The 58,457-nt window shown below is 45.4% G+C and overlaps 1 protein-coding gene across 1 annotated transcript; it reads left to right on the top strand.

The window, feature by feature from the left end:
* Positions 1–25,748: 25,748 nt before the first annotated feature.
* GRAMD1B (GRAM domain containing 1B) lies at positions 25,749–58,452 on the top strand (the record flags this gene model as incomplete). The annotated part of the gene is made up of 18 exons (XM_010292009.1): positions 25,749–25,952; positions 33,437–33,457; positions 41,839–41,923; positions 42,828–42,931; positions 43,089–43,184; positions 43,661–43,741; positions 45,840–45,955; positions 46,444–46,600; positions 47,296–47,485; positions 47,856–47,999; positions 48,683–48,801; positions 50,075–50,217; positions 50,869–50,972; positions 51,356–51,559; positions 51,758–51,848; positions 54,350–54,457; positions 57,554–57,671; positions 58,369–58,452. Coding segments are annotated over exons 1-18 (2,079 nt in total), but the record flags the coding sequence as incomplete, so codon positions are not given.
* Between the last annotated feature and the right edge of the window lie 5 nt (positions 58,453–58,457).

Here is a 58,457-nt window from a genome sequence, read left to right as displayed (position 1 = left end):
CGCTCTTCCCCTTGAGTTTCCTCCACCTCAGGCTCCGGGCAGGGTCCTTAGGGGCATCGTGCTGTCCTGGATGTGTGTGTTCTGGTGCGGAGTGCTGTCAAGGTCCTGATCAGTTCCCCTGGCTCTCCTGGAAACACTTGAAGAGTGCTAACCAAGCCCTGCTTGGGCTGCCTCTTCAGCATCCCCCCTTCATCTTTCTCTGAATCCCAAAGAGAAATAAATCAAATATTCTGATTGCTTGCCTGATTTAATAAAAGTATATAGCATTTTGGATCTTTGTAGTAGTTACTCTGTTTCCCCTCTAGGGTGTTTACAGGCAGTTTTATTTGTTTGATTGTGCTGCAATATCCAGATATAGAAGGGTGAGTTAAAGATGTTATTTAAAGTCCTGTTTCACCTAAGTATACGTGTTTGTCGCTACTGGGCTGATGGGTATGGTTCTCGAGGAGCACAGGCTGAAGTATAGAATACAGAGTTCCCCGCTGTTTGTCAAACTTGGTTAGGGTACTTTAATGTGGGTTATACAGCCTTCAATATTTGCAGTGAAATGGCTTTACAGGGTTAGTATTTGTCTAAAGAAAAAAAAAAAGTGTTGAAAAAACCATGTAAAAAACCCCATGGCATAGGAACAGATCTTGTGGTCCTTGCTGTAGAAGTGATGATTCCAGTTTTAGATGGCACTGGTGGGGTTAATGCAGATTTCCTTATGAAGCCATTCTCAGAAAGACACATGATTTCTTTCTGTACCAGGAAGGGCAGTAGCACAGGGACAGAATGCTCTCAGCAGGAGCAGCCCTTTCTGATCGTTAGGAAGAGGACTTGCTCTTGCCTGTTTTCAGACCACCCGTTCATTTTGTGCTGTTAGATTGCACAAAATAACGTAGCACATTTTATCAGGGAACCTCTGGCCACCTCTGAGCTTGTTTTGCACATCAGACAATGTGCTGATCTCTAATACGATGTCAAGCTTTTTTGCAGTACGCCACCTAATTCTGCCCCAAACGATCTCATCGCCATCTGGTCATCACATCACAGTATAGCTACGTACTGTGGCGTCATTAGGTGGTCACAGTACGCTGCAGTACAGCAGAATCCTGATGTATATCTGTCGTAGCTTTATGACATCAAAACATGACTGTATTGTATCATGATGTAAGGCCCTGATGTACCAGTGCAGCATGATACTGTTACGGTACAACATCCCGGTATCAGAAATGATACTGCAGTCCCCTAGTATGTTGTTATTAGCATATGACAGCATACATTTGTCTCATCAGGGCCTAGTATCTTGGTTTAATAGGTCACCTTCATGTCACAGTCTAGTATTTTAGTACCGTTGCATACGTCTTTATGTTGTGACAGGCTGTTGCGAGCTAGAACTTTTGCTTCCAGTCTTAAATCACCATTATCTTGTAGATCCTTAGGGACTACAGTGAATCAGGCCCCGAGCGTTAAATTTCAGAAAGCCAGAACTACAACAGCAGGGCGGGCAGGCTTTCCCTCCCCTCAAACCTCGGGCAGTGCTGCATGCCGCTAGCATTCTTCCTTGTTAGGAGGTTTGGGGAGCTCACAGTCCAGCATAGATGGATACTGATTTGGATCTTTTAGGAAAAATGAGAATCAAATGATTGAAGAGTCTTGTAGGGGCAAAAGCAAACTGGTAGCTGAACTTGATGACCCATAAATGGCATACTGAAGAAAACTTTGCTGATCTGATTTTCCTCCTTTTGTGGCTCCTTCTGCATTGCTTGTGCTGATTTGTTGATTGGAATATTTCTGAGCCACAAAACCTGCTAAATGGAACCTACAGAGAAAATAAGGGCCAAAGGCTCCATCTAAAAATAAATCTGTAATTCGTTTTTCTGCTAGTGCCTGTGGGTGAGAAAAAAACCTCTCAATGTTCCAACACCCTACTTATCTGAAGGAAAGATCTATTATGTAGTTGTGGGGGTGGGATGGGAACTAGGTAGGGTTACAGAACAGCAGAGCTAAAATTAGAAGTTGTTTCATGTCAGGGAGCAGTGAAGATTAACATTAGGCAGTTTCAGTTATGCATGCTGTAAGGCTGCGACTTCAGGAGTTCTTTGTACCTAGACCAGGCTAATGACACCTGCCCTTTCAATTGTTTTGTCAGTGTCTGTGGTCCACAAGGATGTAAGAGGGAAGGAGGGGGTTCATAAGCTGTCACACTAGTCCTGCATAGCTCTGTCCTTACAGTCTTGTCTCGCGACTTCTTTGAAGTCTAAAATAGCAGGTGGGTGAAAAAGGGACAGGAGGAATGCGTTCTGCTCTCAGTTGTAGAGAATTAGTACTTGCTGTAATACAGAAAGTTGACAAATGTGGGTGTTTGGAATTCTTGGCTCCTTAATTTCATAGTGAAATGACGAGGCCATTTAATCACTTTCAATTTCATATCGATACTGCAGAGACTTAAGAGAGCTACTGTGTGCAGTGAAAATGAGCTTTGTTCTATTGCATTGCAAATGAAAGATGAATTTCCAAATCAATCCTTCCTCAAATTTTGGAGAAGGCTAGCAACATAGTTCTGTTGAAGTTACATAATTATGCTGTTGTGAATATTGTGCTGTTTGACCTCCTCATTACAGGTTAAAATGTTATGGTTCAGTGTTCTTTTCTCCTCTTCCTGTCTTCATTGATTCTTCTGCGTCTACATCTTTCTTCTTTGTGTTTTTTATTCAAAAGGAAGAAATAGGTGCTGATAATCCTCTGCTAAAATCCATCACAGATGACCCACAGACCTATAAATATGGTTCTAGTGTTTTGGAAAGAAAAGAGAGGCTTTCTCTGCTTATAAATTCTGCAAATGGATCTTAGGAATCAGAACGTTCCCATTTGCTGTCGATGTGGTAGGAAGAGGAAACCATGTTAATAGGTCACTCGTCTGTCCCTGCATCCAGAATATTCTGAACATTTTGACTGAACCTCTGTACATAAAGTACAGTTTCTATCCTTTCTCTCTCAACAGGAAGAAACATTATGATGTTGTGCAAGGTGACTCGAAGAACAACTTTGAGCAGTATTGGTAGATTTATTTTGTAAATGGTTTTATAGTACAATGAAGTGGTTAGTAGCAGGTTTTGTGCTAACTTATCTGGGCTTTTCAGTAGTGAGAAGTAATAGTAAGCAGTTAGGAGCCTAAGCCAGGTGCGCTAATGTAAAGGAAAAATCTCACATGCAATTCACTTGGCCAGACTGTATTCATAGTCCCTAACTGAGCCAGAAATAGAACCAAGATCAGCCCATTACCAGTTTTTGTCCTGGACTGCACACTGCCACATTGAATGAATACCTTCAGTGGTAATATGGTATAAAGTACAAGTGAAGTGACTATTTTAGTTTAAAAAAAAATTACAGTGGAAGGAGACTATTTGAAGAAGAACTGACTGAGTCACTATGAAGCCCTTGATCTGAGATTCGGTTTGCTGAAGCTCTGTGTGATGACAGAGTGCTAAAAGTGCCCGTTTAGTGTTTTTTGTTTGTTATGTGGTATGCTTTTGGCATCAATTTTTGATTTAAAATTGGATAAACACCCACAATTTTATTCTCTAATATATACGTGCTTATTGAAACCACTTTGAGGACAATTTCTTTGACTTACGCCGTGAAGATGCTGTGCTTTGCAGAGCTTGCTGCCAACACCCAGAATCTCTCCTTCAGATGTCTCCTTGGGCTGCAGATTATTTTGGCTAATTGAATCCTAATAATTTGTTTTGCTCTAAAATTGCCTTTTCTGCTTATCAGATGGTAAAATTACCTTGCGCTCTCTCTAGTCCTTCAGCAGCCTTATAAATGTCAAGTGAAGGGCAAACTGCTTGGAACTGTTCTGGAATTCTGTAGCCGTTGCTTGCTCAGGGCCTTAAGTTGAGGTGAATGAGGCTGCAGTGAGGCTTCTCCAGAGTGTCTTTTCCTTGCGTATGCAGGAGGAAAAAGCATGGAAAGAGGCAAATTCAGTCAAGAAGAGGCTGTAGATAAAATGTAGCAGATACTATTTATTTTTCTTTCTCAAAGCTGAAGTGTGGGGTTCAGACTGTTGTGTGCTATTTAACTGCTTGGGCCCTTCAAATGAGAAGCAAAGTCCTGGCTGTCGGAGCTGGAAGTCACGAGAGGCCAGTTTTATGTCTGGATCCGTCACTGACCGGTTGTATCATGATCCTGCCTCTGCCCCGGTTTCCCTGTCTGCAAAATGAGGCATACCGTTCGTCTCTTCTTTCTCCCCTTGTGCTCCCTCCCACTGAAGCAGTTTGCTATTTACATGTGGCAACTGCTAGAAGGGTTATGTTGAACGGTATTCCACAGTTTGTAAGCACGTGACTCACGCTGCGTGTGTTTAATAGTTCTGTGGAACTAAATGGAAACACATACTTAAAATTTCTGCTTCATCAGGGCTATTCTACTTAGCAAGTGGGCATGGTCAAGGTCTGAAAAAGCCAAATGTTGCCACTGAAGCTCTTGTGGCACATTATGCAAGAATTGCTGTGTCCTGGTCAAGATCTCTTTATGCTTAATCACGTTTGCCAACTGAAATTCCCCTTGGGAACAGGACTCTTTGTCGTGCTCTGTTCTAAACTAGTTAGTGGTATTCTTTTGGCTGATTAAGCAGCTGCTGTGTTTAGGCTTGAACCTTCCCTTGCGTGCCTCTGATTTCAGTCCTGGTTAGAAAGTGCATCTTAATGGCAGACTGCCATTATTATTGTAATTGATACTTATTATGAATGGTAACTGCTAATTTTGGTATTTTGAGCCTGGTGAAAGTAAATTACATAAATTGAGATATAATAGCAATAATAGTATCCAAGTGTAAAATATCTAAGTTCATGAAATGGAGACACCGAAACAAATGCTGCACATAAATCAGTAGCTTTTCTTTTCCTTCTGTAATTTCTGTATGCTCTTGCATGGCTATATGCTGAATACAAGGTGGTGGAAAGGTCTCTGAGCTTCTCCCCTTACTCAAGTTTTCCATTTGGCCAGCTTTAGGTCTATGCTGTTGATTATACTTTACATTTTCCAGTGGTTTATTCTCCGTAACTAGTTTTCCTGGACAGAATGCTCTCTGTGGCTCTCTGTGGTCACAGCCAAGTGACCGGAGGCTTTTTTTCCAAGTAACACAAGATGTAAAATGCTGCCTTTCTCATTTGACAATGTCACAGCCACTCTATGCGTATGGCAAAGAGCAGAGAAGGAGGAATTTAGTTTGGGTTTTTTTTTGGTGGGAAGGGGAGATACATATTTGGGGTATATATTTTGAATCATTTTCAAACCACTTGGAATACCAGGTTTGGAAGAATGTGGCTTGACCACACCTAATTTTAGGCCTTGAAACTGGAAGAAAGAAAATGGAGGAGAAAATGAGTTGAATGAAAAAGACTTTGGGGCAAAGAAGGAGGTGTACATTCAGGAGTATCACAGATTGGGTAACAGAAAAAAATGTCCATATATGCACATAACATAAGGCACCAAATTAGGGGGGGAGGAAGGACAACTTGTTTATTTTTAATATAAGAACAGCTCTCTAACTCGAATTGTTCCTTTAACGAAATACTAAGCAAACAAGCCTGTGTTTAAACAAAAGGAAGAAGAGATGGCAAGATCTGAGGATTCCAGAGAAATCGTTTGCAAGGTCTCATCATCTCATCCCTTACTTGTGTAGTGTTGACACATGAAGTGCTGTGAATTAAAAGGTTTGCACTGGAGACAGAGGCATTTTTTAGAAAGCTGGTGGAAAGTTAGAGCTGTAATTTTGGTGTATTTCTGACCCTGTAGGAATAGAAATAAAGCGGCTATAGAGGTCTGAAAGAAGCGCCCTCTGCTCATGAGGAGATTGGTTTGTGGCTGTGCAGCCCTCAGAACTGGAATTCACTTTTTTCAGAGCTGTCAACTATTAAGAGACGGTGTACTCATGTGGTGGCCTTCAATCTGATGTACATTTTAGGAATGTGGTTTGGAAGGCAAACTGTTGCTTAGCTGTAGGCCATGAAAGAAGGTATCTAGGTGGTTGGAGCTTACCGAATCTGAGCAATAGTCAGTGCTGGTTCAAGGCAGTAAAACTACGTTGTTGCTTCAAATGCCTGTTACGTTATTTTCCCAACCTTCCCAACACAGGAATAGCACAACTGATTTTGGAAACGGATCCGTTTCTAAGATTGTGTTGTTTTACAGTGAGAGGCTCTTAAAAGAAGGTCTTTGCTGTGCTAGGAGATTTTCATGCATGTCTCCAGAGACAGTTTGTGTCCCGAAGAGCTTACATCCTAAATAGTCAAGGTGGACAAAGGGTAGAAAAAGGAAGCGGTATTAGCCTCGTTTTGCAGATGAAGCATGCAGAGATTAAAGGTACTGCTACTTCTAACATGTTTATTAATAGAGATGTACTAGAAAATTTCCCTACTGGAAGCTTGGCTTAGGTGAGAAAAAATTGTTGTAGCTTAAAACAGAGAAAAGCTAAAGAGAGAAAACTATATTGATGTAACAGCTAGCATCAGAAATGCAAACGGGCCAGCCGTATCCCCTGCATTTCTCATAGGTGACTTGTCCGAAGTCATAAGCTGAATCCATATAATTGCCGCAAAGCAACCCATGCCTTGCTCATATGTGGAAACACCATAATTGTCGTAAGGACATTTGTTCTTTCAAGGATCACAGCCCAGATTAAGAACTTCAGATGATTTAGATGTTGTTTTGCAAGATTTCCCATATGAAACTCAAAATCATATGGATATGTTTCACTTGGAGGTTTTGGCAACAAAAATACAAGAAGTCAAAACAATTCTCTAAATTGTAAGGCTCAAACAGCTGTAACACCAACCAAATGTAAACCTTTGAAGAGTTTTGCACCGCTAGCAAACAGCAGTAACCCAGAAGTTGTTGGACTGGGCTGCTGCCTACTATGAAAATTACGGAAAGCACGACTAGAGACAGAAAAAAACTTGATGGAATTGAGGCATTGATCCATGCTCCTGCCAGTATGGGACAGTTCCCCGTTTTGTCTTTATTAGTGGTTACCTAATGCGGTTTATAAACATGACAAGTGAATGGGTTTATACCACTTCTCTCATGCTCTTGACTGCAAGGATTTGACTTCAGCCTCATTTTTTCCCTCAATATAATCACATTGCTCGTTGTTATAAAACCTTTTAATACGGCTTCTCTTTCTCTTTGGTATTTACATTCTTCAAATATTTGTTGACCACTTCACTTTGTTTACCCTTCAAGTTTATTTTTATAAATGAACCTCATGAATATTCTGATGGTTTTGTTACTTTCCTTTGAACTTACTCCTCTGTAAGAATATCTTTCTGGTTATATGGCACCCTTATAATAAAGTTCTTGGTAGAGATTAACTGATCATACAGAGCAAATATTTCATCAGTTTCCATGAGATATGATTGATCAGACTATGCAGCTCTGAATCACGTTAGTCTTTCCTGCTCCTATATCATGTTGCAAGAATGTGTCTAATTTCCTTTGTGCTCTTACCCTGCGCGCTGTCAAGCCGCGCTGCTTTCTTGCTTTCTCTGTTCTCTGAATTGCTGGACATGACTTTCTGTTTCCTCCGTTATACCTGTTTGGCATAGGTACATAATCAAGGACAGCGGCAGGGTAGCGTTCTTCATGCTTTGCGCAAAAGAGAATCAGTCATGGTCTCTGTTTATTTTTCTTGTGAGACAGGTTTTTGTATGTGTGTTTATATATACTTTCAATATAAGTCATATTATTACCTTCTGCATTTTATAACCTCTCTGTAGAAGATGGCCTCTCAAAGAGTTTATGTTTGGAAACACCCGTGTGTTGAAGACAAATACTTCTCCGGTTGCTGGCTGTGCTGCCTGCTGTTGTATCAGAGAAGTGGACGCTTTGTGCTGTGTCTGATAAGGTTTAGAGAAGGGTGCGTAGTCCCTCTAGCTCAGCAAGATGAAGAGTCTGTAGAAATGACTACGTAGTCAAGGAAGAGTGCTTTGTGGGAGTAAGGAAGTTGAATTTAGAGGTAATTGGGATGCTGACTGCTCTGCTCCTTTGTCGTCATGGAAGTACTCCTGTTTTTATAGCGGGGAGTACAGGGATACTTAATAAAGCTCTTCTGAAGTGCCCCTGCAAAAATGTTTGGGATGCGAGGGTTGTGCAACAACGCGGAGAAGCTGTACCAGGGCAGTAGAACAGGTAGATGAGAGCAGGAGAAGAGTAGTCCTAAAATCTCATAGCTGTCATCAGTGAGTGGAGCAAGGAGCAGCCAGGGTTAACTGAGCTCTAGTGATGTGGGCTACAGGGCATTCTTAAAGAGACAGGGGTGCTTTTCTTTCTAGTGGGCAGCAGCCAGTTCAGATGCCAGAGCTGGGTAGCAAGTTGCAAAGAAGGCTTTGTTTCAGCCATGCCAAGCTGTTATCAGAGCGGGGAATCTTTCGGTCAACTACGCTTGAGAGCATAAAATGCATCGGAGCAGTAAGATTCTTGAACGGTTTAATGATCTCTCCCCCAGCAGAATTACTTCTGTCTGCAGTTTAAATGGTGGTTTCAGAATCGGCGAGCAGAGGAGCAGGGAAGACACGCAGCTGCGCCCCGGGAAGTGCGATGTGGTAACAGGTGGCGATGCAATCATTTAGCTCTTCATTTTTCATCTCCCAGGCAGGCAGGAGGACTCTTTCCTGTGGATGCAGGTTCCTTTGTGTTCGTGTGTGCGTTGTGAGGTCAGGCAGTTCCTCAGGAAAAAGGATGCCCTGACGCAGTGCAGGGCTGGGATGGAGATACAGGGGGTTTGACTGAGAAATTGTAAGTCGGGGTGGAAGGGGTGGGGCTGTGGGGGGAGAAGCTGAGCAAGACACTTACGGAGCAATGTTCTGTCTTCATGGGAGTAGGGGCTGGACTCAGTAGCTCTTCGGTGGCGTTAGTGAGTTTCTGGGTGAGCCAGCAGAAGATTACAGGAATCTGAGACCATCCTGGAAGAAAGGGTCAAGCAAGGTTAAGAAAGTCAATCAGTGAGAGTGGGCATGAGTCTAGTGTCTGTGAATGGGTATTGGGGTTGAAAATCAGAGGTGGCTCCAGAGGAGTCTGAAGGTAGAGACTGGGGTGGTGCTTTGGGGGAAGGCTTTAGGACGCTGATTTTGGTTGGGATAAACAGATTGGAACAGTCAGGAATGGAGAAGCTGGCATAACTGTAACTGTATTATATGACGCAGAAGCACACACTGTACCAGCCGGTGTTAAAGACAGAGGTCGGACCCTTTTAGTGCCCTTTTCTTCATAAATCTGCACATGGGTCTGAGCTGTTGCAGCTCAGTGCAGCATGGAATAGGGAGTCGAGGGGTGGTGGTGGTGGAGGGGTTGAAGGAGTGGGGCATGTCTGTACCAGGAGACTGGGAGTAGCCCAGCCCCTGGCACAGAACAGCTGATGTCCATTTTGCTCTCTCCAATGGCAGCTATTGAAGCTTTATCCAGATGTCAGGGAATTCTCTCTTTGTGCTGAGCTTGCGTAGGAACGGCATGTATGAGGGTTGCTTCCCAATTACTGGGAGCAGAGGGAAATGTGGCCTTCTCATATTCCGAGTGGTATCCAAAGAATGTAATTTGCTTGTGTTGGGTTTGAGGTGAAATTTTGCTGTGGCTGCTTGTCTGCTGGTGGCAGGATACATAGATAATGGAGGCAGTACTGTAATGCTTCCACAGGGCTCTGAAATTAATGGGTGATCTGTTTCTGTTGTTACTTCTCTTTGCCTGTATGATAGTCTTCTCCTGGTCAGCCTGTTGTTTTGCTTTTCTGTTCATCCCCTCTTAACTTGGGTGCTGATCTTGCAGCTGGGATGCACTCAGATCCTGGTCATCCAAGGTGGCTCCCTTGATTGCAGTAGGGTTTGAAATCAGTGCAGCCTCTTGTCTTCATGCCTTTCACGGCATGGTTGAAGTCTTGCTATGTAGGTTCCTCAGGGTGAGGGCCCTGTCTGTTTGCAAGCTGCCCAGCCCTCAGCATGATGCTATAAAACAAATAAATATAGGAGTTATTTTTATTAGTGCTCGATCTCAGGGACATCTGCTAGCATTATTGATGTGCTTGTTAATCTTCATTTTCATGTACACTGACTGCTGTATGCATTATCTGTCAGTGCAGTGCAGGTGCTTCTGGGGTAAAATATGCGCAGCTTATCACCAGCGCACTAGAACAGAACGTATAATGGTTTCAGAGGAAAACAGAGATGGATTTAGTATCAAGTAGAAGTTGGCAGGGGATTTAAGGATATTTAAGTGTCTTTGTAACGTATTATTAGAAATTCGAGATGGAATTTGTGGGAGGTCAGCTCAGCCAGCCTTTTCCACTGCATCATCCCGAACCGGTGGTTTCCAGGTGAGGAGCTATTACCTGTCCATGATGCACGTGGTTTGTGCTCTCCATTTATCCTGACCAGGATGCAATGCCTACCCATGTTGGGATGTGATTCTGTCGGTCTCAACCTACAGGGCAGAGTTGGGCCTACAGAGCAAAATTGTCTGCTAGCCTTCCTCCTCATTTTCAGACATCACATTGAATTAAAGAGGGCTAAAACGGCATGAAATGTCCTCATGGATAATACTGTTTATGAAAGTGATAGCTGTAGTTTCGGTAGGGATCTTGGGCAATTCCACATGTGATGGCAGTGGCTGCTGAAGAAACTGTCTAGAAAGATACTGCCCATGCTAGAAATGCTTGTCCTGTGCGATGCAGGCTCCAGCTCTCACTCAAACGCTTCACTTGTTGATGTTGAGCCTAACTCCTTGCAGCCTGTTTCCTAACATCGTTTCACCTTTCCTGCTTTTGGCTTTCCACGTGCTGATTGTTGGAGCGTGATGTTGAGGACAACAGGTAGGGCTCTGTTTCCTAGGTGAGGTGGGATCTGCTACTTGTGAATGTCTTTAATTCTGTGTGGTTTCTTTTGTGCAATTAAGGAGAGCTAATTAGCTCCTTTTAGTGCAGTCTCCTTGCAGAGGTAGCTGACCTCTTGTTAATCCTGGATTAAGTTCTTACTAAGAACTGGCTCTTTGTGTGTCCCAGTTAAGATGTTGACACTTTGTTCTCTCTCTCCTTGTTCTCCTCCCCCTCTTCCTCCCCATGCCTTTGAGCACATGATTGCCTGCCTCCTCCATCCCCCACTACTGTAGGAATCCATGCGCTCTTAGCAGCCACTGTATCCTGCTCCCTCAAAATGCCGTTGTCAGTTCAGAGTACTCTAAAGATTTTTGCTTGATCTCGTACCTGTCTAGGAGCCCACTTTCTGCAAGGGAGGAGGAAGAGTTTTGACAATGCTCCTTATTGCTTAATAGGATGAGACTACTTTGGGGTTTGAAGAGTAGCACCCATTTTGTATGCTGGAGGCTGCAAGGATGTTTCATGGTCTGAGCAAGAGCTAGCAAACTGGACCACACGTCCCAGTTGGAGAACTCACCCTGCACAATGCTGTGCATTCAAAAGCAGAGTCCATACATTCATAGTTAAAGAGGGTGTCTAGGAGAGAAGCAGCTTCTGTGGTCCAACAGTGGCGTGAGCCAAAAAAATTAAACGTGCAAAATATTCATTACCACCCAGATGCATCAGTTACCCGCAAATGCTAATGCCACTTGCAGATCTTGAGGTTCTAGCACTACGCTGAGTTTTCCCTGAGGATATGCTTTCTCGACATTTCTGATACGTCTTCTTGAAGTCAAGGCCAGAAGTACTATGAAAGTGTCCCCTGGATCTGTTCTGAACTCAGCTGAAAAGTAGAGATGTCTCAATGGCTTTAAGTTTTCAAAATAGATCATATTAAAAGTGGACAAAGAATTATCGGAGAGGGGGAAATGAGAAACCTTATGTGTTTTCAAATCTAGGTGCTCATTGTTCCTAGATATTTTGCAGACAGACTTTTAAAGACTGCTCTTTGTTTCCATATCACTGGTGTGGCTTACAGGGAGGGTAAGATTGTTCTAGCTGAATAGACAGTTTATCTCAAACCCACTTGTTGCTCTGTAAACCTGGATGTTCAGGCACTGGACTTGTCTCGTGTGTATCTATTGTCAGCCGCGGGCTTTAATTACTTGCACTGTGCATTATTTCCTCTCACCTGAGAGATGCAATATGTATGAGTATGCTTGTGTTACGGCTGGGTCCGAGACAGTACAGCAGAAACCAGCCCTGCCACTCAGTGCAGCAGGCTGTAAAAGTACGGCTCGTGCTGTCTGCATGAACATGGAAGAGCCTGCCACAGATAGGCGTGATCTAAATTAGAGCATCCTTGGAGGGAGTCATCCCGATGTATGACTTCTCACCTTTCTGTAGGGTTTGATAGTCCTGTGGTATTGGGCTGTGGTGCGTGACCATGTCGTGCCACAAAGAGCTCAGCAGTCAAGCCCTCCTAAAGCTGTCCTTCACAAATGAAATAGTGCTCTGGTGCTTGTCGTGATTCTTTTAACACCAGTACCGGGGGAAGGGCTGAGAGACATATGTGCAAGTAAACCCAGTCGACATTAAATGCGTTCTGCAGCTCTTGAACGAAACGGGAACAGGTAGCTTTATGTTCAGCAGAGCTTCCTTAAAGGCCCCTAAAGATCCTCTTCTCACTGCAGTATTGTCGAAGTATTAACACCATGAGACAAGCTGTCTTCATAGTGTCTTCTGCAAAGACCCAGAAATGTAACAAGAGTATTTGTCCTTGAGAGAGTTCTGGGTTGAATTTTGCAGATCTGATAAAGTTCGTAAAGCATTTGAGGTGTCGTGTGATTTTTCAAATTACCCATAACCCATACCCATAACCCTTTTGCATGCCATCCCAGATAAGCCTAAGAAGCTTTTCTTTAAGCAACGCTTACATTTTTACTACTGCTCTTACAGTGCTTTTGGAAGCAGAACTTCCGTTTGATTCATCTTTTCTCCTGACAGTCTGAAGAGTGGGTAGGTCTTAAACTCGTGTGTTGAATCTATGCTACCACTTCATGGCCTGCTTTGAGCCTTTACGTGTTCTCCATGGTTCCAGATATGAGGTAGCCATTATACTGATTTTCATCAGAGCCTTTGGGTCAGCGTAGCTCTCATGGACTATTGAAAAATAGTATCTTGTTCAAACCTCGATGGTCATTCAGACAAAAGAGACCAAAGTTTGTAGAGGCTGAGAATTACAACTATTTTCATACATCTTTGAAAGCCATAGGAAAGAAAAAACACTGAAAGATTCATAGACTGTAAACCAAAATGGGACCACTCAGACCTCTCTTCTAAATCCTGTCGAATGCAAGGTGTAAGACTTGCTTTAATTGATTCTGGTTTGAGGTACAGAACAGTATTTAGGAAAACACAAAACCTTGCATAATATTGTTTGCCATGGATGGATAATCTAGCCTTGAATTAGTTACAGTTGTTTACTTCCAAAAACGTGTGTCACTTGTCTAGTCAGAATTTGTCTAGCTTCAGCTTTCAGCACTTGGTACTGTTGCACTTTGATCTGTTACCCAGTATTACCAAACTTGTGTTCCAGGTGATCATTTAAAGCTTGTCATTCCTTGACCTCCAGCCTGCGTTGAATGGCTCCAGTGCCACAGCCCTTGTTGTTCGTTGCTCTTATCTGAACCCTGTCCAGTTTATCCACGTTGTTCACGCGTTGAAACTTGATACAGTCCTAGAGGTATTGTCTCAGTGGGAATCACACTGTCCTTGGATATGGAGATATTGTTGCATTTAACACAGGGAATAGCAGAGTTTGTATGTTGCGTGCCATTTTCTTTAAACATGTTTGTAAATTCACCAGATCACGAACTTTTGTAAATGTTCTACACTTCTAGTGTTCACATATGAAAATGAAAAGTCAAGGTGCAAGTTATAATGGCTCTGCTGATCACCTTGGTTTTTCTGACTGGATAATGAGATTTTGCTGTATTCTTGTTCGTGCTTAGGTTTGTATTGGAGAAATACTTCAATGCTTTTGTTGAGGACCACAAGACTACTGCATGTGGATTCCTCCAGTTGCAAAACACACCAGGTTTACTCATAGACGCTGAAACATGGCCCAGTGAATAGAAGATTAAAGTCTTGAGCAGAAGGCACTGCAAAATTTAGTAGAGTTCTTCGCTGGCAGAAGGACAATGTGTGTGAGGACAAGATGGTGTGGGATTTGGCCCTAACTCTTCATTGCCAGTTGTTACTTAGCTTTACCACTTTACCTGCTAGAGATGGTGCATTTCCATGTAGGTAGAAAGCTCTACCTATGAGCACAGTCATAAGTGTCCCTTATGGGGACTTGCAGATTTAAGGTCAGATGTTACTGGGTGAAGTGACAAATATTGTTGTCAGCTCTTGTGATTGCGTTACGGATTCGTTTTGTTTGGTATTCTCTGTAAATCTCCAACACTTGTACACATTGTAACTATATGGGAAGCTTTCTCCTTTTAAAAGACATTTCTACCATGACTGCAGAGAAAACCTTGAGAACTCAACCTGAACAAATGTGGGCTAATGCAATTAGCGGATTAAAAACCAGGTTTGGTTTGATGAAATCGGATTTTTGTGCACCAATTTTATGTTTGGGGTGAAAGTTGATGTGTTTTAGATGCTTGTGATTGGCAGCACTGTAAATGGAGAAGGTGAAGAAAGAAGCTTGCTCACAAGAAGGATGTCACAAAATTGACATCAAGCTGATGGATCTCTTAATGGGGCAATGCATTTATTAAAATAGTGGCATATACACAGTGAACCCATGTGCATCTATGTGTATTCTTTGAGTAATATGAAAAAGATGATGGTACTGTTGTACTCTCTGGGTAAAGACATGTATGGTGATAGCGTTTTCAATTTAAAATCATGTGCAGCATGAGCCTGCTGGAGCATTGATTCTTAAGAGCAGAGCACCTCCTGCTCCCACTGATTCTGGTTACAGCGAAATGACGGATAATCAGCTTTTTGGAAAGATGCTCTTTTGGGACATTAGCACTGAAAGCTGTGACTGATTGTGAAAGAGAAGAGAAAATGGTCAACCCTGTGCATGGAACCGGTAAAATGCAACAAAAGAAAGCAAAGGGCAGAGTGATGACTATTTACATCACTTAAGGCACAGCTCCTTCTGTTATCAGTGGGGAGCAGGTACGTCCCTGAGGGTATCATTCACAGCATCTAAATTTGGCTGTAGTCGCTCCTGACTTAGGTACTCTGAATCATACTCTGGAGTTGCCTGCCTGGCTCAGTTGATACCACAGGGAACTCTGAAAATATACATCTAAGGTGGGTGATATGAATGTAGGCTGGAGACTGCTGAGGAATAGAAGTGATGTAAGGTGTAAATTTTTAAATTACCGTAGCCACACCGGTACAGGAGCTTCTCTGGGTGCTCTTTAAGGCTTGTCTACACTGGAAACTTGTTTCACATTTAAAGACCTAAAAATAACCCAGAGTACTTCTATATGTGGACACTTGTGCTTCAAATCAAGGGTGTTAGTACAGGAAGCGGTTCCAGATCAGTTCTACGCTATTTCCTTGCACGGACAAGGTCTGATTTCACAGAATCACTAAGGTTGGAAAGGACCTTCAAGATCGTCAAGTCCAACCATTAATTTCATATACTGGAAGGAAAAGTGCAAGGTAGTTGATTGTTTTGCTCTGTTCTTTTTTGTCCTTCAGCCTATGTTATTTACATTGTTCTGTGAGAGCCCTTGAGAGGGACTGAAATCCTTCTCCTTTCTGGCACAAAGATGTCCATGAGTGGGTGTGTAGGGATACAGCGGTGTGTATGTCCCCCAAAGAAACACCATGTACTAATGCTGCTGTAGAGTTGTAATCTTTGCTTGATAACGTTTCTTTAAAAATCCCAGGCCTGTTTACACATGGATAGGCATGAGAAATGAAACCAAATTAGCTTCCTAGATGAAGTAAGCTAAATTGAGTTGAGGTCACCTTAATTTTGAATGAGTGTGTCCTTACAGTGTTTAATTCAGTTTAGATAATCCACTTTACCAGTTAATTAGGGTTTAATTTTCCTGGCTGTTCTTGTATTGACATGCTTACAGGTTTCGAAACTTTCTCCCACATGTGTGAATGGTCTAGCGCGCACACAGGGAGGATGAATACGCTTTTTTCAACCTGTAGGATCTTAACTTGCAGGCTTTGCCAAACTTCATGAACAGCATCTAAAAGTGACAGGTATAATAATCAGGGGATCTTGGGAAAAATCGCAGGAGCTCGCCCTCCCCCCTCTTCCTCTGGCAGACGGGAATGATGAAGGCATTAAAGGGGTTGCATTATGTAAAGCAGCAGCCCACAGGCTGCGTGCATGCGCGCGCACGCGTGTGTGCTTGTGTGCGCGTGCAGGAGTGTGTGTGAAAGAGCTGGCAGCGAGGGGGAGAGCAGCACAGACCTCGATCGAGCCGCACAAACGATCGTAATCACAGAGAGTGGGGCAGAGGGGGAGAAGAGAGGCTGAGCAATGGCAGGAGCCCGAGCAGTGTGCAAGGCAGCTGAGAGCGCGGGCTCTGGGTGTTCGTGAGGAGCCCCAGGCACCCCCTGCTCCCTCTTCCCTTCGGGAAGGGCTCTGAGATGGTGCAGGAGGTGAGTACCCTCCCACCTCACCGCTGGCCCACCCTCGCGCGCTCCCCACCACACACAAGTGCATGAATGAATGAATTCCTAGCTGCTCTGCGCTGCACTACGGTCCCTAATGGCTACCAGGTTAGTGTTACTCTCCTGTTCCTTCTGCTGATGCCTCTCTTCCTCTCTGTACTTATGTGTGCTGTCTGCAGTCTCTGAACGCGTGTGCACGTGCACGCATGTATGCATGTATGTGTGTGAGAGACGGAGCCAAAGGGCTGTATGTGCTGTGCTCAGCACAGGTCTGCCGAGCAAATCTACCATCCGAGACATACGCTTTCAAGGCAGATTAAATCTGGAGTCCATGTTGGTTGCTGCTTGCTGCTTTCTGTTTGGGGGACTTGAAAGCAGACAGCGTGACATCATGTTGCAGAGATGCTTCGTTTCTTTTCCCTTCCACAGGCTGATTCCTTTTTTCCCTGTTCTCCCCCATGCACGCGCCCTACCTCTCCTGCAGTGGAATTGCTAAAGCAGCCTTTTCAATTGTTTGAAACAACCGATGAGCAAATCTGATTGTTTTTTTTCAGCTTCCATTCCCCTCACCCCTCCTCCTTTTCCCTTCACGCCTGCTGCCTCCCCCAACCCCCTCCCTCGAATGGGCAGTTATTACTGTCATAACATCTGGGTACATGGAGAGAGGCAGAAGGGGGTTGAAGTTGGATGAACTGGCAGTGCATCACAGGAGGGTAGCTGGAGCTGCTGCAAAAATATAGTGTATTTGTTTGCCCATGTGCTCCATTGCTCTTAAAAGGGCTCGGAGCATGCACGCTGATGTCTTGGTTCTGCTTTGCATTCGTCTCTGTGTTTATATATTTGCAGCGATGGGGAGGGACAGAATTCGTTTTGTGCCGCTTTTTCAGGCTGTCCTCCTGAGTCTATACAGGTGCCTTTTTTTTTTTTTTTTTCTTCCCCCTGGCAGGGGAGAGTAGTAGGAAATGAGGACTCATTGCACTGTGTGTGTTTATAGGCAGTGAGAATCTGATGAACCACCATTCACTAAAACCCTGCTTTTTCTTAGGTTACTGGCGACTAGCATTGTCCTGTCCATCATGGAAATCGCTGATTCAGTAAAGAGGATCTATTTCTGTTTCCTTGCTTCATTAAGTCCCATGCATTTGCAGGAGAACTCCTTTTGAAGCTGTTAGATTTAGGATGGAGCTTGTGATTTTGGCTTAGTAGGATGGAAGGAAATTTCAAGCTGAATCTCAGACATAGATTTTACATCAGTGCAATAACTTTGAATTATTGCACCCACCATTCTGCCAGGGGAAGCCCCCAACTGCCTGTGCCCCTGAAAACCAGAAAGCTGGATAAAGCAAGAGAGGGTATGTCACGTGGGGGGACAAGCCTGAACCAGGTCCTTGGGACAAAGGACTGTGTGTGACTCTTGCACTGAGGGTGTCTGACTTCCCAGTATCAGCTGCAGTCCTTGGCCCTCTCTATTTTTAACTTTCAGCTGGACAGTGCTGCTGCATGGTTAGAGCAAAGGAGAGAGATTGCATGGAGGAGATCAGCGTGAGGGGACATGAATTAGTTGCGTTGTTGTTTTCAGAAAGGTAAAGGGATGAAACATCAAGGGCTGAGCAAAAGAAATAAATTTGATCCCAGCTTTGAAGATCCCAGCATCTTCCATTAACTCATGAAAGCCGATGCTGATGAGCAACAGGAGTGGGAAGATGTAAAGCTCTAGCTGTGTCTCCGACTTCTTGGGTACACAATATCCCTGTCAACCCCTGCTTTGTTGCTGATAAGATGTGGTGCGAGGCTTCATTACATGTTTAATCTGTGGTTTATAAAACCCCTGCCACAATATTGGAATGTGCTCAGGGGGACGCTACCTGTCTGGGGATAAAGTCCTGGGATGCTCATACCCTTGCAGAAGTTATAGCAAGAGGTGGGCAGAAAGGAAGAATACTTGTGGTCTTCTTGAGGTAATCTAGGGACTGTATTGCACCTATGGTCCAAAAATGAGCATGGATCTTTATCGCTAGCTATTTAGTGCTATATTGCATTTTTCTCACTCTTGCTTGAAAAGATGCACACGGATTAATGTAAGACTGCAATGTTGTGTCTCCAAACCATTGAAAGATTTTGATGTTAGCTTGGAAGTAACGAGATTTAAAACAAGGATGCTCAGATTTATTTTCATTTTATTTTTATTCTTTGAGCTGACAAGTTCTCAAACTTTTCTTCACATTAGAGATGGCTTAACAGTGTCCTTCATTATTATATTTATTTTTTAAAAAAGCGTTGCAAACTCTCTTCTGTCCCAAGTTCCAGGCTCTGAGATTTTGACGACAGCATCGGATACTGCAATTCTTGCTTGTTAATTACAAGAGCCACTAGTGGTGCGGTGGGGAGGAGAGGAAACAAGGCCCATATCTGTTCCTCCCTTGGAAGTACAGCTGTAGACTGAGTGACCTGCAGGTGCCCATGCTGGGGCTGTGTCTGAAACAGACACGCCATCAACTTCAGAGGGATGTGAAATTCTTATTTTGCATTGTTTCCCCTTTATTGCTTCCCAGATTTTGTTGTGTTCTCCATCATACTTGGTTCTATGTGGTTTGTCTTCCTTTGGAGCAAATGGAATTACATTAATTTGCAAGTGATGGAGGGGTTTAGTGTATGATTTGTAACACATTTTGGTTCTCTGGAGATTAGTGATCCTTTCTAAATAATGACTGTTGTATTATTGGACAGTATTATTAAGAATAGTCCTGTTCTATTTTGAAAGCATTTTCCAACTTTTTCCTTGGGGTTTTTCAGTAACTCCGAGTAGGAAGGGAGCGGTGGAGGGGTTGTTTCAAACACAGCACAGTGGGAGTTTCTGTAAGACATTAGACCATTAGTCCACCAGAGTTGATAGTCTGTCTCTAGTGGTAACCGGTATCAGATGATTCAGACAAAGACGATGACATTGTTAATAATACATTTGACCAACCTTGCAGTGCTGTGTATGTGCAGAAGGCAAATTCCTTCCTAATGCTTGCAGTGATTTGCTAATCCCCTGAAGCATCATAATTGCGTTAATTTTATCTCATGAATCTGTAAACATGCTATTGAATGTCATAGGAGGAGGACACCATTCTGTGAAATGTCAAAACAGAGTAAATCTTTGACAAGGATGCACTTTTCTGTTCAAAGCTAGTTGTTTAAAAAACATGCAGAAAGCATACTATTCCTACTATTCTTTTTAAAGCAATTGTCATGAAACACTGCTTGGTTTCTGTACAGCCCTACAGGTTTCATTGCTTTTTAATGGGAGATGTAAGTATAGCATTTTGTTATTGCTTGTAGAGCAATGGCAAGCCCAGGGAATTGCTTGAGGATATATGGAGGGTTTCATTCTTGGATTGTCAATTTGAAATGAATGTAGGTTGGTGATGACCAAAAGTTGTTACCATCTGCTTGCTGTTTGGTAGACTGCATAATGAGTTTCTGAACCTCATCTTTTTCCACTGATGTCAGACTGTATCACAGAAAAGTATCTTTGTAGGCGTTTAATTAACCCCCTTACTAGCTATTTCTGAGGAGAATTAACTCTTTTTTTGTACTACAGCGAGGCTTGAGGTGCCTTCTTGACCTTGTAGCTCTTTATGCTCTTTCTAAGACTTTATCAGTAGAGTTCTGTTTTACGCTTGAGGATCTTGGATCTTGTTTCAATCTCCTTCATTCTTGTTTAGGAAGGCATGTAAGCACAGGCTTGACTTTGTTCGCACAGCCCATAAGCTTAAGTGGGTCTACATACAGAATTAAATATGTGCTTAAATTCTTTGCTGGTTTGGGGACATAGCGCTCAGCACTTTCCAGAATTAAGGCCAACATTCGCAGTCCTGTCCGTAACCCCAGGTTTGGGCCTTGAAGGGCTTACTAACAGGTGGGTGCTATGGGCTGCAGGGAGGTGTGAGCAATGTCAGCAGATGTACTCTTGTAAAGCAAGTTCTATTGAGAACTGTGGTGGACTTGGAGGCTGCCGATTAGCTTTCCAGATCAGGACTTTCTTGAGGAAGTCCAAGGGGTTTAGAAATCTACTGCAGGAAATGGTGTCATTGATCTGTTTCTGCCGCCTGAGAAGCTGGTGATCACAACAAAGGTAGGGAGCATTGTGTGCCTGAAGCTGCCACTTGTTTAGATGAGCTGCGCTCATTGTTACCAGTTCTTTGGTACTCTTCATAACACAGTGATTACTTCTGGTTAAATTCTAATTCACATCCAGCAACTGGCAGATTCAAATGGATTTGCTGTGCATCTTCTTAATCTGTGTATATCACTACCTGAGAGGAGAACAAGCCACTATTGTACGGTGTAGCCATGGGTGCTTGCGACACTGCTCTTCTGTGAACTGCTGTGTCTGGAGGATCGCTGCTGGCTATTATAGGGGCACGTGTGTTTTGGGAAAGAACTTTGCAGGGTGCTTGCGTTAAGCCCGGGGATGGCTGTGTTGTAGTGGCAGGCAGAGTGATTATTTCAGAAGATCTGGTAAGATGGACAGACTTTCATCTCAATTCAGGACTACTTAAATGTCATTCCTCGAACAAAGTCAGGTTTCTTGCTGAGTTCTCCGTTAGAGCATTGCAAACGGTCCTCAGGGTTCCTTTAGAGCTGTGAGAATCCCAAATTTAGCTTATGGAGTACAGACTGTAGCCTTTCGCAAAAACTATTGCTTGCTGAAGTCTCCGTTCATTGGCCGCTCCAAAACTTTACAGGGAATACTCTGTTGGAAGAGGAAGTCTGGCCTTTTTGCATCTTGCATTGTGTCTTTGGTTTGTGGAGTGTCCAGAGTAGGGTGTGACCAGGTAGCTTGTCCGTGCATTACTAAATGTTCGTTCTTTTCCCACCACCCAAAGAAGAGCTCAGTTCTTCACTACACTGCTCCAGATATCGAGGCTTGCCCTCCATGTGACTGAACAAAGTTTGGCGTCTTCCTAGCCACATCACACTTGCTCATGTTATTTTTACCGCAGCTCCGATCATAAGACGAGGTGTTTCTCTTAGGCACAGCGTGAATATAAAGCAAGAAGACGTACTCTGTGTTCTGTGCTTTCATATACTCCATGCAGAGGTTTCACCTAGGACCAAGGGGCTGCTGCCTAGGTGGGCTTGTTTGTGTTCTGTCCCTGACTTAAATCTGTTGCATCCACTAAAGGCTACACTGCAGGGGCATGTGAGGCCCTGAATGCACACTGGTCAATTAGGTCTGTAAAGCATTATTTATTACTATTATTTTTTTTTCAAAGTGGGTCAAGCCGTTTTGGCATTTCAGGCGCTGATTCCTGGTTCAATTGCAGGCATTGGTCACTATGGCAACTGCAGAAAGCGTTCGTCATGGCTGTGCCTTGGGTCAGATTCAAACTTCAGGGACTGAGCAGGAGCAGCGAGAGTTTTGAGGGGCTCAGGGCAGGGGGAGGCATGTGGGACGGAGCTGCGGGCTTGTTTTTTGTGCCCATCCTCGCTGTGGTAGAGATGAAAGGCTGAATTACAACAGACTCTTCGTGTTCTTTGTTGTGTGCCTATCAGTGGAGTCCTTCATGTGAGAAACACTCATTGTTGCCCAGTCGTCATAGCATGAGGTGGATTCAGACCTCCTGAGTTTGATCAGCTCTCTGCTACTGACTGTAGGGAGAGTTTAAGACGCCGCCCTTGAAGCTATCTTTTTTTTTTTTCCCCCTATCTCTGCAAAAGTGATAATCCATACATACCTAACACAATATGTATGGATTTAGTTTTTTAAAGCTTGCGAGAGATACTAAGTGACTGGAAAACGAACTTGGAGGCCAGTGTCTGCCTGAGGTTGTGCTTGGCAGAGCTGGCACTAAAACATAGGGCTATGGTACTGTGAACTGAGCCTGGACATACACACATGCCATCTTTAAGCTAGTTAGTGCTGATGCTGCTCCTATGTAGCTGCAGCAGCATGGGTTACTCAGCTGTGACTGAAAAACTAACCTGAGGAGCTTTGTGAGATCTTGGGTGATTAGCTTGAATTGGCCTCCGTAGCTGCGCACTGCTGAGCAGTATCTGTGCTAGGTGTGTTAAACCAGTTTTGGAGCATGCTGGTGCTCGGAGTGTGAAAACTGCGAATGTATCTTCCATGCCTGTGTGTGAGCGTGTGTATATTGGAGCTAATATTAATGTATTTATTGCCGTCCACAAGAGGCAAAATGTGTCTCATTTCTCATGTGATTACAATTTGAGTAAAAGAGAACCGAACATTTGAGTGGGTTTCATCACATGCACATGGTGCAGCTGTACCCCCGTTTTGAGCTGGTTATTTTGTGCTTTACTTTAGAAGCAGTAAAAAGTCAGTGCTCCTTCGTAGCAGAACATTGACTGAATTTGACTTGGTCTTTGTAAGGGTTGCTTGAAGCCGAAACTCAAAGTGAAACTTATGAGTATGAACTCACATGAACTGAAAATGAGAAGGAGGTTGTGCGTGATAAACTCAGGTTTCGTAGAGCTGTAGGAGAAAAATGAGTATGCCTATTCAAACAAATTTAGTGCGGTGATATGGGACTCAGGAACGTTCACTTCAAATTCTTGCTTTGTATTTCTTGGGACCTCTCGCATAAACCAGTTTACGTTGAATCAAGCATGCTGGGGGCAAGATGTAGGAAGTTTGATGTTATGCCAGATAAGCAATAACATAGCATGAGCAGGAGCGATACAGCTTCAGAATTTAGAGTTCTTAACCGTAGGAATGGCAATTCAAAACCATTTCTGTCTCTGGAAGCATTGCCGATGAACTCCAAGTCTTAGTCCCATTTGCACAAGCATCTTCTGCAGATGCATGTAGCTGCTGATTGCAATTGGTACGCTAGGTGCAACTATGCCGGGTTGTTAAAAAAGCGTGTGCATCTTGAGCTTAGCCAGGAGAAGTAGCAGCAGGAGGACAGAAAAGGTGAAATACCCATTTTAACTGGATCAGCTGAAAGTCTGTGAAGAAACCTGATACTTCTGTACATTTCAATAACCTAAAAAACCCCTGATAACATGATGTATCTGAACTGCTGCAGGCAAAGCTGCTGGGAGAATGGTCCAGATCATGTTTTGCTCAGTCTTTTGTTTTGTTTCAAATATGATTTGGAGGGATTAAAGCTTGAATATTGCTACAGTTATGCTGTGCATGTAGTTAGTATTCAGCATTCCTGTGTCTTGCCCAGGGAAGGGGAGGACACAGTATGCTGTTAGCATATTTCACTCGTGAGGTGTGAACTGTGGGAGAAACAAGCTAAGGGGGGGAATTACTCTGCCTGTCTTCACACTGGAGCTAACTTGGGGTTTAGGTGGCAATTGAACAAGCAACTTTTTATTATTCTAGATCTATATGATTCTCAGTCCATTAAGTAAAAATAGGTAACAGAGCAGAGTCAGTAATTTAATCCATCTTTCCTCCTACTTGCAGAGCATCTTTCAAACCCATTTTCTCTAGGATGTTCATTATCTGTATGGATTTCCACATGTTATATTCTTAGAAATATCTTTTAAGGGTTTTCTGGAAAGTGTCATGCTACTGTTCTTGCCAATTGCACGCTCACTGCATGTATGAGTGTGAAATTTGTTTGTTAGCGTTTGCAAAAGCAACTTTGTTGTGTGCTTCCTGCAAATTGTTTAGGGAAGTTGTTGCTTGTGTGTTAACACAAGCAGTGAGCAAATAGAGGGTAATTTATGAGATCAGTTCATCCAGTACTATGCCAAACCAAACTAAATCTGGTAACTACGGAGGAGTGTGTTATATTATCTACCCGTAGGTAATGAACATCTGTAAAATGTTTTTGACATCTTCAGAATTAGGAGGTGGATATGATTTTTATTTGAGAATCAGTGAAACCTCAGGCATGTGTTCAACTTTTCTAGATTTTGGGAAAGGAAACGATCCATTTTAACTACCTCACTGTACATCCTATTGTGAGAAGCAAACTTCAGTTTGCTATATATAAGTGGGCTTAAATTATAGCCCTTAAGACTTTGATTGTACTAGCTTCTTTAATTCAATTCCTTATAGTTGTAATTCCCTTTCCTTTTTCTATAGCCTATTCTTCTGTCGCTCAGATGTGGCTTGCTTTCTAATGCTCAGAAGATAACAGGGTACCGTAACAACTCAGCATGGCAGAGTTAGCATGGAGTTAAGCCTTGGGTCAGCCCCAGTTCCACTGTAACCTGCAGGTTGCAGAGTTGAACAGTACCAACTGGAAAGACCTCAAAGATGTTTGGGCTGGTCATAAATAGATTTAACTGCTGAAGGAAATGAGTTATGTAGGGAATTTGGAAAAATGGAGGTAGCATGTGGTATTTTGAAGAGTCTGGCAGGAAGAAGAGGCATCAAAAGAGAAGGAACAGCAAGGAAATACGAGTTTTCCTGTTCCATATAAGTATGTACGTAATTGGCTTTCTGATTTAGGTGTTAGGGTATTTGCTGAAGATACAGGATGAGAAGTTCCATTCCTCTAAATGTTTCATAATTTCTGTAAAACTCTGAAAGGTCTTTCCTCGTTATGAAAGGGGAACTTTTTTTTTAAATCATGAAAGCTTTTCATTTTTTTTTTTTTTTTTTCCCCCATGCCCAACTCTAACTGGTATGGGAAAGGATGATTTGAAACAGGAAATGACGACTTCATTGTCTGTCATCATGACTCCCCTCCCAGTGCCCCTTCGTTTTTGATGATCTTTAATGAAGTGTTTCCTAAAAGATACGATTCCACTTTTGTGCATCCTGTTGAGAATAGTTACGTTTGCAGAAATAAAATAGACGAACAGACTGGGACTGTATTGAGAACACACCGACATCTCCCTCATTTTTAAGTTCAGGTTTAGGTTTTCTAAGCTCAGATCATTGTTTTAAACTCTCAGAGCCAACAGGAGAGAATGAGTTCATTCTCATAGGCATTAAATCTGTGGTAAGGTGAATTAAAGAGTCGGTGGAGAAAGACACTGGTAGGCCATTGTAGTTCCCTCCGCTACTGGTAAATGGTAACTGTCTACAGCCTGATTTTACTGGGCATGAAAGTCCTAAGTGTGGCACTGAGTGCATTGCTTCAGGAAGCCAGATTTGTCCACTGTGCTAGTGGAGAAATCTGCGGGTAATGCTCCACTTCAAGGCATGGGTACAGTTGCTTTCTGTTTGAGCTGAAGATTATTAACCTTGCTCTTTCTTTTTTTCTGCAGTACTGCCAGTAACTCAAACCGCAGCACGCCTGCCTGCTCCCCGATCCTGCGCAAACGCTCCCGGTCCCCAACACCGCAGGACTCCCAAGGAGACACCATGGTGGAAAAAGGCTCAGACCACTCATCAGACAAATCCCCTTCTACGCCAGAGCAGGGTGTACAGCGTAGCTGTTCCTCTCAGTCAGGCCGCAGTGGGGCCAAGAACTCCAAGGTGAGGAGCGAGCAAATGACTTTGGTCAAGATGTGCATGTATCAACAGTTCTAAACTCTCTAATGAGGTACACTGTCTTTGTCCTGTGCTTTTTTTTTTATGGCTAACTTCCTCCTTCTTCCCCCATCGTACTTCTGAAAATTCTCCTAACTGGGAGCCATTTGCATAGGTCAGACTTCAGCACAACTCTATCATCCTTTCAGCGACCTGAGTCCATGAGTTGCTGATGGCTTGTACTGCAGTTCTGTGGGAGCTTATGTAGGCTAACCTTTTTGCAGTCAAGGCACCGTTTCCTTGGGAGGCTCTGTGTTTTTGAGAAACACCTTGAAAATCAGCTGTTGCAAATACTTTTTATCGTCTGGATCATGAAGGGCCTTTGAACAAATAATGGTCCCTCTGTGCAGACAGCGTGTGAAGGGCCCATGCATTTCTCCAGTTCTGTCTAAGCCCCGTGTCGGTTCAAGTTGCACAAAACCAGTTTGCCAATCCTCTGCACATTGCCTCCTATCGGTGCAGTACTACGAATGTCTTGGCCAGGGTAGATGACATTTTCCCTAGAAAGGTATTGTGTCTTTTGACCATAGTGGAAACAGCCTTGTCTTTGCTGTACTGAGGACGAGCGTTTCAGGTTTGGGGACTCTTGATTTTCTGTGAGCAGAGGGACTTGGTGAAACACACAGGAGGGCCTTGGGAGCCAAACGTAACCTTTGATTACAACCCTAATGTCAGTGGTGTATTATAAGATAGTTAGCTGTCAGGAGCACTTGTGTTTTTCCAGATTTTTGAAGTGAAATATTTCAGCCTGAATAACTTCAGGGTGTCACAGACATAATTGTGATGGCTTGTGTGAAATGAGTTGTTAGATCTTTGACCGATTTATTGCTGCATTGTCACGTACACAAGAAGTCTTCATCCGCATCTCTTTGTGGTCACTGTCAGCAGAGGAAGCAAGATTCACTGGCCCACATTCACAGGGCTGAACTGATCTCTCGCCACTAAGAGGGGAGTATGCGAGTTCAAAAGAGGGGCTGAAGGGTTTTCTCATGATGAATCATTTGAGCCCTGTGAGTTCTGAGGTTGCCCTTGAGGTCAGACTTGCTTCCTATGCACCCAGTAACCTACAAACACTGCCCCAGGGCGGCAGGACCAGACGACACCCTCGTGCCTTATGGTGCCAGCAGTCCGTCCCCAAAAGAAAGCCATGCAGATGGGAGGCAGGGCACGCTATGTTTATAGCCACACCGGGGGACACTCTGTCAGGGAAATGGCGTTCTTGGTAAGGGGGAATTACAGAGAGCCCATAAAGTGCTGTGATTTAAGGCCATGGGAGTGCAATTTTTCCCAATACGGTGACTACTGAAGCTTGACTTTAATTTGTGGTACTTTCTACAAGGAAGGGGGCGGGGGGGTATAATGCTTTCTGTTGGGTTTGTGGGTTTTCCTTCTCTTGATTTGCGAGGTAATTTTTCTTCTTTCTTTAATTTCTCTCTTTTCATTCCTGCATGCTTTCTCTCCGATTAAGTCACACAAGCGCCTCTCCAAAGTAAGCCTTCTTTTTTCTCTCCTGTCACCCACTGTAGAATTGTCTCATCACTCAGAAACCTTCCCCGTGCTACGAGCGGTGACCCCAGTAAGGCATTCTCCTGGTGCGGCTGCGAGAATGTCAGCAAGAGCTGAGCCCAATGCCTGTAGCTGAGAAGCTGGTTTCACTTCTATCACTGGGATCTCATTAATATTTGCTCACATGGTGTGAGAACTGGCCTGTTCATCACACTCCTTCAATTACTTCCAACTGATTTTAGGTTTTAAGGTTTGCTTTCCCTCTCCCTGGAAGTGAGCTGCTGTCTTTGCCAGGGAGAAATCTGCTGGCTTTGGTAGGCTGAACAGTACTGTAATTCCTTCTCTTTCCTCTCTTCTTACTTTATGCCTTTCAGAAACAAGAACTGATCTCCATAACGTCTTGCCTGCTTTTTATGATGGATAGTAGTTTTGTGGCCAGTGATCTTACTGCTCTTGCACGCTTCCCTGTGTGATGTAAATATTAAAGATCAGTGATTTCAAATGAACCCAGCTTAAACCTGTTAGAACAGACCTGTCCCAAATGAATTGTGAGAATTCATGGGCTCACTCTGAAAGGCAGTACATAGAAAATCCCTCTGTGGGTGCTTGGCTTGGAGATAAGCTCATTTGAGATTTAATCTCACATCTCTATGCTACCCTCAGACGAGTATAAAAATCAGAAACGCAGATGGGATGTTTATTAGACAAAGTGCTGGGCTGTTGGCATTTCTACATGTGTATGAGTAAAGTTAAAACCAGAATGGCTTGGATGGCTTCATAATCTGTGAAGTCAATGCCTTGGCCTTTCCCCAGTTGATGCCTTAGACTGAATTCTAGGCAAGTTCTCAGAAAGCAGTGAAGTCTACAGTGCTGGCTTCCTGTTTTTCCTTGGTCATAATGCCATTTATAACCAGCCTGACCTGGCAGGATTGCTGGTGTCTGCTGGAAGCTTCTTCATGTCTTTTTTTAGACATTGTCTTTTGCTTGGTAACTGTAGTTTGCATAACTACAAATGAGGACTATGGGACTAATGTCTCAGGTGAGGTGTGAAAGAAGTTCTATGGAAAATGCAGGTCTGGAGTAGCAGAGAGTCCTGAAAGGATTGCTGGCAAGTAGAGGTATGTGGGTTAGGGCAGGTCGTGGCTAGGCTATGGTAGGCTGGAGGCGCTTTGCCTAAGCTCTGGAGAGATTTGTTAGGAGCAGGACTGGTGGGAAGAACATCGGTAGGGAGTGATGTATGTGTAAAATGTATGCATATTGGTACTGTGACGTGCTTGCAGCCAGCCCCTCGCTTTTCTGAGAGAAAACAACCCCACAACTTTAAGGCAATTAGAGAAACAAGAGGGGAATGGACTTCAGATGAGTTCCAGTGCTAGGAAGCCGGCGCACAGAGGGAAGGGAATCGTGGGCATGACCTCCACCAGCCTGCGTCAGAGCCTCCTGCCGGGCTCTCCCACGGTCTGTGCACAGGGTGAGCCTAAAGCAGTGTGAAGGCTGGATCTCTTTTTTTGTGCTCCACAAGGTGGCTTTCTCTGGTACAAGTGAGGAATCTCAGGTGTCATAAGGCCCCTGATTCTCCTCACACAGATGATGATGGTATCTGGTCAAGACAGGGAGAGGTTAGGAACAAAGAACTTAAGGTCAAAGATTTTAAAATCTCCTTTCTCAGCCTCTTCTCTTCTCCTCTCCCCACCCGTCTTCTGCAAGAAGAATGGTCTGCTTTTCCAACCGGTCTCGCTAATGAAATGAAACGAAACAGCTTGAGCCCATGAGTTTGATGCTGTGTTTATACAATTGCTGACAGATCTGCTTGAAGTCCCTTGCCCTCTTTTGTCTGTCGTGTTAATTGTCGTGCTGCAGTGTTGCCATCAGAGGGAGCGCTTCACCAGGAGATTTAAGCACTGGATTACATCTGTAGGAAATCTTTTCCGGAGCTTGCTTTTCCACGCTGTCCGCCAGTGTGGCAGGGACCAAACCACCTATAGGCCTGTGTCAGCCATAGCCTTCTAGTGGCAAATACTGCGGCTTCTGGAACAGCTTTCTGAACTCAGCAAAACCCCCCTTTTTGCTAGCAGCCAACAATGAAATATGTTTTTTTAACTCTTTTGCTCTTGCCCAAGGATAAAAGTGATTGCATTGCAAATCTCTCTATTGCAGATACTTCAGATTCTTGCCATCGTCTATCGTTAATATTAAATGCTGAGGATAAATAATTGGGTTGGGGAAAAGATGAATTTTGATGTAAGCCCTGGAGATTGTAGAACAGTTTAGGTTGGAAGGGATCTCAGAAGGTCTCTGGTCCAAGCCCCTCCTCAAAGCAGGGCTGATGTGGGTAGATCAGGTTACTCTAAAAGCCAGCCACATTTTGCAAATATCCAAGACTGAAGATCCCACAGCCTCGTCAGGCCCCTGCTCCAGTGCTTAACCACTCTTGTTGTGAACAGGCTTTTTCCTTCTATTCGAATAGAATTTACCTTACTGCAGCTTATGACTGTTGCATCTTGTCCTTTCAATGTGCGATTATGAGAAGAGTTTGGCTGTGTCTTCTCATTTACCCCTCCCATTTGGTGGTATAATACCCCTTTAGGTAGTAGGTCATGAAATTCTGGTTGTTTTGGACTGGGGTGAGGGATTTGGGAAGAAATTTAATCAATTTCTTTGAGTTATTTCGCCCTGGGCCTTTAGAAGCCAGGAGAATAACATAGATTTTGGAAGTACATAGGTCAGGAGAAAGGGCTCTGGAATCAGAACCTCTGAGGCTCTGCCCTCACCCTAGTTCTGTGCCTCTGTTTCCCCAGTTGTCAAATGGACTTAGGGGTACTTCTAGAGCTCTATGGCATATTACGCACTTGGCAAAAGGTTCCGGTTCCCCTGGAAGCAGCAGTGTGTAGGAGTGAGTTGTGATCCTGCTCCCAGTAATGCTAAAAGGTGGAAAACTCTGTTGGCATCAAGTTAGCAGGCCGAACCTCGTACGTGTGATCCACTGCTTCCCATCTGCACTGTAAAGCTGTAATCTTCCATAACAGTATATGCAAATATGAGATCATTAACCCATGACGATTTAGAGGCAACACTATATTAATTAAAGGGTCAGGGAAAATACCCCGTTTTTTGCCTTCCTCAAGTTCTCCTAAGTTCTTTCTGATTACAGCCACCATGTAACTATGAACTCTGGTATCTGCTCCTATAGCATCGTCTCTGCAAATCGGTGACATCTTTTCCACTTCTGTGTGCAACTCCATTCCTTTGTTACTTCTTTATTTTCTCTTTTCAGTTCTAATGCTTATTATGGTTTCTTTTTCCAGTATGACAGACTTAACCTGCTCAAAGTAAGAATATGTTTTTCCTTTTTCTTTCTTTTCCCCTCCATTATACAGTCTCTTGATTTTCACAGTTCCCGTCTCCCCATATTCTGACTCTCAGTGAGTTTAAAAAAAAAAAAAAAAGGTAAATAAAATTGAAGATAAATTTAAGGACTTAGATAGTCTTCCTTCTCTCTGGACTACTGGTAGGTACTGCAGGTAGTCCGTTCTACCTGCAAAACATAGGGGTGAGGAGGAAGGAATCTCCTCACGTTTAGAACACTTGGTGGAAGCAAAAGATGAGGCTTGGATGTCAGTATAATTGTGTGGAAGAGCTTAAGAAAGGAGGAGCTGCAGAGATCCTTTGCAGAGAAGCCACAGTTTGGGGAAATTCAAATGAGGGGAAGAGTTACTGCAATTAATGCAGCCGAGGGGAATGAAGTTCTGTTGCAGTGTGCTGATACCACATGTGAACCCTGCTTTAGAAGACACAGTGACAGTAGTGTTTCTGTTTTTTCTATGTGAGCAATAGTTTTATTATGAATTTTTCCCCCCCAGAAATTTCAGAGTTATGCCTTTTGCTCATTAAGGCAGTCAGATGGCAAAAGAAATCTGCAGGAAAATCACTCCACCTTAGACCCTGTGCTCCTGAGACCAAGGTGATGTGTACATGGATTAAGATTAATTCACCTGATTTTTTTTTTTCCCCTTTTTTTTTTTTTTTTTTTTTTTTTTTTTTTTTTAGTATAGGCTGAATTGCATAAGGCCTTTTTCCATGTCCTACTTGCAGAGAAGGATGACTTCAACCAGATCCTTTAAGAATGGGAGGGTACGGCCAAGTATGGAAAAGTGTAGGAAGTGAGAGGAAATTCCTCTGGTTAGTCGATGAGCAATACTGTGTATTTAGTTCTTCAGTTCATTTCCTTTCCCCAGGATTTGGGGAAAGGCCTTAGGGGTGTTGTTCTTTTTTAATGTCAAACTTTTGTATTTTGGCCTGTGGCATACTTATGTTACTGTGGGGTTTTTCGTTAGAGACCAGTGCAGTGAAACTGGTAGAAATGCCCCAGGCTGCAAGGGATCCTTCAGAAATGTTGGCTCTGTGCCTGAGATCCAGATGCCAGAAAGGTTGTCTGCTGGAGGGGCATATAGGGAGCATAGGAAACTGAAAGCAGGGAGGTGTAGGGAACGAACAGTGTCAACAACCCCACATCTTCATAGAAATCTCTGGTCCGATCTGATCTTACTAACACTTCGCACTTTCCTACGGTAAACATCCTGTACGTCGTTGGTCCTCTTGTGGGCTATCCCAGTGCAGGTAGTTTCTGTGTTTCTGTGAATATGAACTTAGCTCTCTGAGCAAAACTTCCAGAGGCTCTGCTGCAAGTCGGAGAACGGTATGTTTTCCTTCATGTTCCAGACTGGGCATAAAGCTGTGAAAAATACTCCCAGTCCCAGGTCAGAAGCAAGAGGACTTCAAAGAAAGAAATGCAGTGAAATATTGCTTCTGTCCTTGTCCGTTAGACTCAGCTCCTCCAAGCGTAATGTAGCCATGCCATTGCTGTTTGGGAGAGGGGGACCGGCACAGCTGTGTGGCTGCTGACACACAAAGGTCCCCGGCAATATGCACTGTAACTGACCGCTGTTGCTGGTGAAAGGCTACAGTGCCCCCAAGCTTCATTGCCCTGAGGAAAAGCTACCCTGAAATGGGGGATGCCTATACTTTCTGTCAGTTCTGCTCAGTGTTCTGGCATTGGAGAGCCAGGATGGCTGGAGTGGGAGTGTGAAGGTTATTTCTTCCTCTCTCTGTGCAGATAAATCTCACCTCCAGCTGAAAATTGCCAAGTGTGACTTTCCAAGCTGAGCTCGCTTTTTTGTACGCTCCAGTGTGATGTGTCGCCTGTCCTCTCAAACCATCCAAAATGCCATGATAAGGACAAAAAAAATCACACGTGCAGATGATGCAAAACACTGTGCAGTGTAATTAAAAAAACCCAAATAACCCAAAAAACAAAACACCCCAGCATTTTTTTTTTTCCCCTTAGCTTTTCTGTTAAATGTCTTCAGCAGTTTTCCTGGCTCTGTATGTGTCTCCCTTTTAAAATTTAAAATACTATTGAAAGTTTTGCCTGATGGCTTTTGGGAGTGAAAATGTGTCCCTGCCTCCTGGTAGTTCTTCGAGGGCTTATTTGCACAGGGTCCGTTCAATGCAATGTGATTTTTGCAGCCTAGCCAGCAGACATGGAAGAATGAAGCCTGTACAAGAAATGGCTGGCAATGGTGGTGATTAGCTCCTCCGCTGCTAGCGGGTGCTGCTGTTCTGCAAAAATGATTACAGCATGCGTGCGTGAGTGTGTGTGTGCGCGCATGCATGGGGACATGCACACGTTATCCTGAATTGTTTCCTATTATGGACTCATGCTTCTGGATTTGTTCTTTGTTCCTGTAACTGGAAATAACTGTGTTAGATCACACTGTGGAACCCATGGAAATCTTCTGTTTAATCCCACTTTCACTTCACTAATTACACAAACCAGACTGGACCTAGTTTCTCTGTCCATCTTTCTTTTTTGATCCTAAGATCTCTGTGCTAACTAATGCTTCTCTTTTATTTTGTCCTTACAGAAAAGCCAGAGTTGGTATAATGTAAGTACTCCAGTTTCTCTTGTCCCTGGGCGAGTATGGGCTGGGTACCTGGGTCGGGGGGAAGGTGCAAAGGGGCTTTGCAGTGGCACTGGGGCATACTGACCATTTCCAAAAAGAGGAGATGGAAATGGCTCAGAACTGGCAAAGGAGGACTGACATCCTGAGGGAAAGGATGCCAGAGACAGAGAGCAAAAGCTTTGTCTTTTCATTCACTCTTCTGATGATCTCCACATCCTGTGCCTTCCGGTTTCCGAGCAGAGTTGGTCTTGATGTGGTGACAGACAGAGCTGCCACTGTGCAAACCCTTTGCATCTCTCAGGGTGGTGTGGGCCAAGAGAGGAATTATTTTCTGTTGACCTCACAGAAACACAAATCATCTTTTGCTTCTGCCTTGATCTTATTTTTGTTCCGCAAGCACGAGCGGCAGTGTTTTCGGTACAAAGCTGGTGGTGTGCAGATTTCCACAGTCGATGCCACCTTTGCACAGTTGAACCCCTACCCTTCAGACACTCTAAAGTAGATACCAGCAGTACCATGATTTTGTAGGCAAATGCAGTAGCCACTCCATGTTCAGCAACGTTCCTACCTTCCTGCAGCCTAAGACATTAGAACCAGTAATTTTGGCTGATATGGTCATGGTCAGAATTGACAGAAGCATGAGAGGCCGACTTATTTACTTGCTGTATATAATCAGCACCAGGATAGTAGCAAGGACAGGAAAAGATGTGATCTCTGAAGCAGAGAGAGTCATAGAGGCGATGGCATTAAGAATGAAGTATAAACCGTGGTAGGCCAAACTAGTGGAGAAGTGGCAGATAAAGGAACGTGGAGTGAGGTGGTTTGGGCAGATGCACAGGCCCAACCAGGCTGCTACAAAAAACTTGAATCTGTGGCTATGGCTAAATAGGTAACTTTTGCTATTACACAAGAGCTGCTAGAGCTGCTTCTGACTGTGGCTGCTCTGAGATCCATATCCTGCTGCATGATGCTCTGCTGTGGTCTGCTTCTGTGGGTCTCTTGTGTTTTTGTGTCCTCTCTATCTTATCTTTCTGTTCTCTTGTTTTTCCTCCATATATTTTCAGCATGAGAGACAGTACATCCGGAGAGTAAGCACCGGCTGCATTTTTTGTGGTTTCCCCCCCAATTATTTTCCTTTAGAAAACAAAGCAAAACCATGTTCTAGTTAGTAGAGACATTCTGGCCAGATAAAAGCAGCAATGTGGAAATACAGATGGGCTGCAAACTCCAGGAAGGCTGTCAGTCCTACTTGGCAATATTACTGCCATTAAACATTTGCTAATGGTCTCCTTGATATAGTTTCCCTTCTTTGCCAACTCCTTCCAGGCAGGACTTTTCTGGCATTTGGACCATTCTGATTCTTCTATTCCTTTCCCCACTGAGAACAGCTGTAGAAATGAGTCTGTGCAGGCTACCCCTTCACAAAGCCTTTCAATTTCCTTTACGCACTTTCCCCCATTTTCATTTTATGTAAACTTCACTATGCTTAGAGCAAACACCCTCCACACAGTTCTTTGTGTCAGTTCAGCAGCCCTGGGTGCCAGGCAAATGGTACAAACACAAACAAAAAAATATAGTCCTTGCCTCAAAAAGTACACGGTCCTCAAAGATGCCCCTAGCGTCGGTGGTCAGAATGTCAATTTTCTAAGATGACTTCATTTTTTGCTGCTTTTAAGTGGTCTTTTTGTCCTTGTAGCACTGTATCCCTCTTTGCCAGTTAGAACTCTTCCTTCTCCCTCTCCTGGGTTCCTTTTTGTCTACTTTTTCCTTAAGATGCTACCAACCTCTTTTGCCTTGCATGTTGTCCTTTTGATCCTACCAATGCTTTTTGGGATTGACGTCCCTACTAGATTGGAGAAGTGGGAGAAAAGGGGTGAACCAAGGTCATGAGACCTGCCCTTTCTTGGTCTTGGTGTGCTTTCTCTGCTTTGCTTTCCAGAGGACAAACGCAAACTGGTGCGGGTGTGCTGTGAGATTTAAAAAAGAACATCAGTTTGAGAACAAATATACTCAACTTTATGGAGTTTGCTTTGTGTTCATGTTCTTGTGGTGGAAGAGCAGACCATCACTGGGCTGGCTGAGTTCACTAGCAGTGGAAAGAAAAGGTCCCTGAGGTGTTTCTCGTGCCTTTAATGAGGAACCGCAGACATGGAGACTCTGGTTTACAAGAGCTATTACTCTTATGGAGTAAAACTCAGTTTGTTGGGTAGCTGTGGTCTAGGCCCCACCCATCTACGCTTAGCCGTCAGTTGTGCAGCTTGTGTGTATCTGCTTTTGACTTGTGTGTCTGCGTGTTGAATTATTGTTAATTGATTTATTATTTAAAAAATAATTTTAAAATTTATTTAAAAAAAAAAGAATAGACCTCAAAATCAAATTTTCTTCCTAATTTTGTTTACTGAAATAGGTACGTGACTTACTCGCTAGACCTGACGTGCTTAGAGAGGTGGGAAGTTTGTGTTTCACTTCCCTGATGCCATGAAGGGGGAGGTCGCACTGGCTAGGGCTTGGCAGGAACTCCACAGTTGGTAAGGGAATTTCTCACCCAGCAGCCATCATTAAAATTTGAGAGAAACTGGAGATGTTTTGCTGCCAAGGGTAAAAGCTCTCTCGTTTGTTCTTCTTCTTCTTTCTGGGCTTTAGGTGAAGGGCCCCATTTCTGAGCATGGAGGAACTCTCAGTTTTTGTGTCTTGAGGTCAGCGTACCGTTGAGGCACTGAGCCTAGCAAGTCTGCCATGTTTTTTTCTGCCTACTTCTCTCTCAGTTGGACTGTCAATCCTTCTACTTCCCTGACTGTTCTTAAATTAGGATGTACGTCTCCAGTTTTCTGCAGCATTTCTAGCTGCCGCTCCATAGCAAGACTTGCTTCTGTAAATTGCCTCCTGGAGTCCCTGTGCTGGTAGACACCAGGCATCAGGAAAATCTACAGAGCATACTCTCAGAAAAAAGAACAAGATGGTCTTGAAAAGTTAGGGCAAACAGCTGATGCCAGGGAAGAAGTGAAATTTATCTCTGTCCCGGAGGTTTTCATTTTATTCTTTAGATCCCAAGGTCTGCCCTACTCTCTACTCCTTTCCTTTGGGTTTATCTATGCACATTCCTTTCACTTGTCTTCTCTTTCGGAACCATGCTTGAATGTTTTTCTTCTTACAGCTTCTCCATATAACCAACCTGAACCACCCCCTCCCCACCTATGTGCAGGATAGCCCCAGAGTGGTTAGTGGGGAGAAAAATTTTACAGTGAAAAGACACTAGTTGTCTCTTTCAGGTGTTCTTTAATACTACTGGGAACATTTGCTGTCCTAATAAGTCTGAAAAAAAATCAACAAGAGCACACTTCTACCCACTTGTCTTTGGGAGAGCAAAGTCTGCACTGAGGATTGTACAGAGTGGGACGGGAGCCCTGCACCTGCAGTTCTGCAAAGAAATGCTGTGCACACAAGGCAACTTTCAGCTTGGGTTGTAAGAGGTGACAGTCTCGAAAATAAATCCAGTCAAATGCAAGGAGGTAGCCATGTAAAGGAGAGAGTCCTAGGTTTTCCTTTGAGGGAACGCTGTGGCAAAAGCCTGTGCACTAGGAGTTAGGAGTCGGCTGGGAATCCGTGGTGGACTGTGATGCTCCGAAGGGTCTGTCTTTGTGGAGACCTTTGAGCAGCACTTGCAGCTTCTTAAGAACAACATCAAGCGATCACAAGACTGAACACCATAAGAAATCAGCCTTTGCTGGTCTTGGCATGCTGTTTTTTTTTTTCTTGCAGTACCCTCTTGGACACCTTGTAGGTACCAGAGCGGAGAGGGAAACTCAGATGATGGAGAGAGTAAAATGTTCCCTATAAAGACAAAGAGGGAGAAATTATGCATCATTTTAGGGAAAACGTCAGAAACAGCTTTCCAATGGCTGGCAGTCTGAGTCTGACGCAACAACAGCAATCATGTAAATGGGGGTCTATTGCAAAAAAATCCAGGCCCAATGATGAGGTAGCAAGGTGTTGAACAAACAGCCTTTTTCTCCGTAAATCAGTGCAATCATCTTTTAAGTTCCAGTACCCATTTTGTCAAACTTATTTCTGGAGCAATGTTAACTTACTGTCTTTCAGGTATTTTTCATCCCTTCAGATTTTCCATGATCTTAGGTGTATGGATTACTGGGCTGGCACGGTTAATGTGATGCAGAGGCACTAAATTAGAAGTGAGCTTTTGGTGCAAGCTCATGTGATGATGAACTCAAATCCACTTTCCACCCCAAGTGGCCAGTGATTACTTTGAAGCTTCTTCCTTTGCTGTTCATTCACTTCTAAAAGGAAGAAAAAATAGAGAGGAAAAAAACCCGCGAGACCAGACCAGGTTTGGAAGAAATGCTGTGGGACAGGTGGCCAGTTTCTGTGCTGGCATTAATCAGCATAGCAGTCCTGCTGTCAGTGGGGTCTAAACTCTCCCACACAAGCAGGGAATGTATTCTGTTCTTTTCCAGTAGTTTTCCTGTTCTGTCCAGAAGCAATGTAAGAGAGTTAATGAGTTAAGAGCAAGTCCATTACTCATGCAAATCAGATAAAATTTTCCTTCCCTCTTTTCTCTGTCTCCTGCCATCTCTCATCCTCACCTGTTTTCTGTGCCCCGTGCTGTACAAGACCGTACCTTTCTCAGTTCTTGTGTTGTCAGACTTCCCTGTCCTGTCCCATCCCCCAGCAACAGTTGCTTTAAATTTTCTGTCAGGGGATTTGTTTGTGTATTAACGCGGAGATCCTACTGTGGAGAAGTCACCCTTCACTCCCCGTTTCCCCGCCCGCGCCTCTTCTCTCCACCCTTTGCAGGTGCCGTCCTGTCCCGTCTCTCTCTGTTTGCAGTAGAGTTAATGTTTGCTCTCTTCACCTCCAGGTTAGCTCTTCTGATCACTTGTGCCATTCATCTCTGCAAAGGGCTGTGGGTGGGTGTGTAGACAGAAGCGTCCTGGTGGGTTTATTTTTTGGAAGTAATCCCATAAGCAGTTTCCAGCAAAGAGGGCTATTCAGTAAAGCAATGCGGGTACCTTGTAGATGTCCGTAATCCTCATTCTTTGGCCTTCCCAGGCTACAGAAATTTTGTTTATTGTACTAATATCTTGGGGTGGCAGATGGGTGTACTACTTCCTTCTAACAGGGCTAAACGGTGAGACCTGTGTGCTGTCTAGTACCAGCACTGCTTTTGTGGTGCATCTGAGCGGACAGAGGACTTGCCAGTTCTTCCTGCAAACTGCAGTCACTGGCCCTGGAATAAAACAGTGGCTGTGCAGAGGCTTGGCTGGTTGCTTGGCTGAGTTGTTTTGTTTTGTTTTTTTGAGATACGTGTGCCCAGTTTTTAGGAAGAATGAGGATTTTGGTTCAGTATACTTTTTTCCACAGGCTTAGCATCATGGCAGAGCAGCACTAGTGGTGTGGTGTGGATGTGTACCTGTGCGTTTCTATGCTTGAGCAGAGAGATGGAGGAGAGGCAGGAGTCTAAGGGCAGAGGGATACTAGGAGTTCCAGCGCTCCAAGCAATCTTCCTGGGACCTGCAGGGAGTGCATTTGCTGGAGCCTGAAGGAAGGCCTTGCCCTTCATTTCCAAAGTGGCCTGACTAATGAATGAAACCTAGAAAGACATGCTTTTTGGAGGGGGCTCAGAGATACATGTAGGATTAGCAGAGGTCTTAAGATTTCTAACTGTGTGGATCTCACATGGCTGATTTCTCATAGCTATATTCTTTAGACTGGGCCCTCCTTACTCCCCTCGCGCCTCCCCCAACACACTCTGTCCAGCAACTTTCCATTACAGGAAACATCTGCTGGGAGGCTGGGCTGAGCTTGGGTTACTGCAGGCCATTGGCCGACAGAATTACCCAGCTATAGTAACTTAAAGCATGTGCGAGTCATTTTGGTATCTTCCCCGCCCGCTCCTTCCATGAGAAACATTAACAAAGACTGAAGCTGCCTTTCAGAGCAGAGAGGGACTGGAGAGGAGAGCCTGAGGCAGGCACTGAAGGAATAAGAACGACTGCTTTTCTGGTTTCAAAGCGAGGGGAGCAGCTGAAATCTCTGAGCTGTTTACCATCCTGCTCAATCCTGGAAGCTGCAGCTAGATCTGTGAATTACAGCTGGTCGGTGGGGTCCTGGCAGTCAGAGCTATTTCAGTTGTTAGCTCTGGCAGCCCTGGGCGTCGGGAGGTGCACATGCCTTGCGCAGACGTACCTGGGACTGCGCAGGCTGTTGGCACTTTTGCAGTGCTTCTTTAAGGGATTCCCGCAGCAAGAAGCTGGTGAGACTGGAGCAGAAGAACACAAAGGTTGCCCGCCAGCACGCTTACCCTAATGAGCCACTTTTTCCTCGTCCTTTGGAGGGCAAGTCTCCTCTCAGATCTACCGAGGCCGCTAGGGCAGACGACCTGAGTGTGAGCGGGAAAGTAGGGGAAGGCACGTAAACTCCTGCCAAGCTGCTGTATCTCTTTTGACTTTGAATCTAAACAAGAAGCAGTGACAGCAGGAACAGGAAAAGCAGAGTTTGACTGAGAACACGGGGAGCTGTGTAACTGCTGGGGGAATGCTATGGATTCCTTGTTGGAGTGTGGGGCTCTCTGGGATCTTGTGCTGGATCAAGAACTGCCATGTCTGCTGTGGGACCTGGAGGGGCATGTCGACTTATCGCAAGAAAATGTCAGCCGTGGATCAGATGAAATTCCAGCTGTGAGTGTCTCTAAACTGAACTGTTTGTCACTCTAACAGAAGTTCTGGTGCTAAGCAAGAAGCGTCTGTTGTAGTGCAGGTTTTAGACAGGTCAGAACATCCCTTACTGCGGGAAGGGAGGGGAGCGCCCCTCCACATGGAGACTGTACTGCTAAGTTGGGTTGCTGTAATGCATTGAACCCAAAGCTCAGAGCTGATTATAATCTCTATTCCCCCTCCTTTCTCATCCTGTCTGCTTGTCCCAGGAAATCTTGATCTTGGGCTCTTGCTGGAGCCCATCTCTGGCCAAAATTTTTTGCAGGTGTTCAGGCTAGAAGCTTGGTAAGTAAAATTCATATTTCTGTCATCTGCTGGTTAGCAGATTTTACTCAAAAGTAAGGTACTTCCCTTTGGACCCGCAGGACTGGAGCAAGTATCTGAAGGGCTGAGCTGATGTTAAAAAATACTGGTTCTAGTTCGTTGAATTGGTATGAGGGAGTGGGAGTGCTTTTGGGGGCGTTTCTGTGTTTCCTTCTCTGATTTGACAGCATTTGACAATTTTGTAAGGCTAATGCTGAATAACCTTCGTATTCCTCCTGCAACCTCACCAACACCATTTGCAAACAAGAAGCTACCTTCCATAATCACTTTGATTTTTGCGGCCCTTGCTGGGAGGCTTTGAGGTGTGCCCGCCTTTGGGGAGATTTGTATTGCGCAGCTGGAAGAGACAGGAGAGGGTTGTTGAGAGGAAATGGGGATAGGGAGGGAAGAGGTTGTACCCTGTGGAAAAGGTTGCTTAGCCTTCCCTACATTTATGGGAGAAAGAACATGACCAGATTAGATGGGAGATACGAGCCTCCTGAATTTGCATCTGCCTCTGTTTTGGGCAACTCTTTCAGAAGCCATTGTGGCTATTACGAGCAGCATGGGCATGGTGTGTAGGAGGTGGTCTAATGTGGACCGCGTCACTTTATAGTTTAGTAAATACCAGAGAGGAGCCAGCTCCCGGTCTCCCTGCAGCCATCAGCACCATTTTCTCCAAGGCCTTCCATGAGGCCAAGTGTCTGCAGAATAAGCACAAAACATGGTTGAGTCCCTGCGAGAGCCTCTTCTGAGCCCCACAAGAGTGTTCTCACTGTACCAGCGGGTAGTTGTGTGTTCATTGACTGCCAGGTGGAGCGGAGATGGGGATGACTGCGTTCTTCCCGAGCTCTTGATGACAGTGATCATGCAAGTTCCTCTGGCAGGGCTGCCCCTCTGCTAGAGTGCCTATTTTCTAGGGTTGCTGTGCTGTTCCAGAGAGAGCTGGGGACTGGCGACCGACTGATGCATTGCAAACAGAGCACGTGTCATGCCTTGTACAGTCTACGGATTGCAGGGACCAGGGAAAGAGATTTCTCCTTCAGCCACAGCTTCCGTGCAATTCTGTTTTGCCACCTAGTAGATATGGGTATAGCCCTTATATTCTGTACTTGCTCTTCCAAGTCAGCTTCTCCTCTTCTTCTCACTTAATGCACTAAACCCCAAATCCTCCTGTCTGTGTGTCTGCTGTGATGGGAGCTCCTAGCCTCATGCTTTGTAAGTGCATCTGATCCCCCTTCTCCTTACCAAGGTGTTCCTGTTTTCCCACTCCCATTTCTCTGTACTCATGCCTGCCCCTCTCTTTAACAGGCACTCTGTTATTTGCAGGTGTTGAGTCCAACATACAAACAACGGAATGAAGATTTCAGGAAACTCTTCAAACAGCTTCCTGACACGGAGCGCCTCATCGTAGGTAAGGTCAGCCCCTTGGTGCTGTGTTCTGTTGTGCTGGCCCATGATTTGGGGAGGAAATCCAGCACACATGCATGCAGCTTTTTCCTCTTCAAAGAGGTTGCCACTAAGAAACAAGCCCATTGTGTCTTTCTTGGGCACGGGCGGAACCCCTCCTCACCATTTCTAACGGTCTTAGGGATTTTTCGTTTTTGCTTTAGGGAGAACAATGCTGATTTGTATCGGCTATGGCTCTGTTCCCTCATCATTTGAGGAGCATGTTTTCCTCCACAGTGCTCCCCCAAACCTGACAGTGTGTTAGTGTTCGAGCTCTTTCCTCATTTGGTCAGGGTTGCATGTCTCAACATGCATACCACTGAGCTTCCCTTTTTAATAACATCCCCAATGCTCCCTACTCACACGACTGCCCTTCCCATATCCATTTAGGATTTGGCCTTGCAACTGATTAGTGACTGCCTAGTGCATTGCATCTGTTCTTTTATCTTATGTAACTGGTGATCTCATACCATGTCTCATACTGTTGAAAGGTGCGCATCCTAGCGGAGGAATAGAAATTGTTTAGGATGCTTAAACTGGGAGAGAAATGAACAGTGGCACTAGAAGGCAAAAAGGAAAAGACAGATTACAATCTGGAAATAGTAAATAGGATGCTACGGAATGACCAGCTAATAAGTCAAGGTCATCAGTCAGTAAGAGAGATTGTCTGTGACATGCCCTTAGGAGGAAACATAGCCTAGTGGACAGAGCAGCAGTTGTGGCTCGGTTCCTTCTGGCTCTGCCTTTGACTTTCGGCAGGATTGTGTCGAGTAGTTGCTTCTCTTGATGCTGCTGCTTATCCTCACCTTTAGGCTGTCCTGTCTTCTGGTTTTGGTGCTGCTAAATTGTCATCTGTTGTCCGCCCACAGATTACTCATGTGCGCTACAAAGAGACATTCTCCTGCAGGGCCGCCTCTACCTCTCTGAAAACTGGATCTGCTTTTACAGCAACATTTTCCGTTGGGAGACACTGGTAAGGCTGTCAAACTGCCACACTGAGCGTGTGTGTTATGTCAGCATATTTGCTGACATTGCTTGAAAAGCACTCCTTCCGTTGTCTTTCTCATCAGTGTCGCTCTTTACCCATGTTCTTTTTCTGCCTTCCCCTTTCTGCATGGCTCTGACTGTAGCTGACAGTTCGCTTGAAGGATATCTGCTCGATGACCAAGGAAAAAACAGCACGGCTCATTCCTAATGCCATCCAAGTTTGCACTGACACTGAAAAGGTACATCCTTGAAGCCTCCACCTCTGGGGCCACCCCTTATGGCTGTCGGGGCAAGGGAATAGGTGGTGTGGGATTTTTCCAAATGGACCGCTTGTGCTACCTGGGGCCTGGGAGGAAGCACCAAGGGCAAAGGGCTGGGTGCAGAGCTTCTGCAGACCTTGGGCTGAGTCTGGAACATAGGTGGCTCGTGTGGTGTGTGGGGCCAGGTAGAAGATCCGGGTTATATAGTAGCACATCTCCAACAGAACTGTTTTCTGTGCTCAGACTTGCTCCCTTGTGCGAGAGGCACTCAGCCTCTCTGTGAGGCCTCTGTGAGCTTCAGTCTGTGCCCAAGAACTGAGCAGCTGTGCTGTATGGCTTGCTCAGGCCTCCTGTGAACTGTAGCTGGAAAGTGATTCAAACAGGCTTGTCTCTTCTTCTTCCACTTTTTTGGGCCTTTTCTGAACTGATTTTTCTCTCCATCTTTTCCCATTCAGCACTTTTTTACTTCCTTTGGGGCTCGAGACAGGACGTACATGATGATGTTCAGACTCTGGCAGAATGCTCTCCTTGACAAGGTACAGAGACCAGCATCTCAGTGTTGGGGTGGGTGATGCATATGTGCAGAAGCATAACACCTGTGACTAATGTATATGCGTAAAAAGGGATAGGAATGGTAAACAGATCTGTTTAGGCAGAGCCGGTACATAACTGCAGGTGCAATTCTGTCTTTTTGCATGGAATTCTGTCTCTGTACAGACGTGTCTTGCACACACAGCAGATGCCGCTGAGGTGTGGAAGCATGTGTCTCAGGAAGGAGTTTTTTTGAAGTCCGAAATTCAAGTGAAACAGCCCAGACGAAAGCAGTTCCAAATGCACCGGAAATAGCTCACTGCACAGGCAAAAGCTCTTAGTAAGTCTGTGCTTCAGAAGCGTAGAGTTCAAGATAGGACAGAAAAAGAGTATGTGTTCAGGGCACATACACTGTGGAGTGCTCATGGGTTGAATTTTCAAACAAAGCAGGGATGTGCACCTGCAATGCCAGAGGCCCCACATATCCTATATTTGATCTGAGTATCTGTTCCATAATCCGCTGAGCATTTCTGGCCTCGGTCCGGGAGTCAGACTTATGAACTGATGTTACGGTGTTACCAGTATTTTGCGATCTTCTGGCTTGACTTCATACCATACTGGAAGGCTTAAGTAATCAAGCACCCAGAATATCAGGGCAGTATTTAGTATGCAAAAGGATCGCTTTGCATTGGGCAGTTTGTGTTGCTACCATATGCTGTAATTTGATCAGCCTTTTGAAGTTCCCAACAAAATTCAGTGCCCTTGGTTTCAAGGTCGAAGCAAACGGGAACTGAGACATGGAGTGATAAAGACAGGAAGCCCTTCCAGAGCTCTTTTTCCAAATGTAGGATCCATGCGTGGCAGGAGAGAGGGAGAAAGAACCTAGTCCATTTTTCGGGGTAAGACATGTGAATTAGAATGCATGTGGGAAGAAGGTGAAACAGAGTTAAGACATTTTTCTGGATAAAAGTTTCTCACTGGAAGTTTTTTCCCACTGCTTTTGATTGCTACTTTCGGGAGCTAGATTAAGAATTTTCTGCCTTATCCCATGTGGTAACTATGGGAAGAAGTTCAAGCCAGCAACTTTGAAGAAGTTTGCTAGATTTGTTTTTCTCTCATTACCCAGAAATCTTTGTCATTGGTCATAAATCTATCATGTGTAAAAATCCATCCCCTTTCATCCCTGTACCACATATTTAAATCACATGTTTTCCTGCCCCATTTCTTAAGAACCTCAGAACACAGTCCTATGGTGATCAACTGACCTGCATCCCTGAAAAGCTAGGCTTTTGTGAACAGTCTTGATAATTCGTTTTCTCTTTTTAACTGGAAGGATGTACAAGCTCTTCACAATAGTATCTGGTGAGACAAACTCTTTTTGATTTTAAACTTCAAGAGGAAATGTTTTTCTTTGTCACTGGTTTAGATCGTTTTCCCTGCAGCTGTAATTCTTTAGGCAGCGTTAATCTAAGCAAACTTGGAGGGGGAAAAACCTCGTAAGGCGCTGGGGTTTGATATAGTAGGAGACATTAAGTGGAGGCACAGCAGAAGAGGTGGGGAAAACGCGTGTGGAGGGATATGCAGGTTTACTGCTTATGTTTTTACATGCACAGCAGTGTAGTAGTGGGAAATCTCATTTCGTGTGCTGCTCTCGGTGTAGCCTTCTGTTGGCTTTCTGATAGTCTTACGGAACATGAGATTGTGGCATGGAAAAATAACAAAGTCAGATTTTAGGGCAGAACCTGGGCTGACGGTGAAGGCTTACTTGGCGAAAGGGCCTCTTATTGCTTTACGGGGGCAATCTCTAAGCCAGCTTGGCCTAACAAAATAAGGATACATACGCTAAGGGCCCGCAGCCCTTAGCCAGCATGGAGCTGAGCCAGCCTGCCAGTAACACGCAATCCACCTTGTAGCATCACTGGAATTCAGAAGAAGCGAGCCCATCGGAAGGCTCTCACCTCCCATCAGGGGCTGTGTCAGAATCTCTCACTTCTCCTTTCAGGGCAAGGAATGTAATACTCCTGACAATTGTAGTTCCAAAAATTCATTATATGTTAGTATTCTCAGGTGAAAATGTATGCTGTTCTCTGTTCCCTCTTTTAGCCTCTCTGTCCAAAGGAGCTCTGGCACTTTGTCCACCAGTGTTACGGGAACGAGCTGGGCCTGACCAGTGATGATGAAGACTACGTACCTCCTGATGATGACTTCAACACAATGGGGTGAGTGAGGAGGAGTAAAATCTGCCTGTGATGAAGAAAAGATGGCCTCAGGAGAGCAGGAGTCCTGGTATATTGCATATGTCAAATTGCTGATTGTGCTTGGTGAGAGATTCTGGGTTCTGGCCAAATGTTTGCCCTGAGATGTGTAATGTCTAAAAAGCTGAAAGCGTACCATTTTCCTCATGGAAGTCAGTAGGGGCTGAAATGCCTGCCTCTCTACTTGCTGAGCTAGATGAGCAATTCTGTAAAAGCCAAAGCATCCCAGTCACGAGGCCTGTCAGTGTGCTACGTGGTTAGAAAGTGCTGATGCTTGTCAGTCTGTGTATAAGTACTTGAAAAGTTTGGGCTGCTCTTCCCCACACTGAGCCATTTCTGCTTCTGGTCAGACTGGAAACTTCATAGAAGTATTCTTACTTGCTCTGTGTGTCCAGTTGTAGCTGTACTGAAAGGGGTAAACATAAAAACCTGTGTTCTCTGTGGCGTCTCAGCTACTGTGAAGAAATCCCCGTGGAAGAGAATGAAGTCAATGACAGCTCCTCAAAAAGCAGCATGGAGGCCAAGCCAGAAGCTAGCCCTCAACTGCCAAAGAAATCTGTCACTGCCAGCACATTGACATCTACGGGAAGCAGCGAAGCGCCAGCCTCGGTGAGTGTTCTGTCTGCGTTGCAATGGGAGCAGTAATCCTTTTCTCTGGGATCCAGCTGGTAGTCCTTGAATGTACGAGGTAACTGTTTACGCTGCAGCTCCTCTTCCACTGCAGCTGACCTTAGTGCTCGTGTCAGTGGTATCTATGAGCATGGCATTTGGCCAAGCAAAAGTGAGCAAAGTGTGCCTGTCCTAAAAAGCCAGTAAACTGGGACTCAGAGCAGCAAGTGCATTTTCCTTTCAATACTTGTAGATGAAAAGAAATGGAGTGTTGGAGAGAAAAGGGTTGTTATTTCTTCTTTGCCTTCAGTTATTCCCTAGGAATAGCAGTATGTCAGAGTAATACCCTTGTTTGATGTTGGTTAGGTATAGCCTCAGATTTTCCTAGCTGTATGGGGCTTGTTCGGGAGGAAAACCGGTATTGTTTGTGTGCTTGTCTGAACAAACTAAAAGCCTTGCGTATGTCCCAACCTTGAAATGTATGTGGTTCTTTGAGAGGAGGTGATCTAATATGTCCATGTGTTTACAAACACCGTATGGTAACCTTCCTCCTCTCTGTATTATTTGATTTCCAGACATGTCGAGGCCAAAAGTTCAAAGGTATGAAAATTGGCCCACAGATGTAAAGTTTTTAGAAATAACCTCTAATTTCCAGGTGCTGATATTGCCCTCGTTATGCTCTCTCCTTGCTGCAGTTTGATGGGGTGCTACCAGAAGAGGAGGAGGCCGTGGTGGAGAGTCCTGTGGAAAAAGACCTTGGCATTGCAAATATCATGGGAGAGAAAATAGAGATCATTGGCCCCGTGAACTCCCCTTCCCTAGACTTCAACGACAACGAAGACATTCCCACTGAGCTCAGTGACTCGTCAGAGACCCATGATGAAGGTATGCGGGGAAGGGCTGTTCCATCGGTGCTGTTTTCAGCCTTCTCCCGTCCTTCCCAGTGAGGGACTGGAGTGGCAAATACTGAATTCCTTTCTGGACCCTAAGAGTTCCGAAGATGCAAAGAATTCCCACCTTGGGCCGCAGGAGGTGAATGACTGGGGTATTTGGAAGGGTGTCCCTAAAACAGTGTAGTTAATTACCCCATGGTCTAGCTATTGTCCTGGGATCAGTGGAGGAAAAGGGTTAGAAGTACCTCCTTTGTGTTCCCTCTCCACGAAATAAAATGCTAAGGTCCTGGTACTATGAAAGCGCAGCCTCTGATATTGGGCAGAGGATTATGGCTGGGGCTTGAGGGCCTTTTTCTCCACAGGGGAAGTTCAAGCCTTTTACGAGGATCTGAACGGCCGTCAGTATGTGAATGAAGTGTTCAACTTCAGCGTGGACAAACTGTACGACTTGCTTTTCACGGACTCCCAGTTCCAGAGGGACTTCATGGAACAGCGCCGTTTCTCTGGTAAGCTGCTGGTGGGAAATCCCGGTCACTGACTGAGGCTGCGTTCCCTGCGAGGTACTGAGGCCTGTGCAGAAGGAAGGTCTCGGCACGTGCCTTGGAGGTGTAGCTTTGCCTGATGATAGAGGGATTGGGTAATATTCTGAGCAGATCGTGGGACAGCTGTAGTCTGTACTGACAGTAATCAAAACCAGGTAGAACCAGCCTTGTTTGGCTATCTAGTTTTATTTTCTAAGAGCCAGATCTAAGTTTATGGAAGAAGCAGGCTCTTTTATTTTATAACATCAGCTATGGCCTGATCCTGTATTCAAGGCTTAACAGGGTGAGGAAGGAGCTCTTCTAGCTCGACACCAGACCCTGGTGCGGACTGTGCAGGTTGACGATGCAAAAGAGAGTGTCCCTTGGCATGTTGTAGTCCTCCTTTCCTTGTAACTGTAGGTTTGCTGAAGGAGATATGCCCCCAGCCTCTCCCCCTTTCCCTGCGCTTGAAAGAGCAGAAAATGCTCACATTTAGGACAGGAGACCTGTCCTTCATACTCAGTTGAGCTCTAGTGCTTCTGCAGCCAAGCTCTCCAAGGGGAAAGAAATACTGTCCTGAGCTTGGTTATGTGGTTATGCCTTTCCCTAGGGAACTGACCTGAAGTGCCTCTCTAATTACTTAACGGGATATTGTTTTGTCCTTTCAGATATTATCTTTCATCCCTGGAAGAAGGAAGAAAATGGCAATCAGACCAGAGTGATCTTGTACACCATTACCCTCACCAACCCTCTGGCCCCCAAAACTGCCACTGTCACTGAGACGCAGGTATGTGAAAGGGGAGTGGGGGTGTAACGCTTTGTCAACACAGATCTGTGATTTATTTTCTTGTCTTGGGCCTGCTGCTTTGCACGTTTTTGTTCTCCCTGTGCATCTTCCTTTACACATTTTTCTTGTATTAACTTGCTACCTGGTATCGCTGCAAACGTGAATAGCTATCTTAGACTCGCGTTGGATTGTACTGCAAGGAAAGGACTATAAATTTTCCAGCAAAAGCAGATGAGTTTGTAAACAAACCAGCACATGGTAACAACTGGGTTTGTCGCCCCTACTGGTGTTTTTTGAGCTGTGGTCAGCCCAGTGGATGCTACTTATGAGCAGGGCACAAGAAAGTCAGATGCTGTCTGGGCAGTCCTTTTCACAGCTCTCCATAGAGATGTCCAGGCTTTTTTATTACTGCTGAGGACAATTAGATGACCTGTTGAAAAAGGCAAAAAAGGGGAGCATGTGCGATGCACTGGGAGGAGCCAGGCTAGCTGTATCTAGTAGGGGCTGCAGCTAGAGAGGGAGGAAGAGCCTTCTTCCGTGTCCCGAGATATGTTCAAGTGGCCAAAGGTAAATGCTGAGAGTTAGCTTGAGGAAGTACTAAGAGGGAGCCGAGAAAAGATCGGGTGTCTGAGCGTTACATTTCAGGGAGAGGAGAATCCCGGTGGCAAGGTGTACCTTGTAAGGGGGGGGTGAAGCGTGCTGTTCAGAAGCATAGACTGTGTGCAGGGAAGATAAGAGAAAGAAAAGGGGAGAGCAAAAGTGTTGGGCAAAGGGAACAGTACACTTTCAGGCGAGCAAGGACGTGGCCTGTTTTGTTCCGAGTTTGGGGTCAATCACCGAGACACACTTTGCTGTGTCCTCGCTGCAGGGGTAAGTGGAACTAGTCTGTAAGAAAAGCCATACTTTTGCATGCGGATCTGCAGTTAACTCTGTCTTGTCCCCTTTGTGAGGTTTGTTCTGGGGCAAAGAAGGAAGCGGATCAGAAGCACTTAAAAAAAGTAATTGACATGTTTTTATGGTGTTTGGAATTACAGAATAATCTATGCTAGAAAGGACTTCTGCTCAAAGCAGGGCCACCTCTGATTTTAGATCAGATGCCTTCCCTTAAAGGTGCACTGTTCTCAAAAACATTGCAGAGATGGGGCTTGGGTCATGGGTGTGGTCTCCTGTTTGTGGTAGAGCTGTTTTTATAGAGTGCTAGTGAAGGTGCCAATCTATCAAAGCCATGTTCTAACCAGACTAATAGTTGCCTTGCATGCTGTCTTTTATGCAGACAATGTACAAAGCCAGCCAAGAAAGCGAGTGCTATGTCATAGATGCAGAGGTGCTAACTCACGACGTCCCCTACCATGATTATTTCTACACCATTAACCGCTACACGTTGACTCGTGTTGCCAGAAACAAAAGCCGACTCAGGTACACTTCTTGTGGGATAAAGAGCTTTACTAAAGTCACCTTTGGGTGGGAGTTCTGCTGTTCGGTGCGTTAGAAGGGGCTGGGGAGAACTAAGCCTTCTTTCTTTGTCCTGTTGCCAGAACACACCCATCACGAAGAGTTACCCTAGGGTCAGCTGCCTACTGTGGTGACATTGAGCAAATGCAGAGGAGTTACAGCTGGGTCGGGGAGAGGATTTACAGGCTTTTCTTGCCCCCTTCTTGGAAGCAGTGGTTTGTGGGGCCCGTTGTTCACACACACATGAAAAGCAACAGGACATAACCTCCAGGGACTGTGCTTCTGAGACATGCTTGGGGGGACAAGCAGAGGAATTTGGTACCAGGCAAAGCTATAGGCTTTTGTGTTTGACCTCAATAAGTAATCTGAATGTCTGCATGCCTCATGGCCAAAGGTTTCGGGAGTCCTCTTGGCGGGGAGGCTCTCTTGAGGCCTTCCTGCCACTGCCTTTGGAAGGACTTTCCATGCCACGCTTCTCCTCGAGAAGCATGAAGGGCTGAGACCATTCCAGAAATAACTGTGTGCATGATTATTTCTTCTCATATTTACATTGACAAAAGACTGTGAATTGACACTGCCTCCAGGAAGCAGAATGACCCTCCTTTCTTCACATAGGGTTTCCACGGAGTTACGTTACCGGAAACAGCCTTGGGGGCTTGTAAAATCCTTTATTGAGAAGAATTTTTGGAGCGGCCTAGAAGATTATTTCCGTCATTTGGGTAAGGGTGGCAATGACTGGGGCTGCGGTAATGACGCACAAACAGTGGCACCTTCCATAGTTTGCGCAAGCCTCCCTGTGAGCAGGCAGCATGACCTGCTGCCAGCCTACTGGGAATCGGACCTCGGAGTGGCTTATGAAAGGGGGTGGCCAGAGCCATTACCACAGCCTTGATAGCGCTTGGTGGAATTAATCAGGTCATCAAATCCTGCTCTCTGGCAGGAGCGCAGACAGTCTGGGGTCAGAGTTTGGCAAAAGGTGTAAGGGATGCGTCCTCTGGCACGGGCCTCTTAGGCCCTGCTAGCTGGCTTGGCTCAGCAGCTGTGCCACTAGAGGGCTTAAGTGTGTATCTTTATTAAATGCTTTCCCTTGCTGTCTCTGCAGAGAGCGAACTGACCAAAACCGAGAGCACGTACCTGGCTGAGGTCCACAGACAATCCCCCAAAGAGAAAGTGAGCAAGCAATCGACTGTGCGCCGGAGGAAACGGGCCCATGCCCATCTGCGGGTGCCACACTTGGAGGAGGTGCTGAGTCCCGTCACCACCCCCACGGATGAGGATGTTGCACATCGAATCAAGCATGTGGCAGGTAAGGAGCTGGGGATGGAGAGCTGGGTACTTCTGGATTAAAAAATGGAGCTTGGGTCGTGGAGGGAAGAGGGGCCAGGGCTTTCCAGGGCAGGGACGATGCATGATGATTGAGTGAGATGGAGGGGTGGGTAGAGGGAAAAGGGTTGCCGTCCCCACCGGACAGCATTTCCTAGCCTAAACGCATCTATCTCCTCAGGTTCCACTCAGACACGGCACATCCCTGAGGAGAGCCCCAGTGGCTTCCACCTGCAGAGTGTCTCCAAGCTGCTCCTTGTCATCAGTTTTGTGTGAGTGGTTTTTTGTTGTTTGTTTGTTTGTTTGTTTGCTTTCCTTCACCGTCAGCCTTTAACAACTTTGGTGCCTTTGTGCTTCTGGCGTTCTGTGCTCCCCTGTGCCAGGTTTTCCTCTCTGGGTCCCAAACTTCGCGCAGCACAGAGGAGAGAAAAGCAATGACGGGCAGAAAAGAAGGAATTAAGATTTCCCACAAATGCCTGATCAGCATTTTTGTCTGGCTTGATCCCAGCTTTTGCCAGTACTTAGCTGGCCACTGATCTGGCTCTGTGGGTTCTGGATCTTATTTTATCAGTGTCTCACCTTTCCCATCAGTTTTGGCCTTGTTTTAACCAAACGTGGGCTTCGCAGACCTGCGTGTTTCTGGGAGCCCTAAATGCAGGTCAGCTTTACTGTCTGGGACACAGACAACACAGATAGTGGCAAGCAGGCCAAGGGGTAGCCGTGCAGGGAGAGGGGAGTCAATACTTAAAAGAGAAGAAATCCAACAAGTAGAAAGAGTCCTTTTTATTTCAGAGATTGAGTTCAGAGATTCTCAGTGACATCTAGGGGGTGGGGGTTAATTGAAAATAAGTCATTTAATGTGTGAGTGGTATTATCAATAATCAACAAATAATAATCAACAAATCTATCTAATAACAAACTAGCTGTTATCATGAAAGATGACCATGCAAAGCTTTCTCTCTGGGAGTTAGTGTGCTATCATAAACAGGGCTCAGTGCATCTATCTCGGAGTCTCGCTGTTACTTCTTTCCTCTGGTCTGGCAAAACCTATTCGGGTCCGGTCCTGGGCAGCGATTTTGATGAGAGATACCATCTCAGAAAGAAGCTGGACCGTTTAGGGATGATTTCTGCAAAGTAAGGTAGAAACACATGAAGCAAGAGAGATTGGCATGATTTCACTAGTTCAGCAGCAATAACTATATTTGGTTTGGGTCCCTTTTTTCTGCCACCAACTTTCACACTGGACGTGGCTGGATGCGTGCTCAAAGCGAGTTGGGTATGGGCCCCTCAGTATCCCTGTGGCTCGGTCTTTATGCCTAAATCCAGGTGAATTTACTGCTTCTCTGCCTCTTGGGCTGACAGTAGCTTTCATGTGTTTGTGCTGCAGCGGCTGCTGGGCAAGTGCTGTGAAGCAGTACAGTGTAAAGGAGCAATCCAGATATGGTGGCGGTGCTTTTCATCGCTTAGGGAAACGGAAGCATACTGTTAATCCCGGAGGAACAGCAGAACTTGGGCTCATTCTTTTCTTAAGCTCTTCCCACCTTTAGTGAGGTGGGAAGAAGCCGAGATTCGTAGGCTGAGGTTATTTTTCAAATTGAGCTCCTTTCTGCATTTCCTTTTCCCAGTAGGGATAAAGACTGCAGAGGTTTGCAGCAGCGACATAGCTAGTTGCTGTAATGGTAAAGAAGGCAACGTAAGGGTGAGAAGATAGCCTCGTGCTATCTTGTGCGTCCGGGCAGGTGAGACGCAATTAAAACGTTGGGTAGGAAGGCGCAAAAGGTTTACGACAATGTCTCCTGACAGGCTACTAGCTTAGCTTAGAGTGGTCAGAGCGCCCTCCGTAATGTTTTCAGAACACTCTTCTGGCCAGTTGCCATCCGCCTGACTGAATTGGGTGATAGCGGGCCATTCTTCCAGCAAAATAGCTGCACTATTCGGAGAGGGGCACTAGAGTGTTCTTTGGGAACCTACTCCCCGAGCGTGGCTGACAGGAGGAGCGGAAACGGCAGTGGCGGTGAGGCGAGCAGAGCCGTGCAGTAATCTGGTCAAAGCACTGGTTTGCAGGGCAGCTTGCGGTGGTGCTCCCATTGCCCGGTGCGGCAGGAGCGGGTAAGGCTGGATGGGCACAGGCTGCAACATGCATTTATGTGTCAGACAGCGCCTGCGTGGGAATGCTTTGGGCTTGCCTGCAGGAGCTGCACACAGCTCATCTTTTGCTGAGCGAATTTCACCATTAATTGCAGGCACACAGTTACTTGTCTGTCCTTCCCGCCTCTCCTCCCAACTGTTCCTTTCTTCCCTCCTCCGCCAATATATCTTCTGCACTGTCCACGAGCCTTCTCTGCTCAGCCCAGTTTCTCCTGTTCCATGTCAGTCTGTTTCTAACCTGCATCTACTCCGTCTTTTCTCTTCCCTGCTCCCATTAGGATCTGTTTCAGGTACTGTCTCACTCTTTTTTTACCTCTTTACCTTGCTGTTTCCCTTCTTCCCTCTGTATTCAGCACGTCCCCTCGTCCAACCGGTTCTGTCTGATCCATCTGTCAATGCCTGTCTTTCTGTCTGTCTGTCTGTTCTCCTTGCTCACACATTTCTCCCAGGAGGTGGAGTTTTGGGTTCTGAGCACGTGGCCCTTACTCAGATGAAACTCCCGCTCACATGCAGCGTGGACCTGGGCCCCAGGCACCTTAAAGCCTTGGGCGCTTTCCCAGGTGTGAGTGGCAGGCAGGGGGCTATGATGTGCTCCTAGTAAATGGACTGTTTTCTTTATTTCCAGTCTGGTGCTGCTGGTCATTCTCAACATGATGCTGTTCTACAAACTCTGGATGTTGGAGTATACTACACAGACGCTCACAGCATGGCAGGGCTTGCGGCTACAGGAAAGGTACTGTCACACCTGCTTTGTCTTTGCCTCTTCTTGCATATTTCCTATGGATGTTAGAGGCTTTCCCAGAACGCCAAAGCCACAGGCTCGCTTTTAGATTGCTTCCTTTTTGTGCAAAACAGATGAAGCGGGTAGTTAGCTGAAGCTGTGGGGCCATCAGCATTTCCAGATCTGAAACTGCTGAAGCAGAAGACAGCGAGTTGAGGCAACTTCTGCTTCTTCCCAGCATCCCATGTAATGGAGGATGCTGTACATAAAGAAGTGTTTTGCAATCTTGGGTCAAAGTTGTCACCTCCCCTCCTTGGATGGCTAAACTCCCCTCTGTATGAAAAGCAGCATCTTAGAGAGAACCCTTTGTACTCAGAGGAGAATTTGGGCCTGTGACACACAGAAATCCATTGTTAGGGGTGTGTTTTGGAAGGCGTGGGTCTGGATATCAGCAAGTTGTTAGCGTGTGGGAGGAAGAGAGGGATCTCTAGGAGCACACAGGGCGCTTCTTAACAACTTTAGTGTTCCCTGGCCATCCTAGGTGATAAGCAGTGAAGTGTGAAGTGCAGATAGACTGAGCTGCTTTCATAAGTGGTAGCGTGAAACCTTGTCTAAGGCTTTTTGGACATCCAATTTATTTCACTATGGTGTGTGCTGAGCTGCATTAGGGATCTTGGCCATACGGCAGCATTTCCTTTTGCGGAAAGCATACTGGCAGCCTCCAGCCAGACTGATTTTACTGTTGGGATCAGTCTTTTTTATATAGCCTGCCCTGTCCTCTCTAGGGCTGAGGGCGGACCTGCCAGTCTGCATTTTCCAGACTGTGCTCCAGAGCACCTCTTTTGGCATTTACAATAGTGACCCGATGTCCGGGAGTTGTTTGTTCCTAACGATAGCTAGCAATTTTGTGTTTTGAATTCCTTCTGGCATTTTTTAGACGAATGCTTTCTTTATGTACCGAAATGCTAGGTATCCTGCCCAAATAGCCTCTCCTCTATTTTCAGAGGTTGAGAAAATCCAGAGTCCACTTCGTTAAGGTGTATTTGTCCCTGCGTGTCCCCTTTCTGGCTGTACTTTTGTGCAGTCACAGTTAGTTATGCCCTTGCTGAGTTGCGTTTGACTTTTGAGTGTCCACAGCCATGTGCTACTGTCGTGATGACTTTTCTGCCTGATTTGTCCCACATGCTATCTATGGGCTTTCTCATTTCTCCTTGTTAGGGAAGGGAATTAGTATATTTTCCCCACAACAGCCCTGATGCTTTCCCATGGATTATCACATTAAGTGATTTTGCCTGCCTTGTCTGCCTCTGGCCCTCTTGGTAGAGATGTGGACCGCTACACTAGAGAGTTTAAGTGGAGGACTTAGGTGCTGTTTGCGTGCTTCTTGTAACGTGCACGTTCAGGAATTATAGCGGTAGCTCCATTTGCCCCCTGCCCCATACAGGTAACTTCATCGTGTTGCAGCCAATGATTGCTGGGGAAGCAGACCGGACCCGGCTGTGCTCAGCAGCAGTCAGCTGGAGGATCCAAAGACATTTTTCCCTGTCTCTGGGTCTGTCGAGACTGAGGTTCTCTGTGGGCAGGGGCAGTCAGCAGTGCCCCAGACTATGGGTTCCAATCCTAAGTATGCAGCCTCTGCCCTTGGACACGGAAAGCAGTCTTTAGTAGTAGTAGAGGGTTGTTTATTAGAGACTAGGATTATTGACCACGGGGAGCAGGTCCATTTTTTCCCACTCGTGTTGACTTTTTACTGTCATGCTTAATTATAACATTTCCTTGTTTTATCTCCAGGCCTGAAGCCAGCTGAGCAGGGCAGATGCAAGCACTCGAGGCACCGATGGGAGGATCACTGGGACTGGCTGCCCTGTGATGGGCCTGGGGCAGGAGGTGGAGCTTGGCTGGGCCCAGGTGAGGGTAAATGTCAGTCGAGCAGAGTGAAGCCAGGAGCGGAGTCAAAGGCAGTTAGCGCGGCAGTTGGCAGTGGCACCCTGCTCTGCCCCTTTCTCCTGAGGTAAGAGGGGAATGAGTTAGACTCTTACATCACATTGCCAGGGAGAAAGGAGGAACTTACCCAAGAAGGGAGTTGCAGCTGAGCTCTCACTAACTAACACAGGGGCTTGGAAATCGCTACTGTAGCCTGTGAGGAGAGAGTCAGCTATGTTAGAAAGTAGCAAAGCAAGAAGACAAAGCAGGAAAGACTGCTAGCTCTGCTAGAAACCATTAGAACCCAAAAAGTAAGTAGGAAAGACTTCTTAGCTGCTCTCTTGGAAACCAGCAGAGCCCAAGGAGGTAAGCAGAAGACAAAGCAGGAAAAACTTGTAGCTATGCTAGAAAGTAGGGAGACTTTGCTGTTGTAGCTGTGGGCATGCAAAAGTAGAGCGCCATGCCTCTCCTCAGGAGAAATGGGGCAGGGTGCTGCTGCCGCGCTAACTGCCTTTGACTCCGCTCCTGGCGTCGCTCTGCTCAACTGACATTTACCCTCACCTTGGCCCAGCCAAGCTCCACCTCCTGCCCCAGGCCCATCAGAGGGCAGCCAGTCCCAGTGATCTTCCCACCAGTGCCTCGAGTGCTTGCATCTATGCTGCTCAGCAGCCTCCAGCCCTGTTCTGGAGGATTAATTGGGCCTGAAGGGAAGGGATTGATACCTACGCTTCCCTGCCTTCAAAAAGAAAGCCAGTACTGCTATTACTCAAAATAAAGAGAAAGCCTTGTTGTTAAATAAAGACTGACACAGCGTGTCTAGGAAAAACCGAAAACACGGGAACTGCATAGGGCTATGTGTCCCACAACATCACGTTGTGGTCTTTCAGTACACACGTCTCCCAAGCAGTGAGAGCACACGGCCTTCGGTTCCACCCACACTACAACAACTTCTGCAAAAGGCACATCTTTGCTATTAGTTACCACGGTTAAGACAGAGTAACACTGGTATCCAATTTAGGAAAAGACTAGGCACGTTTAAGTGCACGTTTGCTCAAGAAAACCTGCACTGTTAGGATGAAGAGAGTAGACAGAAATGCATACAGTCTACACGCTCCCCCACTCCACTTTGCTCCCCCTTGACTTCAGTTTCCCTAGATTCACTCTTGCTCATATTCTGCCTGACAGGTTACCCCAGTCTCAGACAGAATGGGCCCAGTTACTAGAATCTCAGCAGAAGTATCATGACACAGAGCTACAAAAATGGCGCGAGATCATCAAATCTTCGGTGATGCTTCTAGACCAGGTGAGACCGCACGGCCAGTTAGCACTGGGACCGGGGGGGGTCACTGTGTCCTCCCAGCCATTCGCTACACGCTTCTTCAGCCTTACCTGGTTCCACTGCAGTCCATCAGGTGCCTCACATCCACTACCGTCTCCCGACGTAGCAGTGGGCAGCAGGCCCCAAGGGCTATTCGCCAGATACCGCAGCTTCTCCGTCACCTCGTAGGGGTCCACACACGTCAGGGAGAGAATTCTACAGGGCCAAAACCCTTGTGTTAGCACATCTTCTATGTAGTCTCTGACATCCCAGTTTGGAAAGCAAATTTCTTTACCTCAACCCTGGATTCATGTATAGCTTGCATGGGTGAAGGGCATGTGCTCTGCGTGAGCCCTTAACAGCGCAAAGCTGGGGTGCTTCGGTATCTGCTGCCTAAAGAGCCAGCTGTACACCGGGCTGCTTAGAAGACAGTTCAAAAATGAAAGCGGCTCTGTCCTATGGAGAGAGATGCTTGCCCCTTCTCTGTTATCTCAGAGGGTGGTCTCTCACAGGCTCCTGTCTTCCCAGTCCCCATTTTCATACCCCAGCCCTGACGTGCTGCTCCCAAAAACCAAATTAATATAACATTACACGGAAGAAGGAGGCACCGATGGGGAAAGAAGTCCCTAAGTGCTCTCACCTCTAGGGTGGCATCACAGCGGGGAAATTTCTTGTCTTGCAGATGAAGGATTCACTAATAAATCTTCAGAATGGCATCGGGTCCCGGGACTTCGGGTCAGATCCAGAGGAGAAACGGAAACGTTTCCACTA

Source organism: Phaethon lepturus, unplaced genomic scaffold (assembly GCF_000687285.1).
Source record: "Phaethon lepturus isolate BGI_N335 unplaced genomic scaffold, ASM68728v1 scaffold43627, whole genome shotgun sequence".
In the NCBI taxonomy this organism is placed as follows: domain Eukaryota; kingdom Metazoa; phylum Chordata; class Aves; order Phaethontiformes; family Phaethontidae; genus Phaethon; species Phaethon lepturus.
Note: the sequence above shows the minus strand (reverse complement) of the source record. Positions and strands in the feature narration are given on the sequence as shown.